The sequence below is a fragment of the Colius striatus genome, chromosome 1 (assembly GCF_028858725.1).
Source record: "Colius striatus isolate bColStr4 chromosome 1, bColStr4.1.hap1, whole genome shotgun sequence".
NCBI lineage: Eukaryota > Metazoa > Chordata > Aves > Coliiformes > Coliidae > Colius > Colius striatus.
Window position 1 is genome coordinate 131,949,806 of NC_084759.1, and position 60,948 is coordinate 132,010,753.

At 42.3% G+C, this 60,948-nt stretch overlaps 2 protein-coding genes across 2 annotated transcripts; both read right to left on the bottom strand.

Moving 5' to 3' along the window:
• Positions 1–13,688: 13,688 nt before the first annotated feature.
• On the bottom strand, positions 13,689–16,942 carry FGF23 (fibroblast growth factor 23). Its single transcript, XM_010203591.2, has 3 exons — positions 16,720–16,942; positions 14,629–14,732; positions 13,689–14,126 (listed from the first exon to the last, which is right to left on the bottom strand). Exons 1-3 carry the CDS (start codon positions 16,940–16,942, stop codon positions 13,689–13,691), a joined length of 765 nt encoding a protein of 254 aa, XP_010201893.2.
• A 21,437-nt stretch (positions 16,943–38,379) lies between these two features.
• On the bottom strand, positions 38,380–41,949 carry FGF6 (fibroblast growth factor 6). Its single transcript, XM_061988812.1, has 3 exons — positions 41,610–41,949; positions 40,618–40,721; positions 38,380–38,556 (listed from the first exon to the last, which is right to left on the bottom strand). Exons 1-3 carry the CDS (start codon positions 41,947–41,949, stop codon positions 38,380–38,382), a joined length of 621 nt encoding a protein of 206 aa, XP_061844796.1.
• Between the last annotated feature and the right edge of the window lie 18,999 nt (positions 41,950–60,948).

Genomic DNA, 60,948 nt, shown 5'->3' on the forward strand with positions numbered 1-60,948 from the left:
AGAGTGCTGGAAGATTTGTGAATCATCATGCTTTGGGATCTAAAACTGTGGCACAAGGCTCAGGAATAAAACAAGTGCAATGTTATCCTTATGGGGACCTTCCTTTCAGTTGCCTAGTATTGGACACTGTCAGGAACAGGAGTCTGGACCCTTCATACCCTGTCCTGTTAAACTGACAACTCCAGGTAAATAAAAATCTTAAAGGTTCTCTTATTTCTTTGAATAGCCAAATATGCCTCATAATCTTCATCTCATGTTATTGTCTGAAACCGCTGTGTGACTAGCACCCTACTCTTTTTTCATGCCCCTTTTGCAAGCATGCATGACAGGAAAATAAACTTCGTCCATCCTTGTGAAAAACAGTCGAGTGCAGAAATGTTTGTTGTCTTTCAACTCCATCATAAATCCTCCATCTTGAACCCCTTTCTCTCCCATCCATGGACTTTCTCTGAAGGTCTGTCACAGAGATGTGGTGGGACAGCTGCCATGACTAGAGCACAGCCATGGAAGGTTATGTATTGTTCAGGAAAGACAGACTGACAAGGGATGGAGGCGGAGTTGCTCTCTATGTGAGGGAGGAATGCCTGGGTGGGGATGAGGAGAGAGTAGAGTGCTTATGGGTAAAAATTAATGGGCAGGGCAAGGCAGGTGATAATTGTTGTAGGAGTTTGCTACAGGCCACCTGATCGGGAGGAGGACGTGGATGAGGCCTTCTACAAACAGTTGAGAGCTGCCTCATGATCACAGTCCCTGATTCTCATGGGGGACTTCAACCACCCTGATATTTGCTGGGACAGCCACACAGCCAAGCACACGCAGTCTGGGAGGTTCCTACAGATTGTTGACAACAACTTCCTGTCGCAGATGATGGAGGAACCAACAAGGAGGGGTGTGCTGCTCGACCTGGTACTGATGAATAAGGAGGGCCTGGCTGGGGATGTGAAGGTTGGAGGCAATCTCGGCTGAAGTGGCCATGAGATGGTAGAGTTCAAGATCCTGTGTGGAAGAGGCAGGACACAAAGCAGGACCATGACCCTGGATTTCAGGTGAGACGACTTTGGCCTCTTCAAAGATCTACTTGGACGGATCTGATACGATATGATTCTGGATGGTAGAAGTGCCAATGAGAGCTGGTCAATCTTCAAGCACCACTGATCCAAGCCCAGGATCAGTGTGTCCCAATGTGCAAGAAAGGAGGAAAAGGAGGTAAGAGGCCTCCGTGGATGAGCAAGGACCTGCTGGGACAACTCAGGCAGAAAGCAGCCATCTGTGAGAGGTGGAAACAGGGGCTGGCGTCTTGGGAAGAGTATAGGAACATTGCCAGAGCATGCAGAGGTGCAACTAGGAAGGCTAGAGCCCTTCTAGAATTAAATTTAGCCAGGGATGTTAAGGACAGTAATGAGGCATTTTTCAAGTACATCAACAGCAGAAGGATGGTGAGGGGTAATGTGGGCCCGCTGCTAAATGCTGAGGGTGCCCTGGTGTCTGAGGATGCAGAGAAGGCTGCAGTACTGAATGTCTTCTTTGCTTCAGTCTTTATGGCCAAGGCTGAGCCTCGGGAAGCCCAGTCCGTCAAGGATAACGTGATGGCCAGGACAGCAAAGGACTTGCCCTGGGTGGAAGAGGAAGAGGTTAAAGACTTGTTGGCCAAGCTTAAGGCTCATAAGTCAATGGATCCTGATGGGATGCACCCTAGAGTGCTGAGGGAGCTGGCTGATGTGATTGCTAAGCCTCTCTCCATCACTTTTGAACAATCACGGAGGACAGGCGAGGTGCCTGAGGAGTGGAGAAAGGCCAATGTCACTCTAGTCTTCAAAAAGGACAGGAAGGATGACCCAGGAAACTACAGGCCGGTCAGCCTCATCTCCATCCCTGGAAAGGTGATGGAACAACTCATTCTGACTGTTATCACTGAACATATGAAGGATAAGATGGTTATCAGGGGGAGTCAACATGGTTTCACCAATGGGAAATCCTGTTTGACCAAACTGATAGACTTCTATGAGAGCATAAACAGCTGGCTAGATGAGGGGAGAGCAGTGGATGTCATATACCTTGACTTCAGCAAGGCTTTTAACACTGTCTCCCACAACATCCTCATCAGAAAGCTTAAGCAGTGTGGCTTGAATGAGTGGACAGTGAGGTGGATCGAGAGCTGGCTGAATGACAGAGCTCAGAGTGTGGTGATCAGTGGCACAGAATCAAGTTGGAGGCCTGTGGCCAGTGGAGTTCCACGGGGATCAGTTGTGGGGCCAGTTTTGTTCAACATCTTCATCAATGACCTGGATGAGGGGACAGAGTGTACCCTCAGCAAGTTCGCTGATGACACCAAAGTGAGAGGACTGGCTGATTCCCCAGAAGGCTGTGCTGCCATTCAGCGGAATCTCGACCAGCTTGAGAGTTGGGCAGAGAGGGACCTCATGAGGTTCAACAAGGACAAGTGCATCTGCATCTGGGAAGGAACAACCCCATGCACTAGCATGCACTAACAGGTTGTGGGTCGAACTGCTGAAGAGTAGCTCTGCAGAGAGAGACCTGGGAGTCCTGATTGATAATAAACTAAACATGAGCCAGCAATGTACCCTCGTGGCCAAGAAGACCAATGGCATCCTGGGATGCATCAAGAAGAGTGTGGCCAGCAGGTCAAGAGAGGTTCTTCTCCCTCTCTACTCTGCCCTGGTGAGGCCTCATCTGGAGTCCTGTGTCCAGTTCTGGGCTCCTCAGCTCAAGAGGGACAGAGAAGTGCTGGAGAGAATCCAGTGCAGGGCCACCAAGATGATCAGGTGATAAAAAGAGCCTGGTAGCAGCCTGCACAGCAGACACCAGAGTGGAAACAGCAGTTGCATGAGCCTGCATTATGTTTGGCAGGTGTGGCTTGTTCTAAAAGGTACTTAATGCTTCCCCCTTAACACTTTTAGTTTGAGCCTGTGCTGGTGAGTCTAGCCATGTCACAGGAAACCTTGGGTGCAGCACCTCACAAAGCCTTTGTTCCTGGGCTTTTGGCACCACTACTCTGGTACCATTGCAGAACAGGATTACAGGATTGTTACTGAAGAGAAGTTTGTAAAATTACACATTTTGCAATGAGATAAAGTCTAGCAATAGAAAGAATAGCCATGGGCTCTTGAAGTGACCATCTCTGTTCCCTCTGCCCCTTATCCTTGCATCTTCAGTAGCTCTGCTGAAGGAGGAAAGGAGTAATGTGAGGATCTCTAGAGAGAAGTTAGAAGGCTACTGTTATTCCAAAACCCTACCCAGGCAAAAGATTCAGGGATGAAACAACAGATGGGTCACCGTGTTCTCAGTCCTTGGAAATGCACTTTTGGCAGTTACTTTGCTCCCCTCACTTTGCAAGTACCCATAAAAAGGGCAACGCACTTGATTCTGCCGATTCTTTAATTTGCTTTTACCTCAAAAATGAAATCTGAAAAATGTTGTCGTGGTTTTGCCCAGCCGGAGCAAAGGGGAAGAAAACCGCGACTCCTCCCCCTCCCGACGGAATGCGGAGGGGATCGGAGAGGGAGAAAAAAAAAGCAAAAGAGCCCGCGTAAGTTGAAATAAGAAGTTTACTGGGGAAATTGAAGAGTAACAACTATAACAAAGACAAGGGGATATTACAAAGAAAACTGGTGAGCGATGCAGTTGCTCACCACCCGGGACCCGACATGAGCGACCGCTCCGGACCGGCGACCGAGAGCCCGCACCCCGCGGAAGAGCTTATTCCGGCCAGCCCCCACCTGTACCCTGGGCATGACAATTTAATTCAAGGGTTATTCTCACCCAGAATCAAATTCCCTTGAGGCACACATTGGGTCTTCCCATCCTTGCACATCACCCACCAAGTACACCCAGGTCCTTGAGCAAAAATAATCCCTCGGATGGGTTTGCCTTTACCTGAGGCAGGACACACCCAGACTGCCTTCCCTAACATGTCTTTTATATGTACCACAAGGACTTTGTCCCCTTCTACAATATGTAAGGGTTCTGATTGGGCAGGGCCAGCTCGACTGGCAGATCCTCTAGAGTTGACTAACCAGGTGGCCTTTTCCAAGGGTGTATTTCAATGCTTGAAAGTTCCACCTCCCATTGCTTTCAGTGTGGTTTTCAATAACCCATTGTATCTCTCAACTTTTCCTGAGGCTGGTGCATGATAGGGAATATGATAAACCCATTCAATGTCATGCTCTTTGGCCCAGGCATCTATGAGGTTGTTTCTGAAGTGTGTCGCATTATCTGACTCAATTCTTTCTGGGGTGCCATGTCGCCAGAGGACTTTCCTTTCAAGGCCCTGAATAGTGTTCCGGGCAGTGGCATGAGACATAGGATATGTTTCCAAACATCCTGTGGTTGCCTCCACCATTGTGAGCACATGACGTTTGCCTTGGCGAGTCTGTGGCAGTGTGATGTAATCAATCTGCCAGGCCTCTCCATATTTATATTTCTGCCATCGTCCTCCATACCATATGGGCTTCAACCGTTTTGCTTGTTTAATTGTAGCACATCTCACACTCATGGATAACCTGTGCAATGGTGTCCAAGGTAAAATCCACCCCTCGATCACAAGCCCATTTATAGGTAGCATCTCTGCCTTGATGACCTGAGGTATCATGGGCCCATCGAGCTAAAAATAACTCCCCCTTATGTTGCCAATCCAGATCTATCTGAGAAATCTTAGCAGCCTTGTCAACTTGCTGGTTATGCAGCTGTTCTTCCGTGGCCCGCATTTTGGGTATGTGAGCATCTACATGGCGCACCTTCACAACTAGTTTCTCCATTCGAGCTGCAATGTCCTGCCATAGTGGAGCAGCCCAGATGGGTTTGCCCCATCGTTGCCAGTTGTTCTGTCTTCATTGCTGCAGCAATCCCCATAGAGTGTTTGCCACCATCCACAAATCAGTGTAGAGGTAGATCCTTGGCCATTTTTCAGCAATGTCTAAAGCCAACTGGATGGCTTTTACCTCTGCAAACTGGCTGGATTCACCCTCTCCTTCTACAGCTTCTGAAATTTTGCGTAGGGGACTCCATACAGCTGCCTTCCATCTCCGATGCCTTCCCACAAGCCAACAGGACCCATCAGTAAACAGGGCATACCGCTTCTCATCTTCTGACAGTTCATCATACGACGGGGTCTCGTCAACACGTGTCACCTTCTCTGGTGATATTTCACCATCTTCGCACTCTGGCCAGTTTGTGATCACCTCCAGGATCCCAGGGCGACTAGGCTTCCCTATGCGAGCTCGTTGTGTGATCAGTGCGATCCACTTACTCCATGTAGCATCAGTTGCATGATGCGTAGGTAATGCCTTCCCCTTGAACATCCAGCCCAGCACTGGCAGTCGAGGTGCCAGGAAGAGTTGTGTTTCTGTGCCAATCACTTCTGATGCATCTTGAACTCCTTCATATGCTGCCAGTATCTCCTTCTCGGTTGGAGTGTATCGGGCCTTGGATCCTCTGTATCCCCAACTCCAGAACCCAAAGGGTCGGCCTCAACCCTCCCCAGGTGGTCTCTGCCAAAGACTCCAAGTAGGGCCATTCTCCCCAGCTGCGGTGTAGAGCACATTTTTAACATCTGGTCCTGTCCGGACTGGCCCAAGTGCCATTGCATGAACAATCTCCTGTTTAATTTGTTCAAAACTTTGTTGCTGCTCAGGACCCCATTCAAAATCATTCTTCTTCCGTGTCATAGAGGGGGCTAACAATCTTACTGTAATTTGGAATATGCATTCTCCAAAAACCCACAACACCTAATAAAGTTTGTGTTTCCTTTTTGTTAGTTGGTGGAGACATGGCTGCAATCTTGTTTATCACCTCTACTGGAATATGATGACGTCCATCCTGCCATTTTACTCCTAAAAACTGGATCTCCTCTGCAGGTCCTTTGACTTTACTGCGTTTAATGGCAAAGCCAGCCTTTAGAAGAATTTGAATTATCTTCTTCCCTTTATCAAGGACTTCCACTGCTGAGTCACCCCACATCACAATATCATCAATGTATTGCAGATGTTCTGTGGCCTCACCCTCCTCCACTGTGGCCTGGATCAGTCCATGGCAAATGGTGAGGCTGTGTTTCCACCCCTGGGGCAGTCGATTCCAAGTATACTGCACCCCTCTCCAAGTGAAAGCAAACTGAGGCCTGCACTCTTTTGCTAAAGGGACTGAGAAGAATGCATTGGCAATATCAATGGTGGCATACCATTTAGCTGCCTTGGACTCCAATTCGTATTGGAGTTCCAACATGTCTGGCACAGCCGTGCTCAGCACTGGCGTGACTTCATTCAGGCAACGATAGTCTACTGTCAGTCTCCACTCTTCAGTAGACTTTTGTACCGGCCATATAGGGCTGTTAAAGGGTGAGTGAGTTTTGCTGATCACCCCTTGGCTCTCCAGTTGGCAAATCAACTTATGAATGGGAATCACAGAGTCTCTGTTGGTGCGGTATTGCCGATGGTGCACTGTTGTGGTTGCAATTGGTACCTGTTGCTCCTCAACCTTCAGCAACCCCACAACAGAAGGGTCCTCTGAAAGGCCAGGCATGCTGGATAATTGTTCAATCTCTTCTGTCTCCACTGCAGCCACACCAAAGGCCCACCTGTATGCTTTTGGGTCCTTAAAATACCCTCTCTTAAGATAATCTATATCTAAGATGCATGGAGCTTTGGGGCCTGTCACAATAGGATGCTTGTGCCAATTTGTGCCAGTCAGACTCACTTCAGCTTCTAATACAGATAGCTGTTGAGATCCCCCTGTCACTCCAGAAATGCAAATGGATTCTGTCCCTTTAAAATTTGATGGCATCAGAGTACATTGTGCACCGGTGTCCACTAAAGCCTTGTATTCTTGTGGATCTGATGTGCCAGGCCAACGAATCCACACAGTCCAATAAACCCGATTATCCCTTTCCTCCACCTGGCTGGAGGCAGGGCCTCCCTAATACTGGTCATCGCAGTCATCATTTACTGTTTCCCAGGAAACACCAGAGGTCCCCTCGAGAGAATCAGAATTGAAATCAACCCTCCTATCTTGTCTAGGGGGTTGCTCACTGGAAACTGGAGCGACATTCCTCCAAGGAGAGTTACTTCTTTTAACCCTTCCTTTATGCAACTCCTGTGCCTGTGCTCTTGGAGTAGATGGGGTAGGTGGCCTATCCTACTTGCTCATATTCTCTCCTTGGTCCTGTGAATGGGACCGTGAAACATCCTGGGGTGTATACTCCTTATGTTCCTGCTCTTGAGCACAGGGACGCTTATTCTTAAAAGCCGGAGTACTGGCAGGTGGAGAGCGAGACACGAATTGGTCAATCTTCCGTGCCATTTTCTCTACAGCTGAAACAACAGCCTGTAGGGGACAAGACACATTTTCTTCATATTGCCAAAGTTGAGCAGCTAGTTGTTCCACCGTTTGCCTCTCATCTTTTTTCCAGGAGACAACTGCCAACGAACTGGCATAGTTTGGTGGTGCACTTCGTAGGAACTTTTGCCACATAACTCGTGTGCATTGAACTTCATCTGGGTCTGTGGGCACATAGCCATTATAAATAATCTCCAGCACAGCTAACTCCCTCAAATATTGAATGCCTTTCTCCATGGTGGTCCACTTACTTGGGGGGCTTGTAATATCTTCCTTGAAGGGGTATCTTTCCTTCACGCCCAACAAAAGTCACCTCCAGAGGCTGAGGGTTTGTGACGGTCTTCCCATAGCCTTATCAATGCCCCCATCCCAGGACAAGGAGCCCAATTGCCTGGCTTCTTTGCCCTCTAAGTCCAAACTGTGGGCTCCATTTTCCCAGCATCGGAGCATCCAGGTGATAATGTGCTCACCTGGGTGACGGCTGTAATCTTTCCGCACATCTCGCAGTTCACTCAGGGACAAGGACCGGCTGATTATCTCTGGCTCCAACTCTTCTTCCCTCTGTGATATCCTTTGTTCATCCTTAGTGCTGCAAAGTGGTTTTTTTGTGTATTTCTTTTTCTGTACAGAGGCAACTGATACTGGCACAGATTGATACTCAACAGCAATTTTATCAGTTGTCTCAGTTTGAGTGGCCGCAGTTGTAACAGCAACAGTCTGGGTTTGAGCATCCACAGTTGTAGCAGCAGTCTGAGTGGACACAACAACAATATTCACAGTCTGGGTATGAGTGTCCACAGTAGTAACAGCAACGGTGTCAGCAGTCTAGGTATGAGTGTTCACAGCTGCAACTGCAACATCCACAGCTGAAGCTGGAACAGCAACTGGTTCTGGCACAGAGTTAGGAATGGATTCCTGTGTTCTCCAAATCTTTACAGGTAAAAAGCTCCCTGGACACCTGTCCATATTCTGTATGCCTTTCCTCACAGCTCTCAAAAAAAATTTACGAGGTGAAAACAAGGGAAAATAATACAAACGTGGTAATTAGAACATTCCAAGTATTATTGTTAGAATCCATTAGAAGCACCTTGAAGAAATGAGGGTAAGTGACATAGTGGGAAGAATTAAACATGTTAGTTTTTCCCATAAATAGTGTGCTATTATTAAGTTCTAGGAGAAAATGTGGAAGAGACTTTTCTGCCGTGTACACATTCCAACCCAACTTAATAACCCATGACAAAATCATATCATAAGCCAATCCCATCCAGTGCAGTAACATGAGAATTTTCATACATTTTCCACAGACGAGAAACACTATCACAGGACATACATGATGCAGATAAGAGGACATGTAATACCACCATACAAGCATATCAACCAACATTGTGATCAGCAATCAGTTACTGTCAGGAGTGTACACAAGGATTTTGTTTAAACCCACTCTGTTCTATTTCAATCTCGCGGGCCTCACGTTGGGTGCCAATTAATGTCGTGGTTTTGCCCAGCCGGAGCAAAGGGGAAGAAAACCGCGACTCCTCCCCCTCCCCCTCCCGACCGAGAGTCCGCGCCCCCCGGAAGAGCTTATTCCGGCCAGCCCCCACCTATACCCTGGGCATGACGGTTAGGATGGTATCGAATACCTGCTGGCCAGCCTGGGTCAGCTGTTGAGGCTGTGCCCTTTCCTGGTTCCTCACGGGAATTAACTGTATCCTGGCTCAAACCGGGACAAATGTCTTTACAGAAACATGCTGCAGATGTGTATGTACATGGGCCTGTCTACCTGCAGCCCATCTTTCTCCTGGTTCTTTGTAGCAATGTGGGCTTTAAGAGATTATAAGTCTTTCTGTATTTAGTAACTAAATAAACAGAGCCCAGTTAAACCTTCTGCCATGTCCTTCAAAAATGTGCATTCTCACTGTTGTTCAAGTGCTGCTTTTTAATGGCACCATTTGCAGAGCCCTCTAGAAAAAGAGTTGCTTTACTTTTCAGCTGCATTTCCTGGAAGTAGTTTAGCCTGGAGAGATGGACATCATATGGGTTTTTTGTTTTGTTTTGCTTTTTTAGGAGATTTCTTCTTTTAGAAATACACCTGGAACTGGCAGTCTGGACTTCATTGGTTGTCCTTTAAGGTTATGATCCATATTGTCACATTCAGTGCCATGCTATGGTACCTTGCAGATGCTTGGTCTTTCATTTGGATTACTCCATGGAGAAAATGGTCTCAGAAATTATTTTCCATAACATCTCATAATCTATAAAATGACAAGGGGAGACAACAACCAAACAAGCCTTCATGTTTGTCCTGCTCTTGGAAAGAGAGAGAGGTGGCAGAGATGATTTCTGGGGTCATAGTTGCTCTGCAGCATGCAGAGCTGTGCACAGCTTGGGACTCAGTGAATGAGTCTCAAGGCAGTACTGAGTACCGAGATTTCAAGTGTGTAGGAGGCTTAATGATACCAGCTGTTTTTTTTAATGATATCTTGGCATTTATTAATTTTCTCCTATGCTTTAATTCTATTGCATATTCCTGCTGTATTTCTGCCCCCTTCAAAGTCTACAGACCTAAACTTTGTCAATGGAAGGAGAAAAGGGTCTTGGAAAAGAGAGCAGGTCCTCACTAACCTGAGAACCCTTCCACTGAAGACCACTGTCCTCTTGCCCACAACGTGCAACAGTATTGTGGTACCTGTTGGTAATACAATGCTTCTCTTGGTAGTGGCTGTGTAGCAGATGTGAATGATGATACTATGACAGAGCTCTTTAGACTATCTGCTGTGAGGAGAAAACTGCAAGGAGACAGTTTGTCAGACCCCCTGGCACTTGCCATTTTACAACCTTCTGCTGTGTCTTGGTGGGTCTGGCAACCATTGCAGGAAAAAACGAGGATGGTATCTGCAATTTATTCAATCTGTGACCTGTCTGGTGCAAAACAGCCTTAGCATCATCCTAGGGATGGAGTTAGACTATTTTGTATGAGCAGCAACAAGTGAGCAGTAATGGTAGTTTAGCATTTAGCAAGTGTCTTGGAGCCAAGATCACAAATAGTTCCTAGCAGGACTGAACTGCTAGATGAATGGTATTCCATTGCTGTTGGGTTGCAGAAGGAGTTTCCCATTAAAAGTGACAAGCTCTTCATAGTCAGTCTAGACCTAGAAAGACTTTGTTTTTCTCATAATCTTTCCCAGAACATCTTTCCTGTAAATGCATAAATCACTCAAGAAACTGCAGTCTGTGAGGCTGAAAATCACAGAGGACAGCGGGACACAAGAATTTCTAGACAAGGCTAGTACTGTTTGTTCACTCAAGTCTCCTGGAATGGGGAACTTGAACAGAAAATGCAGAATCCACCATTTGGAGAGAAGGAAAAGTTTATTCATACTTTTATAAAAGGAAACAGTGTCTATAATACATTGTTATAAATATTTATAAATATTCCGTGGGACTTAAGACCCGCTCAAATAAATAAATAAATATTGCAATATAAATAAGTAATACTTTCTTACAAACTGGTGATTGCCATTATCTCCTTTGAAGAATTAATTCTTTCGACATGTCAAACCAGTTCTCTATAGTGGCAAATATGGGGGTTTTATTTGACACAAAATCCACTGTGTATTCACTTTTGGCTTAGGGACTACGTCCCCTGGCTACTGATGGAGTGAGCAAGCCTTCTTACTTTGTTCTCATGTATAACTATAGACATGGTATAGAGATTTCACTTTATCAACATTTCTCATCAGCATTTGATATGGATTGAGAAAGAATTTTTCATGATTCAGATTGTTTTAAGTCCATTGACTTGGAATCCTAGAGAGCTCTGTGGAGCTTACAACAATTTATACACAATGAAAACTTTGCACATGTGATTGCAATCCCGAGTTCTCAAGGAGTAAAAGCCAAGAGTCGTATAGAAATCAAGTAAAATTATTAAACTAGAATGTAAAAATCACACCTTTCCACTGTATAGATAGCAAGGTAAAAAGTCTCACTGTATTTTGGATAAGCAAGAAAATACACAACTATCTGCCCACCCTGCAGTTCTCCTAAATCTGTTAGAATAATTCCTTTCTTTTTGAAACTAATCAAATCCACAATGAGTTTAGAGGATGAAAACCAACAAATTACAAGACAGAGCTCTTGGTCTAACCCTAATAATTTGTTTTGTCCTGTGCTTCTAAGAACTTACAAGAACTAGTAATCACTCCATGTAGGATAACTATTCTATGAGCAGAACCCAGCCCTATTACTTTTATAAGGTATCAACTTGGATGTTGTAGATAGAGATATCATGTATATATATGACAAAACCCCACCAAACTATTTAAAATGCTGTCAGCAAGACAGACCCTGTGCTAAACCCAGAACAATTTTAAGGAAAGTGAGAAACCCATATAGGGCTTCACTTTGATTTTGCTGCACTGCTGTAACTCCAATGGCCTTGGTTAATTACCTCATGAGACAGAGAAAAGAACAGGACCAGAATCCAGCCTTGTGTTTCTTGCATTATTGCTATGAGCACACTTGGGACAAATGTACCATTTTCAGACTGTTGACAAGCTGTTGTATATACTAAATAAATGAAAAGGGAGAATTTACATCTTGACACGCAGAAAATTCACACACTCCAAAATAAAAAGTACTTCTCAAATATCTACCTTATTGGATTTTTGTGAAACTCATTGGTACCTTGCTATTGATTTCTGCATAGTACATCAAGAATAACTTTTTCAAAATCACACAGATTTAAGATTCCAGGAAGATCAAATCAAAATGAAAAGAAATAAGGGAGATAAATTGCTAAGTACATACACGATTTTCATAATCCTATTGGAAATTAGTATAGCTCCATGAAAACCAATCCAGCTACCCTGAATTCTACCAGCTAACAATTTGACACCTAAATCACAATATAAAACTCTGCTCTGCAGTTATCACATCTTAACTGCGATTTGTAGACTTCATATGTGTATATGGAGGCTAGATTCTGATAAGTAAACTTACTCATAATGTGTACTAATCTAGCGAAAAGGGTTGTCAGCATTAGAGATTTCCTAATGCATATTAGTAATTTCACTCCTATGAGTATAAACCATCTGATACCTGCTCAGAACTAAATAGAATTGTGTGTGCTTGACTCAGATTCTCCTTTTCTAAGGACAAACCTAATTTCCACTTATCACTTGAGAGTCTTCAAGAACTATTCATAGATTGACACCTATAAGGCATTTTTTTTTTCTTGTTTCTCCCCTATATTTCTCCCCTTCCAGCAGCGTGCAAAGCAACCCATCCTGTTTAACACACTATTGATTATTGGTAATGCTAATACTTCTGGCACTTTATGTTCCAGTGAAAGGCATGTTAAATATTGGAATGAGCTGCCCATGGAGGTGGTGGAGTCACCATCCCCAGAGACATTTCAAAGACACAAAGATGAGATGCTGAGGGACATGGTTTTATGGTGAGCTTGGCAATGTTAGGTTAGTCGCTGGACTCAATGTTCTTAAAGGTCTTTTCCAACCAAAATGATTCTATGATTCTCTCTGGGTGTAATATCCAAAACTAATGTCTCTGAATTACATTTTCACATTGTGATGCTAGAATTCAGTGAATATAAAAGTGTGATAGAAAAGCACTTGAGAGACAATAAGACTGTCCTCTTTTTTTTCCTCACACCTCAGTTTACATTCAGTGTATACAAGACCACACAAGATCATTTGATCCTTTCCTGCTATCCTGTCAGTTACTCCAGTTTTACATGCATGTTTCTCCTCTGACAGAAGAGTGGTCACTTTTTTACTTGTATGGGCATGAAAAGAGACTGAAGTTCCAAATTAACAGCTAAAAACATATATAGATTTTTTTTATATAATAATACAACACACCATAGGTTGTTCTTTTTGTTGTGCCTTCACAGACAGGATGGTACTAGTGAGACGATTCCCTGTATCTGTTGTAATCTCAGATGCTCCAGCTCTCTTCCCAGCTCCCAGTAACATAATATCAGTTTCTTGTTTCATTCAAGTGATTTTTTTTTTTCCCACTGATGCATACTTAAGGTGATTTAGACCCTAAAGTGTCTGGTTTGTATTATTCCCAAAAATTAATCTTCTTTCCAGTAAAACAAAGCCCAACTGGAAAAACATCCAACTTATTTTTTAAGTAAACTGTCATCTGTAAGTAATAAATTTGAAATCAAGGATATTCATCCCCCCGCCCCCACCCGCCCCAATGTTTTTCAGGCTTCTAACAGCCATTTTGACATTCAGGCTGAGTGTTCTAGACAGTGCCTTTTGCCTATCATACTTGCCCATTACTTCAATTTTCAAGTGGCGGGGCTGCAGTTATCTTGTACCATAAAAGCGAGGGCTTGGGTACCTCCTGGCATCCATCATAGCGTGTGGGTCATCTGGGTTGACCACGTCGTTCTGGTTTATTCTCATGGGCTCTCTGGGCATGTGGGAAAAGTCTGTTTGCTGATGCAATGAAGATCTGAACGTGGAGATCTTTCTCTGCGGGACCAGGATTTGATGAGGATCCATTGGATCAATATCTGCACTTCTAGTATTCCTGTGAGGCTCAGGCGTGTTGAATCGAAACAGAGGGATTTCATTTCTCCTGGACAAAAACTGAGAGTATGGCGGTGGATTCATACCAGGGAAGAAAGCTTGTTTAACTCTGCCTAAGCTAACCAGGAAGTTGTGTTTGGGAGATTGGTACACATCATATCCATTTTCCAGTGTCCTGTGGCTGAACACACAGTCCTCTTGACTGAAGTAATGCTTAGGGGAGAAAAAAAAATGACACCTGTGAGCGGAGAGATTTGATAAATGACAAGGGTTGATTAAAGGTGGAAAGAGGGATAAGACCTACCAGCTCTGTAACTCAGACAACTCAGGCTTAGTCAAAGGTAGATCTGAGATGCATGCCCATGTTTTCAGCAAAGGTATTATAGTGATAACAGTGTTTTATTTCAGAGGGATGTGTTGTTTGAGCTGCTGCCAACCCATGGCTGTATGCTACAGCAGGAATTCAGACTGGTCTGTCACTGGATAACATTCTGTCCTCATTCACCCAATCAGGAACTCAGATGATTTTGGCAGCTTCACAGCTCAATACAAAGAAGAGAACAAAGTTTAACCCAAGTGGCCAGTCCTCTGCTCTGTTTAATCTGTATCCTCCCACTGTAGCTATACAGATTTGCACTATATGAGGAACTAGTAGGCAGCACAGTAGCAGACTGCACCTGCCTTTCAATCTTGAGTCTTAGTAAATGTCACTTACTGAACCAAAAATGTTTCCTCTCATGTCCATGCATAGGTAGCGTCCACTCTTCACACCCGTGATTATTACTGAGCCAGCACCCTTGGATTTGATCATCAGGGCACCTGTTTAGAAAAACAAAGATGTCAAATCCAAGACTTGGTTTGACACTGCACTGTTGCTTTACAGATAAATAGGTGCACTGGCTGGAAGTGTCCTCTAGGTGTCTGAACCAGCCTCTCCTGTGACATGGGACTATTGCCCATCCTAGATCAAGTTAGCTGTGGCTCTGTTTGTGTTTTGGAAAGCTCCTAGGATGGAGATGCCACCACTTCTCCAGGTGCTCTGCTTTAGTGCTGCGCTAACCTCCCAAAGACAACTTTTTTTTTCCCTAACATCCCCTCTGAAGTTCCAAACCACAGTCTGATCATCCGCCACTACCAAAGGGGAATTCACCTTCCTCATCTTTGTGATGATCCTATGGTGTTAGATTGTCTTTAACATCCTTTTTTTGCTATACCAAAGCAGCCCAGCTCCCTCAGACTTTCCCAACAGATCATGCTCAAAGCCCTTGAAAACCATCTGTGAGACCAGCTTCAGTTTCTCTACATCCATCTTGAACTGTGTTTGTCATAGTGCTCCTTGGAGCACTATAGCATTTGGAGGAGTTTCACTGGTGCTAGTGAAGTGGGAATAACAACTTTCCTTGATCTGCTGACCACAGTAGGTGGTTTGCCTGCCTCTAAAGTGAGTGTGCTATTGACTTATGTTTGACTCAGTGCCTGCTTTAACCCTCAAGTTCTACCCAGGAGGGCTGTATACATCCAGTGTGTGCAGTTGCAGAAGTCTGCACTTCTCATTCATCTGGCATCTCAGTGATATTGTGGTGATCTGGCAGAAATTCAATCACCTTCCTTGTCATGACCCTTTTTATTGTCTAATTTCCACTCTTCTTGCTTCACCATTCCAAATACTGGTGTATTTGCTTCATGGCAGATATGGGAAAAATATGATATTTTGTTATCTGTTATTCTCTAAACATCACACTAGTTCTTTGCCAACCTACCTAAAATGGGCTTTATAGAACGTTTAAATATGCAGGAAGAATAACAAGACAACAGTGTAAGTGTCCCTGCGAGTGTTTCAATAGTAAATCCTAAAACAAACAAACAAAATAATAGCATAACTTCATCCTTTTTCTGCTTGATTAAATTAAGTTTTAAAAACATCCTTTGCTCCTTATATACTTACATAAAACCATCATTACATATGCTTACATTATTAATTGAGTGTAGGAAGAAGATGCTATGCAGAAATAATAATTGTGACCTTAGGATGCCTAGCTACTTGTGATTTCAGTACTGCTAAAAGAGAAGTACTTTTGAAATGCTAAGAAAGAAACTCAAGTCTTAAAATACCCCTATTTTTCTACTAACTACAGTGTTTGGATCAGGTACTCAGCAAAGGACAAAGAATACCTTAGTTTTCCATGAAAAAAACCTATGGTGAGACAATTTGAAGGCTTTTTAGTTACAGCAGAGTATAGTAACTTCTTATGAACCCCAGAGGCTTAACATTTCTTTTATGATAGTCTGGCCTTTTGTAGTTTCCTTAATTGACCTCTGTTATACACACATTAGAGTTAGTATTAGTAGTTATCAGCTCTTTTCCCCAAAATAAAGATTTTATGGTGCTGTCAGTTTTCCTCCACTTCTGTGGTGAGTTCCATCAATGCAGTTGCTTTGGTAATACTGTCACTGCAATAGAAAATAGCTCTCTGGGGGATGTCATCTCTAGCCTCAAACAGGAACTTCCACAAGAAGCTATGGGTAAAATCATGAAGTCAAAGAGAATTCAGGTAGTTTTTCCTTACCTATTATTACAGTGACCTGTAATAATCTTAGCCAAAGAATGAAATTCCCCATCTACTAGATTTCTTTGGAGCAATTTGCTTGTTAAACAAAAGGAGTATTATAATGATATATATTTTCTATCCCATAGCTATTCTCCTTTGTCTGCCTGCCTAAGGAGGGGATTTTCTATAGGTAGTGAGAAAACAAAAGTCCATCCTTTGCTCCCATGAAGACTGGGAGTGCATAGCAAGCTACTTACTGTAAATGGTTTGGTGAGGAGCACCATCAATGTAGCCATCAGCATTGATTTGGAGATGGAAGCTGTTCCTCTCTGTATCTGTGTAGAGGTGCATCAGGTGATCTCCATTCCCCCAGCTGGGATTCAGCAGTGGAGAGGAGTTTGGAAAGGCGAGGTTAGCCCTCAGGCTGCAAAGTACCAACAGCATGTACCCCATGCAGCTGTAGGAAGTGCTCTGTGGCATGGCTCACCCTTCTGAGCCGTTGGTTGGTATCTGCAACTTGATATGTCGCTGTGCTCCTCACTTGCCCTTGGTCGCCTGTGGTAGGAGTGTGAATCCTCAGATAGGTTCCCTTCTTTTCTGCAGAGGTTTATAAAGGGCAGCAAAGTGACATCACACAGGAAAAACTTCTCCACATCCTTGATTTTTGCCAAAGCAACATTTTAAGTGTCCCGAAACCTCAAGGGAAGGATCTCTGGCTAAGGTGCAGGCGGGGGGACAAAATGTAAGGTTTCTAAAGACAGCTCACAAAAGCTAATCATATGTTCAAATGTTATCTACAACCCTATGACATCTGAAAGCTTCCCACACCCCTGCTGTTAGGTCCAGGAAGAGCAATCCACTACACTTTACTGAAGGGAATGAACTTTCAGACCTGAGTCTGTTTATTCAGATTCCCATCTTCCCTTTCAGTGGGGAAATCATTCTGATTCAGTGGAAATATAAAATAGTGCTAATTTAAAAAAAAAAATCTATCAAACGCTGAAATTAGGTTGTCCTGGGCCTGATTTCCCCTTCAGTATAGTTTAAGTTTGTCAGTAAGCTTGTTAGTCTGATATTTGTGATGCTCTGCTTAAGCAAAGGAAACATAGTATGAGCACAAGCCACTTTAAATAAGCTCTCCTTTTTATTTTTCCATTTCACTTTGAGTCACTCAAGTAATTTAAAGTTGACTAAACAGTTGAAAATTACCTGCAAAAGACCTAAAACTGCATGTTTGTTTTCTGCATTTCATATCTGGCTGGCAGTCTTTTACAGAGTCATATGGATTAGCGTAGCCAGTAGATCTAGGACCTGAATCAAACCTGAAATCGCATATATTGGCATGTTTTTACTACTTTAAGTATAGCAGGCAAGCTTGGGAAAAATACAAAGGGACATGACCAAGCTGAAAAGTAATAAATGGACAAAGATGTTAACAAATGTTCCAAGATACAACACCTTCTTTTCAGTTGTCCTGCCAAAGTTTTTCATCTTTACACACAAATTTTCTAATTTAAAAGAATATGGTTCCATTTATTGTATAGAAACACTATATTAATGGGATATTGTGTGTATGGGTAAAAGAATGATGATAGGAATAACAGCTTGGAAAACAACACTGTGCTAAAGTTTATTTAAAAAATTAACACAGAACTGAAAAAAGTACCAAATAAGAAATTAATATAGGGGATCTTTTTTGAAGAATCCTGTGGATTTTACTTGTGGCAGTCTTAGGTTCAGTTACAGTGTCTAGCTGGATATACTATACAAAATTGTTAGTTTCATTAACAAGCTGTGGAGCACTGCCAACACCTCCAAACATATTATGGATTGGGACAACTGCAACCAATCTGGTTTGGGGTTTGTTTTTTTTTCAGTTGTTTAAAATCAGCAAAACTCTGCCAAAATCTTCCGTCACACCTGTGTAAATCCAGAGTCTTGCATCAGTGTATACACACCTGTGTAAATGACAGCATTTTGTAGCCAAAGTGTATAAGGGTCATATCTTAAAATGAGTAGACTGACAAAGCTGTCTTCATTGAGAGGCAATCTAGGCTACAGATGTTTTACTGGTTCTAACATCTGAAATGCTCTTCTTTAATTTATAAGGTAGCTAGGAAGGAAAAGGTAGTTATTTTTTCTTGTCTTTTTAAAATTCATGCATCTATTTATCATTGAAATTATCCACCAATATTTTTTACTCTGGTATTAAAACAAACATTTGAGGTTTTTTGTTACTCTCCCTCTCATTGGACCATCCATGGAAATGTGGATATGTATACCTCAGGAGCAACTGTGGAACTTTCTGCAAGAGGCACTTGTAGAATACTGTGTCCTCTCAGATTTTTTTTGCAATTCTTTTGTGAGTGCAGTTTTTCTGGTTTGATATTTCCCAGTCATTGTGATTTTTTTTTCTGTGCTTGCCATTATGCACTGATCTGATCTGCGTCTCTGGTGTCTTAGCTGCAGAGAAACAGTCCTCAGATGTTTGAAAAATTTATTCAAATCCCATTTTAGCACATACCAGTTGTGAACAGCTGGGTGGTTTTTTTTTATATGTCAAACAAGCAAAGACTAGTTCCATATGTTTAAATTGTTTGACATTATCAAAGGTTTTCCCTAGGCTCAGCAAAACTAGTCTTTGCTGAGCTCCCTTTAAGCTGCTAAAGCAAATTTATTTCATTCTGTGCTTGTGAGGATGATAATACATATTTTATCTTTTCATAGGTTGTTTTTATTTGTTTTAAACCTATAAATGCCCACTGCATGTGGGTTTTTTTGAGTCTGTTTCTGTTTTTATTTCAGGCTGTTGCATTTATTCCTTCCTTTGACTACTCCCACCCATTCAGCTGTTGATGAGGTAACCAGGTGTATGAAAACTTCTTTACCTCTTCAGCTGTGTCTGTTAGCCTATTGGAAGTGATGACAGCCTTTCCTATCCTGTATCATTACACAGTTGCATCAATATTAACAATATTTCTGCAACTTCTACCACATAGGTCGATGTTGCTTTTTTAGATCTCTAGGTTGCTCTGAGACATTTGATGAATGGAGACAGCTTTTCCCAGTTCTCAGTAAAGATTTAATTTCAGTCTTACAGATTTCACTTATTTTAAAAGAAAAAAGAAAAAGGATTAGAATTTGAAGACTGAAAGCATTTCAGAAAACTCGAGCTGCTGGGGTTTTTTAACTTCCACCTTAGTCCAAATGGATAATTCAGGTAGTGTTAAATTTTGTTAAAACATGAAAATAGGTTAGTCCCTCCTAGGAGGAGCCTACACTTTAAAACAAGTAGGAGGGAAATTGAATGCTGTGAAAACAGCAGTGTGAGCACATGTGGAGCCTGAGACATGCTGGTGGAAAAGGACAGGTGTGACCTATGTCTCAAGATGGAACATGGACATTTCTAGAGTCAGGATGGCCACGTTGCTACGTTTCCATGTTTCCACTTCCTATTGCAGGGATGCCACACAGACAGTGCGAGGTGCTACAGTGACACAAGGCTTTCCTTGGAAGCATCCTGCAAAAGTACTGCCCATGGTGAGTTTCGGGAACCAATGAGGCAAAGCAAGGAAATTCCTGCTTCAGAACAGGTTTGAAAGGAAAAAACGGATAAGACAGGTTCCAGCTTGGAGGCTGAAATTCATCTGAGAGAATAACTGATGGTCTGCACCTTAGCAGGTCACATTCCCCTCCCTCTGTTTTTCATGCTTTCATCCTAGGCCTGCTACTGCTGCCTTTCTGCTCCTTGCCTCGGAGGCAGCACAGATCTGGTTAGTCTGGGCACTCAGCTGGGCATTCACTGATGCCCCAACTGTAACCTTTATGATGCTTGTGCCTTGCTGGTTTGGATTGTGCTAGGAGAGCTAGCCCAGGACACACAAGAAATGAGACACAAATCACTGAATATCTCTAAATGAACATCATAACTCTCTGTTCAGAGTGAAGTAAATGTACAGTGGAAAGTTTTGCAATTTATTTAAATATGATGATTTAACTGCAAATTATCTCCAAAACTGTGCACAGAAGGAACTGAGTTAGGGTCATGGGATCAGCCTGAGATCCATCTTCCCCCATTTTGACTACTTTGAGTTTCAGCCTTAGGCCATTTATCAAAACTTACCATTTCAAATCTGTAAAACCCTGATCTCAACAACTGTATGCCATCCTTTTTCCCACTGCTAGCAAAGTAACTCCTTTCTCTTATTGCTTATCAGTTTGGTCAACTGCAGAGGACTTACAAGTGAAAATAAGCTTTTTTACAACAAATTTGACTTACTACTTCAGTAATTTGTTACTACCTAAGTAATTAGTACTACTAAGTGATTATCTTTTGCAGATCCCTGGGAAATGCTTTATACACCATCAAAAAATTGCAGGTGAAAAAAAAGGAGTTTCCCACCCAGTATAATGGAATTGCCTTCCAGGATTGTCCTATGAGTGAAAATGCACGTTCCCTCACAGTGCTCGGCTACCTTTCATCACATAGAAGCACCTGCAGCACTGTTGCTTAATAAAACACATTGACTTATATTTAAACAGATGTGTGGCTTGTCCTTTTGCAGAAGTCTGTGCTATTTGGGTAGTTGGAATGGTCTCGGGAAGCCTCTTACTTTCTTGCTGTTTCAAAGATCACAAGGGAGTTTGGGTTGACAGATTTGAAACTACCTCTGCCTTTAACAATTTTCCTTACGTTGCATTTCTTCAAAGAGAACAGAGAAATCAGGATCTCTGCCTCCCCTTCCTTATAATCTCTATAATAACTGGCTTAGGGACAATCACATCTTCAGTGTTGGAAATACTAGGGTGGAGTGCCTCTCCAGAAGTTATTATAGGAATAATGACGCACTAAGTTCAATGGTATTTGCAGTGGATGCTCTGTGTGTATGTGTGTGCATGAGCTTTTGCCACAGACTTTACCCGGTGTTGTTAAACACATCCTGAGTGACCTTATTTGGATTTCCCATTCTTGTCACACTGCCCACGACTAAAGAAAACATCCTGGCTAGGTTCACCTACGTGAAACAAATGAGGTAAGCACAGCCCACTGGGTCTGGGACCGCAGCATGTACCAGCAGTTTCTGTAATGTGTTTGCCAGATGTGTTCTGGGTCATCTATTTCTTCCCCCCTCATCCTTGCTCTATGTAGCAGACATTTTGGATTTTCCAAATTTCAATTTCCAATTTCAGAAGTGCACAGGCAGCTCAGACAGTGATATTGCTAGAGTAGCTTCCCTGATGCTTTTCTCTACGGGATGAGGGATGTATGGTCTTCCTGAGAAATGCCTGTCTTTTCTTCTTGGCACCTTTCTTTCCAGTCAGGCAGAAGACTGACATAAGCTTTCAGCTCCTGTTTGCAAGTCCAAAATGAGAGTCAACTTTTTGCTGCTGGCTTCAGAGCCTGTGAGCTTTCAAAATTTACTGCACCAAAGACAAGCAGAAAGAGAAAACCCCAATATTTCACTGTATTCTGAAGAAGAGATAGAAAACAGAGTTTCCTGCCCGTAAATGTCCCAGATGGGCATTTATGATGCTGTTTGTGTTGTTTTGCTCTAACTAACTGAAATGAAGGGCCTCATTCCTCCTCCAGCTGAAATCCTTGGCAGAGCTCCCAGACAAAGCAGAACCAGTCCCTAAAAGGTTGTGTTTTCTGAACAGAGTGTTTCTGTCATTTTAAGGGCTCTGAATTTTCTTAGGTATAGTGGAACAGAGAATGATTAAAATATGTCATGAGAGCTGCTGTTATCCCTCATTTCCAAAGAGATACTTCTACTTTATTGAAATCTCCCAGGCTGTGGCACCCATTCCTCTGGGGATGAGAAGCACTTTCCACATGTGAGATCTTGTTTCTCCTGCAGTTCAGATCAGCACTTGGACACAGCCAGCCCTAGAGAACATCTAGTATGCTTGGTGGTGGGTAGATGAGAGGACATCCGTGCCCTAGGGTGAGGCAAATCCAAGGTTTGGTGAGAAAAGCTGGTGGGAATTGGAAGGTCGGTGGGTCTCAGCATAGGAATAAGTGGGGGACAAGTGGTCAAGCTGGGAGGTACAGGTGTGAGCGGTACACCAAGAAAGGAAGAACGCATGAAGACAGACTTTTTTCACGTTTGAATGTGATAACTGTCACTCTTTGCAAATGAGCAACCTCTGAGCTAATCTGCTCGAGTGATGCAGCTGGTTGAATCCATTGCCCTTTCTCAGTGTCTTGTGGTATCGGGTTCTCCTGATAATCTGTGGCTTAAAATACGTATCTGTATCTTTAAAAACACCTTTAAAAACATCTGTGATTTCATCTGTTGGTGTGCAACTTGTAATTTCATCTAAGGTACCATATGAGTGAAAGAGTGTCAAGTTCATTTTGTTCCTACATACATACTTGTATCAACTCTCAGGTGTTTTTTCTCCTAAAAACCAGACATCCCAACTTCCTCTAAGCTCTCACATGGAGATCTTAGCATGCTTTCTCTGAGCACCCTTAGATTCTTGTTCTTGCTGCTCAGATCCAAGCTGAACACCTTAATTCACTTCAATCCACCCTCTATAAAATAAAATCCACACGCCTAACAGTAAGAACCCACAGCACTTGCTCATCCCACGTTTCACTGCACAACTCTTCTTTCTTTCCTGGATATACTTCCATTGTTTCCTGTATTCCTTCATGCAGTATAACCAAATGCTCTTTAAACTGTTGCACCTGAGATGAGAAGGGTGTTAGAGGTGTCCTGGGTGGGTTTTGCCCAGTTGGTTTGCTGTGGGTTAGGACAGAGCTCCCAATAACATTGGGTAGGCAAAGAATTAAGATGTTATTTTTTTTGCTTGCTTGTTTGTTGTCTTTTTTGTTTGCTTTTTTTTTTTTTTTTTTTTAAGAGCTATAGATCTGTAATATCTTCCCGTTCATCTGCAGGTAAAGGGAGTAAAATGATTAAAAGCAGCCTCTGAAAGACTCCTCTTGGTTTAAAGGCTGATGTTCAGCTGTGAATCATTTTGCCCACAGTGGCTCTGTTATCCTCCAGTTCTGTTCAGTTCTATTTAGTATCAGAAACGTAGTCAGTGTAAATAGAAACGTATCCTTCAGGAGTACTTCCCATGCCATTTTTCACTCTTGAAGCATTTGGGTGCTCAGGATTGAAAGGAACTTAAATTTCTTGATGCTGTTGTCAAGTTTGATGTTTGATTATGGCTACTATATTGAATCCAAAATTTCATAGCCAAATGTTACTAAAATAGTGTTGCTATCAAACTGGTGAAAGAAATTTTTATTTTCTCCTGCACATTTAAAACATAGAAAACAGAGAACTCAGCTCTATAGATACTTCCTTAGATGTGTGAACTCCTTGTTCTTTGTGAAAGCCTTTAGGGTTGGTAACAGTTTGGAGTCTAATGATGTCAAATGGAGTTTGGTAGCATGGCAAATCACAGTGTTTAAAGGACATTTGGTTTCTCAGCTGCAATACGAGTTTTGCTCTCGAGAAATGCATGCTCTCACACAGGAGGCTAGGAGGGATGCAGATGGTAGCCTTGTAAGCAGAAGCAAAAGTTTCACACCCCCCCCCCCCTTAAATAATATTTTAACAACATCTGGTTTGGGAGGAAAAATTCGGTACACTATCCACAACCCCTCAAGTTTTCATTTTTACAGTAATGATATTTGATCTAGATCTAAGTGGAGATGTCTAGGCAGTCTAACCTGACCAGTTTACCTCCACAGCTTTGCACCTGAGTTTTAGAGATAGTACAAATGCTGATGTTTTTTCTGAAGAAGAGATGAGATTTTAGAAATAGACTTCACAGACTAGATTTTCAGGTAGATTTGAAGCTACAGTATTTCTTTGTGTATTGCAGACACAAATAGCTCTTCATATTGCTTTCTCAGCGCATCAGGCTGCTGGCAAGGAGGAACTCAAGTGACACATTGTGCCCTGGATGCACAGATTCATCAGCTGCTGGGACACTGATCCTGCACCTAGGCCCTATTGATCTTTGGCCATTTCCAGCGCTGAAATAGGCTGGTGTCATGCCAGGACTGGTTGGGAAATGCATTCTATTTTTAAAAAGACAGGCAGCTTGGTTTTGTCATCTTTGTTAAAGTTTTGGACTCTTATCAATCTGCTCAGTTTTCCAAACTCAAATATTTGCTGTCTTTTTTTTTTTTTTAAAAAAAACCTTACAAATGCAACTGAACATTTCTAATTTTTTTCTTTTTCTTTTTTTTTTTTTTAACAATAAAAATATACCTTCTTTAGTATCTTTTCCATAGCCCTTAATGGGTTTCCTTACATTCCAGAGGCCGGCTTAGCCAGCTGTCTAGACTGAACATGATTATGTCTCTTTGACACTGGTGTCACTTCAAGACCCTTTGCGCCCTGGCTCATTCATCCCTCAGTCTCCACTCCTAGGGAAAGAATGGAAATTAATTCAAGCTAACACCTTCCAGAGAACTGATGACCAACTCAGTATAAACTGAGATTGTGCAGAATGCAAGCATGTGTAAGAAATTTTATACAAATGAAACTACATAGTCATCCAAGCACTTGTAGACCTCCATGCTGGTTGTTATAGGGGACTAGAAAATAAGTCCTGTCTTTTTTTTTTTTTTTTTTTTTTTTTTTAAATCTGCAAGTTTGTCTTTAATATATGCAACTCAATGTTTACAGATTTGCTGAAGATTTACAGGTTGTGGCACCTATCCATGCCCCATACATGCACCCTTCATTTCCCTTATTTTTCTATTGCTCTAGTCATTGTCTTTGCAAAATATTGTCTTCTGGTGAGCTGGCATAGAAGGCCTACAGCTTAGCTGTCTAGATTCTGAAATTTGCCCTATGCTGCAGTTTATCCATCACTGGCATACCCAGTTCTGCTTACTTACCTACCCAGGCAGCGTGTCTTGTCTAAAATAGTATATTCTTTTTCCTGATGTGCCTGCTTGTAGGTCCTTAAGAATACTGAGGATCCAGATATACAACCTCAAGAAGAAAATCAGTTCATACATCCATCTTCTGTTGTGATACACTGCAAGGTGTCTAAAAGTAGTCTGACTGACTGCTTCATTTTGGGAAAACTCTTTATGTATATTTCCCAACATTATTGTTAGCTGGGATTTAGTGCTATTACATAGTGTTAGCTACATGGTTATACTAAAGTGCAGAAGTTATTGATATATTTTCACTAAGGGACCGTGGATCAAATCAGGAAAGATCATAAAGTTATTGTCAAATAAGTTGCTTGTGCTGCCTGCTGTTCCTATCAGCTCAGCCTGAGATCTGAAGGCCTGGCTGCATGTCAGGTCAGAGTAAAGATTTGTCGTGTGTCCACTGCTTTGCAGTAACTGCTTGTATTTTGACCCTGTGGAAAATGCAAGCTGTCTTGTTGCTCATTGAGTAACTGAGTTAGTTGAAGCACTATCAAAAAAGATGATGATCTCACTATGTGACACCTATGCTAGTTATCATAACTACCTTCCTTATGTTTTTCAGCAGATCTATTGCCTTTTCAATAAATTGGAATATTTGAGTTGGTCCAGTTAACCCTGGACCCAGGTCACTAGCAGAGTAAACTCACAAAAATAACAGGCTCTGGTCACTTCAGGATGGATCAATTCTTATAAGAAATACTTGATAAAAAAAGCAAATGCTCTTCTGCAGACAGCTCTGAAATAAATACGATTGCAAACAACTCCGTTGGTTTATACGTTGTCATTAACGATTGCTCATTTGACGTAAGCTGATATGGTTGCATTGTCCTTGGAGGAGCTATTCTAGTGCTATGAGCTCTGATCCATGAAATCACAAGAACACAATAAAACTGTGAATTGTAAACAGTTAATTTAGGGGATAGAAATCTAGTCTCAATCAAGGCATTTTGGTCCACACCCTGTAACAAAAAATAACCAGCAGTAATACGTATGCGTGTAGTCCAGGATTGAATAATATGTTAACATCCCATGATACAAGCTCATCTGGACTTATTGGTTCTTTGGATTTTGACCAAACACTTTTCAGCAGACTATGGCTTCCAAAACAAACATACTTTCAGGCTGAGCTAGATGCAGAGCTTGGCTGGAGAGAAAAAAGAAATCTCCGCTTGTGCTGCATACTTGGTTGTTTGCTTTTAGGAGTTTTTTCCAGTGACTGCTCTTTCATCAGCCAGGATTGGCCACTGCAGTTAACTGTAATTCCAATTTGCATTATATACATTAAACCTTGAGATTTCCCAGTGCTTGTCTTAGCCTCAGTCTCTCCCTGAGCTACCCAACGGCTGTAAGAGGCTCTTACTTCCTCCTTCACTCTTGCTTTCTGACGAGGAAACCAAATGTCCTCTTTGAGTCTGCTGAGTCATTTGTGATTCCAAATGTGAGGTGAAAGAGCTTGCAGCTGGGTGATTTTTCCAAGGAATAAAGTCACCTGTAGTTAAAAACATGGGACCTAATTTTGTCCTCCTTTGCTGAAACTGATAGAGAGCTGAGTGGTTTTAGTAAATGCTAAAAGTAAAACTGAAAAAAAAAAAAAACCCCTCACAATGAAGAAGAGACTTGGGGCTGTTTATTTCCTTTTATGAGCACATCTTAAGTTACACAGTTCATATCACCAGCACTCTGAAGCATCTGAGACATCTTCAGATCACGGCCTGCAAGTATCTGTCAAAAATGCTGAATATCCTCCCTTTCCTTAGCAACAGTGCAAATGGATTGTTTCACAACATGTTAATTTGTTTGCAAATCACTTAATAAAATCCAGACAACTGCCTCACCCCATTGTCATGTGCTTACACAAAAAGTCTTGAATGTCTGGCAGTTCCCTTGAGAGGCTGGAGGGGGAATCCCCAGTTTATAGACTCTCTGCCTTTGCCACTCCTTCCCCTCTGAGAATCCTTAGTGTAAGAAAGGCTATCAATGCAACCATTAAAAAAAAAAACAGTGCTATATTGTGCTGCATTAGCAGAAGAACAGCCAACAGATAGAAGGATTTATTTCCCTTTTGTGAGGCCACATCTGACACTGTGTCTAGCTTTGAGCTCCACAAGAGAGATGTTAAGCAGCCAGAGTAAATCTGGAGAAAGGTCAAGAGGACGTAAGCAGACTGCAGCAGGACATAGGAGAAGAGGCTATTGGAGCAGGGTTTGTTCAGCCTGAAGAAGATGAAGGGGCTGCAGTTTCTCTACATGAAGGGCAACATACAGAAGATGGAAGCTATTATTACTAGGATGTGGAAAATAAATTACTGAGGTGTTTGTCCCTTTTTAATTTATCAGAATTGTCCCAGTCTAGCACAGATGGCTAACTTAGTTTTGTACATTGTCTGTTTTGCAGTGTCCTTTGCATAGAAGAGATGGTGCAGAAAGCTTCCATGTTTTCTGACAGAACTTCAGACAGTCCACAGTCACATAGAAATCCTGTGGCAGAGCTGGGAATTGAGCCGGGGTCTCCTAAATCCCAGTCCATCACCCTGTAAACTGTTTGTTGCTGCCTCTCCAATTACAGAATCCCAGTGTGAACTTTTCCCAGAGATGTCTTTTTCTTCCAGTTTCAGAATCAGAAAGATTGTACAGAATTGTGAAAATTCAAGCTACCTTCACCTCAGTATTGCCAATTTCCAGATGAACATATTGTTCATTTCCAGAGTTATGATGATATATCTCAATCCAGGAGATCTCAGGTCCCATTAGGGTTGGCTAAGGCAAAGCTTAAGGGCTTGGTGCTTGTGGGGATGTCAGAGGCCAGGGGAAGGCTAAACCCTTGGGAGGACTTGTGGGGCTGAGACCCTGCATTGACAGAGCTCCATGGTGTTCAAGTCAGGGCTTGGGAAGGCCTGAGCTCACCCTCATCTCCCCTGCTGTGGCCAGGCAGGGTCACAATGAGGAGGGATTCTGTGCCTGGTGTCCTCATGTGGCTCTGTCCTGATGCAGGCTGGTTTAAACAAGACCTGCAAGAAGCCTTGGTCAGGTTGTTGGCCTCGCCTTCTGCAAGGCTGGGTTTCTCTCAGCAATCCCTTTGCTTGTGTGGCATTTCCCTGACCTGTGAGAAACTGGACCTTTTCTAAAATACAGGCTTTCTAGGGCTGCCGAAGACCTTGTGATGTGTCCACTGTGGTCTTCCCTATGCAACACCAAGTTTCAATGAGGAGAAAAGGACTAGGAGACAATCAGGTCCTCAGGTCCCCGTGAGACTCCCACATTGCCCCCCATTACCTTCTCCAACTCCTAGGATCAGCATTGGGATCCTGCCCAGGCTGCCCAGAATGCAACAGGCTGCCAAGATGCGTTATTGAGTCTCCTTCTCTGGAGACATTCAAAACCCACCTGTACGAGTTCCTGTGTTACCTACTCTAGCTGATCCTGCTCTGTCAGGGAGGTTGGACTATATCATCTGTCAAGGTCCCTACCAATCCTTAACATTCTGTGATTCTGCACAGAAAGTAATGGAGACTGGACTGGAGGCTTGGATTAAACACACTGTGCAAGCCTGAACCTGCCTTCTACTTTCCTTACAACAACATAAACACCAGGTGACGTGTATGTACATAATGTACAGGCTCGCTCTTTGATCTCAGACTGTATTATACTGTTGCTTCCCACTAGATTTACTTTTTTAAAAAAGTGTATTAACAGTAAGATGTCTCACAGAGCTGTCATTTAAACACTTAATTTTCCTACAACACAGAAAATAAGGACCAGTTTAAGGAAATTGGATGTTTTCTGCCATAAACTTTCTTGATCTAAAAAAGAAACAGGTGAAAACTACTGAAAATAAAAATGTTTCCAGTCATCACTTTTCTGATGTGTCTGTTTGCATATTCTAGGGAAAGCAACAACTTATCTGAAAGTTGGTGTGGTTTTTTGGTTTTTGTTTGTTTGGTTGGTTTTTTTTGTTTGTTGTTTTGTTTTTACTGAATTGAAAGCCTACTTTTTCCTTTGAGGAAAGCTCTGGCTACATTTTTTTCATGAAGCTCTATTACAGCACCTGCTACTAATCTAGAAAAACTGTGCTGGCTCAGCATTTGATGGAGAAATGGCTATAGCATTTTTATGATGCTGTAGACTTTGGCGGTGAGGTAAAATCTCTGTTCAGCAAATTTCTTAACAATGTGCTTGCTTCTAAGTGTGAGTGACCTCTCCTGTGTGCTGGCTTTTTTTTCTCCCCCTGTATTCCTTCCCCCCGCCCCCGCCCAAAAGTTATCGTTTCTGCAGGTAGCATACTGCCCCCTGGCAGTCAGAGCATCGGCATTTTCCACAGGGCTCCAGCTCCTGCAAAGACCTTCTCTGGTAGTCGATGAACTGGAGACCGTGTCCTTTGTCATCAGCTATGGTCTCCCAGCACCATCTGTAATAATGCGCTCAGTGATGTAAAAGGAAGAAAAAGAGATTTCTTAACACACTATAAAATTACTCTCTTCAGTATAATTTGGAAAAGGTTGCTGTTTTCTGCTTCCCTGCTCAAGGTGCTCCATGCTACTAAACAGTATTGTCTTCTGCCAGTGTCATGGGGAATAGCAGGGGGTTTAAAAGCGCTGTGTCATAGAACATAGAATCATAGAAATATAGATCATAGAATAGTTTTAGTGGGAGACCTTTAAAGACCACTTAGTCCAGCTCCCTTGCAATGAGCACAGACATCGTCAACTAGATCATATTGCTCAGAGCCCTGTCCAACCTGACCTTGACTGTTTCCAGATATGAGACATCTACTACCTCTCTGGGCAACATCTTCCAGTGTTCCACTACTCTCATAGTAAAAAATTTCTTCCTTATAGCTAATCTGAATTCACCTTTCTCTTTCAGTTTAAAACTATTATCCCTTGTCCTATTGCAGCAGACCCTGCTAAAAAGCCCTTTTTAGGTACCAGAAGGCTGCAACCAGGTCTCCCTGGAGCCTTCTCTTCTCCAAGCTGAATCCCAACACTCTAAGCTTGTCTTCATAGGAGAGGTGTTCCAGCCCTCTGATTGTTTTTGTGGTCCTCCTTTAGACCCATTCCTACAGGTGCATGTCTATGTCCTTTAAGGCATTTTGTGTGGCTCTGCCTTTGATGCCTATGCTCAGGTTTTATGTTTGCAAAAGACTTAGCACATCTTAATGTTGGAAAATTTTGAGGAAAAGCAAAGTAGTTTTACCTGCCTAGTTGTATTGCATCTGCACGGTAAGCTTTTGGTAGCAGGAGATCTATAGGGGTAACTTCTGTGAGAAGCTGCTAGAATCTTCCCCCATGTACAACAGAGCAATGCCAGTGATCTCCAAGATGGACCTACCGCTGGCCAAGGTTGAACCCATCAGTGATGGTAGCAGTGCCTCTGGGACAACACTGAAGAAGGAGAGAGGAGTGAGAATGTGAGCAACATCTTTGCAGACAACAAAGTCAGTGCAGAAGGAGGGCAGGAGGTGCTCCAGACACTGGAGTAGAGGTTCTGCAGCCTGTGGTGCAGCCCATGGTGAGGCCCTGCCCCTGGAGCCATGGAGGCCATGTGGGAGCAGAGATCCACTTGCAGCCCGAGGAGGACCACATGCTGGAGCAGGGAGATGCCTGAAGGAAACTGTGACCCTGTGGGAAGATCATGCTGGATCAAGCTCCTGGCAGGACCTGGGAACCCATGGAGAGAAAAGCCCACACTAGAGCCAATTCACTGTCAGGACTTCTGACCCTGTGGGGGACCCACACGGGAGCAGTCTGTTCTGAAGGACTGCAACCCATGCAAGGGAATCACATGGGAGCTGTTAATGAAGAACTGTAGCCCACAGGGAAGACCCACATTGGAGAAGTTTGTGGAGGACTGTCTCCCATGGGAGGGCGCTCACATTGGAGCAAAGAAAGAGTGTGAGGAGTCCTTCTCCTGAGGAGGAAGGAAGGGCAGAAACAACCTGTGATGACCAGACCGCAAATCCCATTCCCCATTCTCCTGTGCTGTTGGGAGAAAGGAGGTAGAGACCCAGGAAGAAGGGATGTGTGGTGTGTGTATTTCAAGATTCAGGTTTTATTTGTCATTATCCTTCTCGATTTTGACTGGTAATAAATTAAACTAATATCCCCAAGTTGAGTCTGTTCTGCCCATGATGGTAACTAGTGAATGATTTCTCCCTGTCCTTACTTCAACCTATGAGTCTTTTGTTATATTTTCTCTCCCCTGTCCTGCTGAAGAGGAAGAGCAATTGAGTGGCTTTGGTGGGCACCTGGCATCTAGTCAGGGTTAACCCAGTGTTATGAAAAGCCGCTCACCAAGACGCCTGAATCCCAAATACTACGTTCTGTGGCTTCATAGTTATTGTGATCTTCCTGTATAAAGGTGCAACAGATACTAGCATACGGGGAGACTGGAAACCTATATCCAATCAGAACCATTAGGTTGGAGCCTCCTTTTCCCCTTGGGCCCCGGCCCATTGTACAGCACCCACGCTTGATGTCATGACATCTAGCTGCTAAACAACAAAATAGCCACCAGAGGGCAACAATAATAACAGCTGATAAAAAAAAAATGCAGTAATTGGCCTCAGGAGGTCACACTCTCTCTACCTCTCTCTAGCACCGTAGGCATTAGGTGGCATTCAGATTTTGGAACAGCGCTGCTGCTGCCCTTTTCCCTGAAAGTAGTCTGGGGTTACACTGAGGCACCATAATTCATGTACCTATATCTTCCCTCAAATCTTGTGTACCTACAACTGATGTAGCCTTGCATCCGTGAGTTGTCAGAAAGGCTTTCTTCTTTTTTTTTCCTTCACGGGACTGAACTCTTCAGATGATTTCTGCAGCCATGTATTTGTATGAGTGGGTTCCAGTAGGAACGACATTTTCTCCTCAGTGTGCAGGGCAGAGGTGGTGCATGTCAAGGCCCAATTAGGAAGATGCCATCAGTTCTTAGACTGCCTTACAGCAAAGCACGAGCAGCACTGGAGACCTCTTTGAGATCTGTCTGTGAGTGGCCTTTTGAATTGCTAGTTTAATGAATCATGGGACTACCACAGGGACTCTTGGAAGGGGTGGATAGAGGGGATTCTTCCTGGTGTAACCTGTCTTAGCTTTGAGGTTAGCCCTGCATTGAGCTAGAGGTTTGTTTCGAACCCTAAAGCAATCCCTTCCCATCTAAATATTTGTGATTCCATGATCAGGATGTTGCCAGAGCCCCTAACTTTCTTTTAGTAGAAATTGTTTCCTGTTCTTTCATACATATTTACATTCTATTTATGTGTCTGTCTGTTTTCTATCTTGTTACCATTGCTGGGCAGTTTTGCTGGCTTCACAAAGGTGTAGTGCTGCCTGTTTTCATCTGTAACCTCCAAGCAGCTCAGGGCTGGTATATCTATCAGGAGCTTTTGACAATCCAAGCTCATCAAGCTAATGAAAACAGCATCTGCTGCTTCATGGTGCTTCACCAGAGAAGCCAGAGCCTGAGTAAGTGGACAGATTATAGGTCTCTGCCAATGGCTTCAGGCCAGGAAACAGTGAGGGCAGCATGATTTGGGGGAGGGGGGGAGAGAATGGGCATGCCAGGATAGTCCTGCTCTGTTCTGGATGCAGGGAGAGATTTTTTGGAGGAGCACTTATATTTTCAGTGACAGGTCAGACAAAAAGACTTTGGAGGAAAGAAGAGTCTAGAGGAACAGGATAAGTGCAGGGAGCTAGCAGAGATGCCTTTTAAAGCCATTCAACTAACATTTTCTTATAAATTGCTTTTGCCCTCTCTGACAAATATCCCACAGCTTGTCCAGGGTGGGCAGTAGAGTGTTGCTGAGGCAGGAACCGAAGTCGAAGTGATCAGGAGAGGGATAAGATTCTTGTGTTGCAGATGTACCTGTAGGATACAGGTATATCATTAAGTTTCAAATGACCTGGATGGATGCAAAAAATGATGTAAAGAAAATGAGAAAAGTTCAGCCAAATATTATTTCTGCTCTTCATAGAGATGTAGGGCTTAGACACTACCTCTTGTCCCTGAAATTCCCTAAAGATTTTTTTATCCCCTGAGGTGAGTGTACAGAGGGAGTGTGGAGAACTGTCTATGCTTTCCAAGGCACCTTGCCTAGGTTTGTCAGCCAGTATCACTTTTCAATGGGCACAGAGGGAGAGAGACACCAACCCTCTGTCTGAGGAGCTCTCTTGTGAGCTGACCACATGTAGCAGTTTCCTAACCTCTGCAGATGACTCCTTTCCAGACCATTTGTGTTTGTGATTTGCTGAGACTAGGTTGGTTTACATCAGCCGCTGGTTTGTCCTGTTGTTTCCAGTCACTGTATATCTTCACCCATTCCCACTTCAGCCTTCAAAGTTGTAAACAAGGCATTTCTGTAGCAGATAGGAGCATTGCTTAATGCACCAGTGAAGCACAGTCCTCTCTCAGGTGAAATGTGGCACATGCACAGAGTAACGCCAGGCAAGAATTTATGGTGACTTGGAAGCAAAGTGGAGCTGGGGACCTTAGGCAGCCAAAACACGAATGCAGAGAGTGGCCTTCGTCCAGTGTGATGCTGATGAGGCTCTTATGCTTCTGAGAAGGGCCATCAGCAATCAGAGGTCTGGAGACTTGTCTGCTTTGCGATAACATGCTGGTCTGGATTAAACAGCATACTTAAACCTAAATGCAGTTCAGTGATTCCCAGGTACTGGTTTCTAACACCAGACTGGGAGCAGTCTATAATCATTTAGCTAACTGAAGGACTGATTACATGACAACTTGGGAGTGGAAAAAGGGAGAGAAAAACTTACAAAATTACTGAAATGTAATGAAATGTGAAATGAAGGCACAATGTGGCAAAAACCTTCAGAGATGGCTGCAGGAGGTTACTCTTCCAAGTCAGTCCCAGGCAAGAAGAAAACCCCATTTAAAAACAAAGCTTTTCTTATTTAATGAAGTAGGAGATACGCATGAGTGGTTACACACTGCAGATCACTTGCAACAAGAGAGCAGCACTAGAACCAGGTAAAAGGTACTGGAATTTAGACTGGTGACTATGACAGCTCATCTTTAATCAAATTGCACTTTTATTTTATTTCTCTCCTCAGAAACTCCCAGATTCTCTAAAACAAGCATGCTTCTCTTACGACTTCAGACTGAAGAACACTATAGTCTACCGCAATTTTAAGTGTACCAATGCATCCTCTGGTTCCAGAGGTGAATAAAAACTGGAGGGGGTGGGAAGAGGAATGGAGGATGGGATTTAATACAGCAGCTCTCAAACAAGTTAAAAAACCAAATGTTAAGAGGGATTTGGAGTCAAAACACTACCAAAAATGTATAAAAGTTTATTTTATGAATACATTAAACCATTGTGCTCAGCACATACATATAAAAATAGAAGCAATTTCACAAGCAATTGATTGGACAGTTTTGTGTTTCTTGCAAATTTACAGTCTCAACTGTGAATCCATATTGAGTCAGAATATGAGGTATATTTTAGTGAAAAAAAAAAGTGAGAACTTTGGCACCATTTTACTGTGCAAAATAAAATCTTGGAATTAAAACAGATAGTGAGGTACACAAGAATCACTCTGCTTTGCCACTATGTGTGTGTGCGTCTGCATCTCTGCATGTCTGGGGAAAACTAGATTTAAGAAGACGATTCAGTTCCAGTCAAGACTGTTTTCTAACAGAGGTGGATTAAGTCTTAAATTATCATGGAAGAAGAAACTTCCAAATTTGGCCCTGATTTGGGAAAATCCTTTACTTGTAGTTTTCTCTACATATCCATGGAACAATTCTTTCAAAGAAAGTTTTGCTTGAGGGTTTGCTGGCCTATGCCCACATTCTCTCCTCAGCCTCTGTATCATCCACATCCAGTTTACAAATGATCTGGATTTTTTTCCTCTATGTCCGCTCAACAAATTTATCCCAAGGTGTGTAAAATGAATGGTAAGTTTCCTAAATCCCCCTTCTCCCATGCAGGTGATAACAGCCTGAGGAGGAGGAAGAAGAGGTGGAATTTAGCTGATCAAGTACACCGTATAATGGGATCAGGCCATTTCCCAGGCAAGATGTGTAACTTCTGCAAAACTGCCACAGTGCATTCTGCTACCATGAGCTTCCTCTAGACTGCTTGCATGTCCACAGCAATGCGTCAACACATGCTTAAACTCCTCTCTTGAAAGTAGCCATGCAGTCACTTAATCAGCACCTCTGTCAAGATAGGGTGTCCAACTAGTTTAAACCTCCACAGCACTTCAATACTGCATCATTTGTGCTGAAGGGATTTTCTGCCACCGTTCTCACTCCTGACAACTGCATCTTTCATTGTTACTTTTGACAATGACGAGATTGGTTCTTGTATTAGACAGGATTCCTGGCACTGGGAGACCTTTTGTTTTAAATTTCAGTGTTGATCTGACTGGCATTGATATACAACAAGTAAAAGCAGTGGTGTAAAGAGTAACTCAGCAGAGGGACTGGTGAGGCTTTCCAGATGCCTGTCAAAACTGCATCTTTTGACGGTCTGCAGTTCTTAAATACAAGCTCAGCACAGCAGTCTGCATCCAAACAGACTCCTTGTGACCTGGTCTATGGTTTGTTCTTGTTGTTGACCAATATGTGCAAAATAGAGCCCATGAGTCTGATTCTCACCTTTTATGCCAGCTGTGCCATTATTTCTCAGTACTGGCAACAATAAGTTACTCTAGATTGCATTGGTTTAAGAAACAGACTTTATCCTATCCTAAGGAAATTGGTTTAAACTGCAATCAGAAACAAACACATATTAGCGTTCAAACTATGATTTCCTCTACATCCACGTACTCTTCCATCCCTCTTCAAACTTAATTCCAAAGACAATTAAGAGAATAACACACAGATACATGTTGCCAGCTAGTAAAACTCAGTGATAGCTTTTGTATCCATACCTCTAGGGACGCTAGGTCAATGTAACTGTCTGATATCCTCCAAACTTTCCTCTAATCCACTCTATTCCCTCAAAACGTCCTACTTTTTCTCTTAAAATGCACATTTTTCCAAAGCAAACTGCTGCACACATTGTGGATGAACAAAAGTGTGCCAGCTTGGCTTCTCTCTACATACTGCAAGAACTGAAAATGAAGAATAACTCATTTCCTTTGTCATATCCAGTGTCCTGTTCACCTACAGTAAGCAATGTTCCTTTTTTTTTTTTTTTTTTGGTCTTAATTTACACTGTGGTCACCACTTACTTACATTTGAGTAGAATAAATTCAGGTATAAACCACACAAAACGAGCTGGAAAATTGTACCTTGTTCACAAAACGTTTATCTTGGCAGTTTTTCAGAAAGCGTGGCTGTAGACACATCCTAGTAGGTGTGCTCTTTGGGTCGAATCTTCATTAGCTATAAACTGATCGTCTTACTAGACTGGTTTACTCCAACTGAGGATTTGCCCCTGACAGTGTGTTTCATGTATGTCAGAAGGCTCAAATTCATCTTAAATAGACATTCCCTGCAAATAGAATGGAATGTCAAGGCTGGACATAGCCATATTTTGGCTGGATGTGTGAGATTATCTTGTGCTCAGATGTTCACTTCTGCAGCAGCATGGTCCATCTATGCTGAAAATGTTCATGCCCTGACATTGCCTTGAATCTAGTTTCAAATTTAGGAGCACATCATCAATGCAGGAATCCTAGGGCTTCTGGTAACTGACATTTATAGTGACTATTGACTTAAGGTCTCTTAAAATACTTCTTCAAAGACACAGAGAATGTAGCTTCATTGGGTTCTGGAAAAAGATTGCCAAAATAGTAAGGCAAGGTTATGCATCATTTGTATGGCTTTTTGGAGAGTATTTCATGTAGTTTGCCATTTTGTCTTTCAAACAAAATGCATGCAAGTGACAGAAATTGAAATTACGGCACAAATTCCTCTGCCCCAAACCAAGAAGCCATGCTTATATAGCCTAATTCTTCCTGTGTCTTCTCAGTGGCATAAGACAGAGAAGAACCAAATATACTTAAAGTAGAAGAAAATTCAAAAGAGAAATTTTCTAAAATAACTCTTTTCTGAAGTTTTCGTGAATTTCATACCATTCATAAAATGCACCCCATAGACTAGTTCTAATTCTTAGTGGTTACCAAGGTTTGGCCTAAATGAAATACAGTGCTTATAAATATTTATGTTCTTTTATGTATGTACACATATAAAGGCACTTGGGCATCTAGACACTGGAACGATTGATATATTAAAAGTATGTCATTACATAGATACACACTCACACATCCCATGTCTATATATACACATGTATTTATATTAAAGATGAACACATCTATATTTGAGGCAAGTCTAAACTAAGCTCACGAAATGTTGTGCAAAATCCTCAGCTCCAAATATATTTTGCATTTGGGACTCATCTGTGATTTAACCTGTGGCCTTTTCTGAGGGAAAATGAATGCAGGACTCTGTTTTGCCAACAAGTCAACATCAGAAGACCCTAGAGGATCTCCTCAGAGACAGAGGGGTTCTGGAGGTTGTGGAATTGGTACCCTGATGACCACAAAATATTGAGGACTTTGCAAGACAGGACACAGCTTGTAGAAGGAGAGGTGCAGGCAGATATTCAGATGGAGTGAACAGCTTGAAGTTCTGGTGAAGTGATGTCATCTGGTGATTTGGCCCATGATATGTAAACAGCTCACTACGAAAGGTTATTATCTGAGGTAATTAATGTTATTTAGCAAATAATCTATGATTGGACACAGCCATTCTCTGTCTTCCAAATATTTCATTTGTACTCTAGCTTGCATTTCTTTCTGTTCAGCACCAAAGTAGGCACACAGCCGTATAAAATTTGTACAGAGTAGAAGAGAAGCAGCATCATATTACATGTGCTATGTGATGAATCTAGTACAAATATTTTTCATTCAAATATACACATATAGATATTTTTTCTTTTCAATGAACAGTATAAATACATTACCTGGGAGAGTATTCCCATGTGCAAAATGAAACAGTTCTTCCTGGGAGTTAGTCTTCTTCTTTGCTCACGTTCATATTCTCGGTAAAAAGTGGGTCACTGTCATAGCAGGAGAAACTTTGTTTCCTCTCTTCACTCTCCCGTATTTGCTGAGCGCTATGTAAGCACCACGGTAAGCATTTGATTCATATGCATTGTAGTTATTGGGCAGCAAGGCTTCTTTGAATTTGCACTCCTCTTGGAAAACAGCCTAAAGGACAGGAATGCGGGGGGGCGGGGGGGGGGGGAGTGGGGGCGGGGGGAGGGGGCAGGAGAACAAAGCAGGTACAATAAATACTTCACAAAGACCCGAGTCATTTTTCTTGCTAATATTTTTACAGAAGAACTTCTTGCAGAGTGCAACAGGTGGTGCCACGGTGACTGCATCCAACAATAAATCTCCCTCCTCAGTGCTAATTTGGTGTCAGATGAACTTAGATGCCACCTGTCAGATAATGGACTGTGTACTTCCTGTGACAGATCAAGTTAATTCATCGTAAATCACAGATTTCTTAATTTTGTTTGCAAGTCATAATTTCTGCCACCATTGTACCCTTTTGCCCAAACAAGGTAGCTTTATTTCACCTCCCCTCTGCAAGAGGTCCTGTAATTTATAAAAGAATGATATGCTGACTGCCAAAACCTTCAGTTCTCTTACAAATAGCAATGTCCAGGGAGAACTATTTGCTTGAATTAAGTGTTTGAATAAGACCCTGGATGAGCACTAAATCTTTTCTTGTGTTAAATTGTTAGCAATATTATATTTAACTGCTAGTGAGATATGCAGCAAGTTCTATGCTGGGAAATGAGCTTTTCTTCACGTCACATCACGTAAATCCAAGGAAAGAGAGTTATCTGGAAGAGGGAGCACAAGGACAAGCAGGAAACAAACATAGAGCACCAAAGAAATTAAAGGAGAAAGAAGAACAATTCTCTGACATCAAATGTCTGGCACGTGAGACATCACCAATACTGTTCTATTTGAACGTCTTAGTCATAACAGCATTCAAGGCTTGTAGGAGTTTAATGGAGGGCATTGCACCATGCAAGGGAAAATACACGTCTCTTATGGCTTTTAAAAATTTCTTTGAGAATAAACAACACCATCTTGAAACTGGAAGAAAAAAATAAAAAATCTGAAGCCAAACCCTTCCTTTCTTTAGAAACACCTAGTCAAGCAAAGTAGGTGGCTTGTGGCACTTTTTAGGCACTTGAAATCACACATGGTTGAAAGAATGTTCCTCGAGTGGAATCTTAAGTTGTTCCACTGTCATTTGTGTGAGAAGGAATCAGTCAGATTAGTAATGGCTAAGGATCTCTCACAACATTCCGCATTTTATTAAGCAACTGAAATGCTTTGTTGAAATTACAGCTGTTTCAAAGGAAATGACTTTGTTGTTTCTTGACAAAGAGAAGAATATAATCAGTGTCACTCTTTCCTTTGACACAGACTGCTTTTGCTAGCTGCCTAGAGCCAGACTCTTTCAAACACACCTCCTAATAAATGCTTTTTCTGCTGAATGTTGAGACTGGAGATGCCTTTCTCAGGTCTCAGATTAAATTGCATTTGTGAGGTGGCAGAGCTAGTACTTTTTAGGTGAGAATGATGGTGACGGGGTTTGAGTATGACTTGCATACAATTTTTAATAGCTATTGTTGTTTTCTCAGCTTTTAGGATCAATCTCACAAACCTGATCATTAAAATAACCCCAGGATCATAAGATGACTTTTTAAGGTAGACTTCCTATTTATTTTTCATGGCATACAGTCATGATTTTACTAGTGATAGCCACAATAAACAGCTGTAATGGTAACCTGCCTACACACACGTGCACACAGACACATAAAAGTGCAATCACATACTGATACTGACACACACTCATGGACATAAACACATGCTTTACCTTTGCATATAGTGAGATGCAAAAGTGAATCAACAGGGTCCAGTCTTACCAGAATGAGTTTGTGGTGCTGAGCCCTTAGAGGAAGCCATCTAATTGATCAGTACTTTTGTATATGTTTGCAGAACACATTAATTTTCCTAGGTTGCTTCCTGTACAATCTTACTGGAAAGCTTTAAGATAATAGACCTCTAACAGTCACACTGCTTGTTGCACTAAGATGGATGACACCAGGTTAGGCAGATTCCTTGTAACTGAAAGGCTATTTTCTCAGCTTATAATCAGAGATTTCAAGAGAGAAAAATAATGCAAAATCAAAACCTTTTCAGCCTTTGTTTAAGCCTTGAAAAACTACTTGCACTTGTACTTACCGTTCCATATAACTTCCCCTTGCTGTTCATTGCAATGAAGAGAGCACTTCTCACACCAAACAGGCTAACAACACCTCTCTCTACAGTTGATATTTCAAAGATGCCTACAAAATAAAAGTTCAATAGAGGTGTTATCGCAGAGTTCAGAGCTAATCAAAGGCAGTTAAGATATAATTTGTTAAAAATTCTAATGAATTTGTTATACTTTCTTTATCAGAATGATTTTCCTAGTCCAGTAAAATGAAATACCTAGAGAAGATCTTGGTTTTTCCTACATGCTGTAGGACTTCAAAATAATTATTCTGGAATCATAGTCACATATTGTGTAATCCTTTTGCTCTATCAGACTTTTTTGTCCTTGGGCTTTCTAAAAAAGTAAATTATTTTTTATGTCATACTCTATAATTGCAGATTGTTTGTTGTTGAGCCTTAGAGAACCGTTTTTAAGTCACCCGTGATATTTTATCTGCAAAAGATTTTAGCAACTGCCCTCTACAGGAAATGCAAATCCATAAGGCTAATGTTTCTCTTTAGTCTTACAGTAATAGAACAGCACCCACAAGAACAAGCAAACCAAGAACAGTAAGTCCCTTCTATGACCGAGTGTCCAAAAAGTACTGGTCAGCTAGGATTCAAAAATCATGCTTTGGCATTCTGAGCTCAGCGACAACCTCCTGAATTCAAAAGGCAAATGAGAAAGTGAAACGTGAGCAAACACAGCAGAGAGACAGTTTTCAGTTTGATTTGTCTTTTCTCATCTGTACAGTTAAGCAGGTAAAAATAATTTGTGTCTAAATTTGTCTAAGCATTTGTGACGTTTCACCCTGGAGTGTTCTAATGTTTATTGATCACAGAGAAACTCTTAAAAGGCAACAGATGTAGCACAGGTGAATCATATCAAGTAACAACATTTGCATTCTATGAAGGGTAATTACTAGAGTTCACAGCAATTAAGTGACATCTATTCTATTTCATTTCTAGATGCAACTCACTGTATTGGTTTTCATTGTGAACTCCGCTTATCCTTCCGTCTGGGAGGATTTGAAGGTGAAACCCGATGCCCACGTTGCAGTAAAGCCTCCGCTGCCTCTTGATTCCTAGCAAATAGTCACTCTCCCAGTTCACATCTGACTTCTCCCCTGACATCCCAGCAATAGACCTGGACAACAGAGACTGCCATTCTCTTTCCAGCAATGTGCCATTAGTTCTGCTTACAACTGGGTGTGTTGAAGCAATCCCAGCTAGAAAGCCCAGGAGAACGAAGGCAGGAAACGTCCGGTGAACGCTGGCTTCGCAGGACATAGTGATGAGAAGTCTTTGTGCAGTGGCCATCCGGTTCATCTCCTAGGCACGTGGTCAGAATTAATGGCCCTAAAAATACCGCCCTTCTTGTTTTTCTCCCTTCAGCATGGTGGCAGAGTCTTATTTTTGGAAAGCAAATAGAGATTGCTGACATGAAACTAAAGCCCGACAGCAGTTGGGTTGGAAGCAGAGACGGGCCAGCAGGACTCAAAGTGGTAGGGACCATGTTTTGTAGATCCAGCTCTCTGGTGGACAGCCTCAGTTATATTTGATTGATCCATGTTTATAGCACAGAGGCTGTCCCTCCCCACATCATCACTCTGACATCAACAGTTTGCCAAAGGTAAGCCTGCCACGGCAGTAGCACTGCTGTCTTCCCAGGCTGGCTGAGGTCTGATGAATGCTGTCACCCAAGAGCAGAGGCAGGAGTGGGGTTTCATTGGCTGTTGAAAGCGGAGGAGTCAAATTGGTCGAGCAGTTGGAGGCCTCATAGGCGGCTTCCTTATTTAGAGAAGAAGGTGTAAAAACAGTTACGGACCTCATCAGCAAGCAATGAAAACTTTGCAGCCACTTCCTTGGTGGCACGATCACTGGGTGAATGCCAGGGCAGCTCAGTCTTTGGGGAGAATTGGTTTGAAGTGGCCATTGCTCTTTTTGTACATACCCAGCAAATCCAAGGCACCTCTTACTAAAGCAGTCTGTGTGCTAACAGCTTGTCTGTACCTCTAAAAGGAGTGCTTCTGGCTGGTTAACAGAGAGGTAAGCCACATTAAAGGAAGAGGAAGCACTGGGTCTCGCTTCCACTGCTTTTATGCAAGCACATTTCTGTTGCTTGCAGAGGCAATTCTGCAGAGTAGGGCAGGGTGTGCAGGTTGGGGAACTGATCTTGCAGTTACACCATAGCTGGGACATTGATATGTTCTTAAGTGTTCATGCTTTTCACTAAAACGACTTCCAAATGACCACATTTACTTGGGGAGGATGTGGGCCTCTTGCAGGGATGCAACAGTACTTGTGTTTTCAAGACAAGGGCTTAGATAATGTGTTAAAGAAGAAGAAAAAGGGAAGCAGCCACACCTCCTTACTGTTCCACTGTCTCTTTTCCTCAGGCACAAATACTCTTTTTTTTGAGGTGTTTTTTTGGTAACAATGTATAAGCATCTTAATTTTCTGCTCCTTTCATTTGCTTTTATTGTCCTATTTGTTTTTTCTCAGTTTGCACTGATGCTGTTTCAGCTTCTTTGGAGTTGAACAGATTTTTATATTCATTAGTTCTATGGGACTTATTAACATATCACGGGGGGTGAAAATAACTGCCATATTTATACAAATATTTTTGCCAACATGTCAGCTTTCCACAGCACAGAACCTGCATGGATGTCATTTGAGATGCCTGCATGTTAATAAGCACAGTACCTGGAAGAGCAGTTGACGTGAGCGCACCCAGCGTGACATACAGCTTCACATTAGCAAGGGTGTAATATGAGGCCTCGGATAGAGCAGACATTCAAGTAGGAGCATCAGGAGCGATGGGGAGGCAGTGGCAGTCCTGAGGCAGGTGAGCAGTTAGGTTTAGTGGTGTATGCAGTACTGATTATTCTCAGGAGAGAGGGTCAGCTATAAAAAGATTGGCAACCATTGGACTAGACCCTGGCTTGTGCCAGATGATGTTTCAAAGCCTCTCTGCCTGTGTTGATGCAGCACTTGGAAAATCTTCTGCCTTTTGCATGCAATGAAAATCTTAAGACCCTTTTCTGCCTTCTTTTTCATCTCATGGAGTGTATGTATAGTGTTTAGCAAGGAATAATGCTGGCATTTTATGCTGCTTCAGCATGGCTGCAGTCTTTATGAGAGGTCAGTGTTGGTGGGAAACAAAGCCCTGGCTCACTGTTACAGGAATGGTGCACTGATTTCCCAGGTTGTCTTATCCTACGGACTGAAGACCTGCCCATTCCCAATGCCTGTGACTCCTAGAAACATTGCCTAATCTCAGAGTCATCACTGTCTGTAAAATAGACATTGTAATAGTTTCTTCCAGTTGATTTTTTTTTCTCCCAGTGTTTCAAATGTATTCTTGGAGTTTACTCATGACCAGTGCCCTAGGAGGGAAAGAAGAATACAGCTGTCAATCAGCAGGCAAGACAGCATTTGGTGTTTTCATGCACTAAGAGAGGAGAGTGGAGCGTTGGCTTTCTATCCTTGGCTTTTGATCACCTTTGCATCTTTGTGTCTTGTTTGTCAGATTTCTCATAGCAAAGCCAAGACGTAGGCTAAAAGATATCTGACTTGGTCTGGCACATCTGCCGCTGCAGATTCCAAACAACCTATTCTGCTGGCCCAAGTCAAAGAAAGAGTTTATGGGATGCACCCAGTCACGTTCAGGTACTCTTGTTCCTAGAATGAATACTACAGATGATAGTACAAAAAACCTGGGATAAATTTTGACAACTCTATGGGATGCATTGCTTTGGCTTTTAACCAGTCCAGCTGGAAAGTGACCACTGAGAGCTGTGATGGGCCACTATGGCTAGACCAGGGGACATCCTCCCACCTGAGGTTTCTTGCTGAGCAAGCAAAGCTGGCAGCGTACTGTATGGAAAGGGTGACCAGGTTGCTTGCTTGCAAAAAATCAAGACTTCTCTTGCTTCATCTGGACACCAAACCAAATACCTAAAAATCATGATTTTACTGGGACATCTGACCCTCAAAAGATCACTAGTCTTGGTTCTGGCCTAAGACCAGAGGTGCATCTGGGAGATGAAGTGTACATTGTAGTCTTGTACTGCTCGGCAATTCTGCATTGGAGCTGAAATGAGTCTTGAACCACTCTGTAGTCTGATCTGTGGCCAACGAGTTGCTGAGTTTCCATGTACTAGCAAAGTGGTCAGAAGATGAACTGTTGCATATGTTCTGGAGTTTCTGATTCAACCAGGCAACCATTGTGTCCTCTAGAAGGCGTCTCATTCTGGTTAAACTTGTCCTCTTGGCCCTTGAAATAACTGTTTCCTGAAAACACACTGGAACCTTTTGATTTTCAGATAGCATGTTGCCCTGACTTCATGTACCTGGTGAAATCTGGAAGGCATGAAGTGAGACACTTGCAGTAAAAGAAATCCTATGAACTCCAAAATGGCAAAACTTTATTTCAGCCACCGATCTCTGCTTGCTCAGAATCTTAAGACCCAGGATGACAGTGCTTTCCATCTAATTAAAGCAACAAGTTTTCATTGCCAGTATTTTAGTACAATGTTAAAATAACCCTCACTTTGGAACACAGCAGTACGGGTTCACTTTCAGATAGTCTAGGAAAAGCCATGCAGCTGAGCAGTAATGTGATATGGATGCAGAGCATGTCTTTCAAAAATGCATGATGACTTAGGGTCCTAAGTTCCATTTTCAAATATCTTAAAAGTCTATCCTTATTTTAAGCCCTAGAAAAAGCAAACCCTCATTCAAACACAGGACAGACTAAATTTGTCCACCTTGCCTGTGTTGAACACTCAGGCTGGTGATGGAACAGAGAAAAATCACAGAATCACAGCAGATCAACACTGGATGAGGAAGAAGGGAGAGTTCCGGGTGACAGATCTGACTGTTGGGGCAGGGGAAGTATTACCAGCTCTGCATAACTTGCATAAAATTCTGTTAGCCCAAGTATGACCATGGAGCCCCATCAGACCATCTTTAGCCTAATGGAGTTTGTTGGCCAGCATGCAGACATTTCTAATGGAAATACCAGGACTATTATGAGTGAAATACAAATCACAGTGTGAAAGCAGAGGAAAAAGATAATAGATCAAGGGTTGTGAGTATGGGCTATTTTGATATCCAAGGACTCAGCTGATAGCTGTAAAGCTGGTAAACACTGAGGAGTGTGTGGCTGGCATCAAGACTAGATTGGATAGAGCCACAGTGTAGATGATTAATCAGTAGAAGACCTGACCTCTGGTAGCAGGAGGATGAAAAGAAGGGTTCTAACACACTACATTTGTTATTTTTTCTTGTGTTATCCAACAGAGATGTAGATTTTTTGCCATATGGATGCTCAAAATGAAAAAACAAGACACAGACAGCAGCCTTGCCAAAGACTCTTGGAGACTGAAGCAAAAGTATCACCTCATTGCAATTGCTGACTCCTAAAACATGTAAAGGACTCAGTTTGTCGTCACCAATCAAAAGGAACCCAAGATATTTAGTAAAGGCTTGACAGAGGACCTTCCTTGTTCTTCATGTCACACACGGAACTATCCTAAGACACTTGGTCACATCCATCTTGGTGCATCTGAGTACCTGGTTAAGAGACTGGGTAATTTAAACAACTTAGAAAGTCATACAAAATAATTATCTTCCCATTTCACCACAAGAGCTCTCACTGAGTTTTCACACACTAATTTCCTACAAACAGGCACAAATGGCAGAATAGCTCCTGCTATTTTTTGGGTAGAAGAGGGAGAAAGCATCCACCCTCAAAAGAAACTGCAGAGTATTTAGGACTAGATGGGTGCTGCCTTGCTTGGAAAAAAAAATCAAACCTTTGTTTGCTGCTTATTCATGCTAAATTAATGTTCTGAAGAGAGTATGTCAAGTGTAGATACAGTCAACCATACACAGCTTTTTCTCCTAAGGAGTTACCACAGAGGCTAGTTCATAGTGGGGATATAGACTAACTTTGCTGCACTTGCACCCAGGGTTATGGGAAAATCTTGCTCTTTATGACACATCCACAAACTCCTTCTTGCAGCAGAGCTGTTATCTATGTACCATGACGTTAGACAACAGAACTTGCATCCTTCGTATTTTCTGCACAAGATCTGTCCTAGGCTTACATCTGTTTAAAGCTTAGTGTAGAAATTCAGAGGCAGAAAGCCTCCAGGAAAGGAAATTTTATTTCAACTTTTATTCTAAGGGTGGGAAGAAGAAAGTAGAATGCATAGCCTGCAGAAGTAGTTGTTGAGTCAGACAGGGAAGAGCCAAAGTTGCCTGTGGTTACACTGACTCTCCTGTGAAGGTCTCACCAGGGCAGGCTGAAGAAGGCTTGGAGGTTTGGAGCTCTCTGGAATTGGAGAAAAATCCTATAGTGCAGAGCCATCAGTGAGAGATACATTTTAGTACAACTGGATTTCTGGTCCTTCTCTATTTTTGGTCACAATAAAATCCCACCTTGAACAGTTCTGAGGTGACCATATCTGCCTTTTCATACCTTACAGAGGTTGGAATGACAGTCGTAAGACAGAGAGGTGACTCCATGGTAAACCTGTGGGTTCCCAAGCTGGTGTTCTGCACACTAGCCCACACTGCTTCTCTCATCACCTCCTCAGCTGTTCCCATTCTGCAAGGACAGGCAATCCAAGGGCAAAATACTGAGCTGAAAAAAACCCAGAAGCGAGAGCCACCAGCCTCCACAGGGATCTGTTGGGTGTTATTGATTAGAAGAGTGGAATGGCATGGAACGTGTTTAATTTGGTTTTAGTTTCTTATGTGTATGGTTTTCTCATTACAGCAGGAACGGGGACATTGCAGGAACACGGACAGTAAGTGCCCCATTTAGGTAGCATTATTAATAGGAAAGCAAAAATAACTTGTTTTTGTTGTTGATGTTGATAAGATTTTGTCTGAAGGCCCAACTGGCGAGATCTCTGGGTGATTCCTGAATGTGGATGGTATTCAGATGAAATGCTGTAACCCAGTATTGAAGGTTAAAGGCAATTTCTGCCACTTGGCATGTAACTTTGTCTTCTCTATGTCGTGTACCATTAGTTCAGTTGAGGACTTTCTTTCGCATGTCAGTTCTTCGTCTGTTATTCTGGATTGCTCTTCATATTTCAGAGGAGAATTCTGAACCCTGTGCAGTCATCTGAAATCTTTCCTGGTTTTGTCAGGCCTTTATTTTTTTTTCCCCAGAGAGGGCAACATTTGAAGGTCTAAAGCTTGTAATCTATCTTTGATAGCAGTTGTTATTTCTTGTTTAATTTCCATAGAAAGGATCCTATCTTTGACGTCACCTCCTGACATCCTGAAAGGGAAGCCCCATCCTCTTCCCTTTCCCCCTGCTATATTGGTGGGGGAAGAGGACGTAGGAAGATGCTGAATAGATGGATATTGCATCCCTGTGTCCTGATCATGGCTACCTGAGGGGTGGAGGTGAAACTCCTCAGATCCCTGGTACTTAGGCAGTATGGTTAAGTCTTTAAAGGAATTAAAGACTTGAACCAAAGCATAACAGATGTTTCTAGCACACAATTGGATTGCTTGTTGGTCCCCAGGAGGTGGGGGAAAGCAACACCCTCTCATGTTTTGGCTGCATTCACAGTAACTGAAGCCTCCAGAATCAATATGCAGGGCCTCGACCCGCAAGAGGAGAGTGGAGTAGAGTCTGGTTTTAGGAAAAAATATCTTTAGGCCACGTGGGATGGGAAGCTACTTTGCATTCAGATGCTAATGTGTGGGTCCATGTGCACTGAGGGCCTAAGCTTGCAATACAGTCAGTTCCTTTCTGTTCTTTACTTTCAACTCACCAATTGGCAGGTGTCTCCTTCAGGGTGAACTGAAGCGCTCTCGTTGACTCCACTACCTTCACTGTCAACGTCTGTGTTTCACGGGAGCTGGGACATATGGAGGCACCTAAATGAAAGTCTTTTACTCTGGAGATGAATCCCTTCCCTGGCATCAGGCAGACTACCTAGGAATGGAGCAGCAAACAGACTGCAGGTAAAGACGTGTGGTCTGATGTTGGATCAAGCAGCATCTGCAGAGACAGTGTCTACTTGGAAGCTTCTTGCACCTCTCTCCTAATGGCACAGACATGTTTCTCAATCAAAGTCTGAAAAGTAATCTCAAATCCACAATCTGAAGCACTGCAGACTCTTCACGTAGGCTTGGATCAGGTAGATGAGTTTGAGTATCCTGGCTGCAGTATCCTGGAGGTTTTCAGGGGTGTAAGTGTTTCAAGTACAGCGTTCCTTTGTTTCTGCTAGAGCATTTGGGATAGCACTTTTTCATGTAGTGTTCACTGAAGGACAAAGGGTAATGGACAAAAACTGGAACACAAAAAGTTCCACTTAAGAAAATCTTATTTCCTGTGAGGGTGAGGGAGCCCTGGCACAGGCTGCCCAGGGAGGGTGTGGAGTCTCCTTCTCTGGAGGGAGAGTTCCTGAGCAACTTGATCCAGGTGAATCTGCTTTAGCAGGAGCCTGGACTGGATGATTTCTAGAGGTCCCTTCCAACCCCTTCCATTCTGTGATTTGCACATTTCGAGCTACATAAGGAATGTGAGTGGAGAATGGCTGCATAAAGTACCTCATCTTCACCCTGCTGGCATCCAAGTTTGCACTTGGGGGAACTTTTCAAAGGTCATCACAACTCCAGACTGAGCAAAATGATGCAGGCAGGGTTTTGGAAACCTCTGGTTTCTGTCATCAGATGCATGTTCTTTCCATGTGATTAAGACTCCTAGGGCTACCTAGCTAGTAGGATCTCAGGGCCAAAATTCTCACTACCTGCCTCTCAAAAGCTGGGTCATGATCTGAACACTCTAGAATCAGAGTAAGAAAAACAGATTCTCTAAATACTTTATGTTTCTGAAATTAAATTGCAAGAGCCATGGGCTTCCATCTCCCTATTTCTGCCCCTGTCACACCCATGACAGGTTTCTCAGACTTGGCCTTATCCTGCCCATTGCAGAAATACCTCATTTCTTCCTTGGGTGTTTCATTTATTTGATTTTAACTGTGTTCTCTGATGTGCCCATCACAGCATTGCACATACAAAAAGACCATTAGTGTAATAACTCACAGAGGGACGAAATTTAGAATGTTGATGATATTACTAAAGAGCTCAAGTCACGTCCTGGCTTTTGCCATTAATCTTCTCTCTGATTCCTTAACACTCTGAGTAAATAGTGAATCATAAAAAGATTTACAAGAGTGGGAGGGTAAGGAAGTTTATTTCTTTGTTATTTAGCATAAGTTCATATTTCATCTCTGGCAGTGTTCAAAGGAGGTTGGATGGGGTGCTCAGCAATCTGGTCTAGTGGAAGGTGTCCTTGCCCATGGCAGGGAGGTCAGACTAGATGTCTTCAGGGTCCCTTCCAACCCAAACTGTTATGTGATTCTATGATTCCCAGGACTGACTAAAAGGGAATTAAGGTTAAACACAAGGAGTAACAGAGTTTTCGTTCTGTCTTTTAAAATGTGCATATAAATCCATATCCTGTTCTGATCACCAGAGATCAGCTGCAGGCTGCATTCTTAGAAAGCTATCTAGATGGGCGGGTAAAGTTCAGTTATCAGCACCAGAAATTCATCCAAAGAGAAGGTTAATTGGCTAAGTGAAAAAAGAGACAGTTTCAGAAGTAATCTGCATTCTGGTCAGATTTGCAGGTTAAAGCAAACAGGATGCTTTCATACATAAATGCAGTAATTCACGTTTTATGCCTACAACTCCTTTTCTGAATAGGGGAAAAGTATGGTAAATTTTAGCTTCTGAACAAAGGGATGAGCAAAGGGGGTTCAAGCTACACCATATTGAAGAGCTCTAAATTCGTACAGACCTTGGAAGGGACCAGGAAGGCAAACTAGGTGAGCTGTGAGCTGTTTAAGGCAATGCAATTGATAAGACAGTTATGCAAAGCAAAATTAAGGGAAGAAGTTTATCTGAGAAGAGGAGAAAAAGGGCGAGGAATAGCAAAACCACATAATTTTGAGACAAAAAAGTGATAACATGGTACTCAAATATACCGAAAGAAACTAGAAGGAATTTTTCAAGCATGTGTATTGAAATTTATTTTGGAAATTCTGAGGAGCATATCAGATCTGCAGGGGCATATGGAAAAAAAAATAGAACTGCTTACTGTGCAGAGTAAACACTAAAAGATATATGGAGACTGTGCAGCTGGCGAAGTATTGTGGCTTACATCACCAAGGACCAAAGAAATCCGGCAGGTGGCTGGAAACAATCAGTACCTTTAACCAAATTGCACTTTTGGAGTCTATGGTGCCCCTGTGGAACCTAGGACTGTTCACACATTCAAAATTAGGCAAATGCTGCTGCAGATTACTGAATTAGCCTGAATATTCTTACAGCAATAAGGCACATGTAGAATGCAGTAGTTTTACACTCAGAGCATTAAGGAGAGGAAGGTGCAAAATAAGCAGAGTTAGTAAAGCTCTTTTTGGTTAAAAGTATTAGAGAAGAGGTGAAGGAGGTGAGGTAGTTTATATCTCAGTGATATCACAGGACTAGTAAAGAAATTATAAAGAGAAACATGGAAAAATTTAAAATATGACATCAAAAAAGTGGAAATGAACCATGAGCTCTGTTTATTCTATGAGATCTGTACAGTTCCTGCAGAGAGCTGTTAGAGTTGCACTGTGTTGGCATTTGTTGTGCTTGAAGGAAGGGTACATTTATGACATACTTGCAGCATTCAAATTCTGTGAATTCTCCACAGAAGGATGACAGAATTACTTCCCTGATGATACTCAGGACCTTGTTCAAAAGCCATTTGACAAACAGAAGCATTTCTTCTTTGGTCAAAAATGCTAAAACAGCTTAGCAGTACTTTGATACTTGGTAAGTTGGTGAGAGTGCCTTCAGCCTCTCCTTGAATTTTTCCAACATACTCTCTGTTCATCCTGGTCACTGTCAACTGGACTTCCTCCAATCTGTTGACCTCTCTCTTGTACTGGGGTGACATAAACTGAACATAGCACACCAGATGTGGCCTCACCAGTGTCAGTTATAGGGAAATAATCACTTCCCTCCACCCTCAGCCTCCTGGCCATACCCTTGCTGATGCTGCCCAGTATATAGTTGGCCTTTTTCATCACAACTACTGGTTTAAGTTCAGCTCACTCCCCATCAGCATCCTATGCCTCTTCTACAAGTAAAGCTGCTCCCCTACCAGTCAGTACACAGCCTGCACTATTGCCAGGAATAATGTCTCCCCAGGGCCACGGCCTTGCACTTGTTAATATCAGACTGTAAGACAGTCCTGTCAACTCATTCCTCCAGGTTTTCAGGGTCCAGCTGGATGCCAGTCCTACCCTTATTATATCAGTTTTTCCTATAATTTGGTTTTGTCAACTGAAAACTTGCTGAGTCAGTGAAAATAAACTTATCTGGTTCTAGAGGTGGATCCTTCCTCAAATGCCTACCACATTTAAGCAACATGTTGTTTCCATGCTCCAAATTATTACTCATCGGGATTTTGTACTATGTGGCCACCCCATATAGTACTCATAGTGGAAAAACAATATAAAAAGGGGACTGAGTTTTTGCCAGAAAAACCCTTGTTCTTCAACCTCATAATTTAACATGCTCTTTTTAATCTGTATATGGTTCTAGATATTTGGTTGCTAATCCATGACCATGCAATACAGTTCAACTGAAGCTTCCCCTTCCCAAGGCACAACCCAAGGACAAGGTGAGATTGGAAAACCCAGAGTTTTATTATGGTTGGTTACAGTGGCTGTTGGTAATATTTTAAAAGCCTTCAAGTCTCATTTTCAGAAAAGAATTCATCTCTCTGTGTTAAAATCTCCTCTGCTCCCAGTGCATCGAGGAAGTCCTCAATACTAGTGTCATTTTTCACACTGGATCCTGGGAGCTGTTGAAAAGCTGGCTATGAGTAACCAGAATGTTAGTGCCCTCTCTCCAAACACCATGCAGATTTGCAAGTTTCACTGGTTCAAGACTGCCTCCTTCCTTGCCTTAAAATTATTATTTCTGATCCTCTGATATAAGAGAAGCAAGTCTCAGCACAAAAATGAATACTTTAAAGCTGCAGCCACCTTGTTATTTCTTCAAGGACTGCAACGTTAGGTATTTGTTATGATGGCTTTTAACATATGGATGATCAAGATCAGATTCCTAAAATATTCTGAAAACCAGTTATAGCTTTAACAGTGACTGTGGTTAAATATAAAACCTAAGTGATTTGTTCTATTAAAAAGTCAGAGTCTTATTTTTATCAAGTGATGTTATGAGGGTATGTTCTAAAACAGCCAAAACCTCTTGTAGCCATAAGAGCTTCACTTTGCAGCTTTTAACAGACCAATTAAGTTGGTGTGGCTTCTTTATGCACTTTGTAAGCACAGATTTCTTCCTCTGACATTGACCAGATCAGGCAGACTCTAGAAGATTAAACATTTGAAGAAGACACAGGCCAGGAAAATGCAATAGCTGAGTAATGTAGTTGAGTTTATTTTTCTCCTGCAAAGATGAGTCTCATTTGGACAGGGTCAGGTTGTGATGCCCACATGGGACTAAGAAGTAAACCCACACATTTCACACATTCATATAACACTTCTCTTGACATCCCTCTCCATCCTACTGTGCACTTCTTCCCATGAATGGGCTCAGTTTAAGATCACACTACTAATGATGTTATACAACTATTCCAAGCATTCTTTAACCAGAATGAGTATTCCATGCAGGATTAATGAATGGCTTGTCTGATGCACACTAGACAGGCGGTATGGAGCAGGGTCAAGGCAAGCATGTACCACAGCTCTGAAATTTCCTTTTTGATCAGGCAAGGAGTGAGCATGTGTTCACAGCTGAAATGTGTGCTCAACTTACTTTAGTGGAGTTTCAGCACTGACCTTTTGCTGCATTCCTCCATCAGCAGTAAAACAGTTCTGCTTAAGTAAACTGACATATACCACCTGCAAACCCAGCTGTCTTCTCCAGCCCACTATGTCTCCCACTGTTAGAAAAAGCCTGAAGACATGAGAATGTTGTAATTTAATGTGCAATAACCTCCCATGAAAATAATGTTGTGAAAAGCAATTGTGCTTATGTCACAATAACATCCACCTTGAGAAACTGGATTAAGAATTGGCAGCAGGAGTGCATGTTGATGGGTCCTGGACTGTTGTACTTTATTGTTGTCTAGTTGACACAAATACTTAAAGAGCTTAAAGCCTCTTATACCATCTTCTGTGGAATCCTGTTGCCATCTCCAGCTTGACCCATCCTTACCTCTTATGGCTGTTTTGTATTTGGACCTTTGTTCTTGTTCTGCTTTGTTTTTCTAAGTGTCTGGCAGGTCTGGCCTGTGAATGACTTCACTGTAAAAATTAAGATGGTTTATGCAGCAAGTAGGTGATCCAGCAGGCAGTTATTACTGGGCAGAATGCTTCTTACAGAGCTACTTGTGATAGTAAGCACTGCCACTGGTGCAATGCTCTTAAGGTGTGGCAATGCACTGTGTGCAGACCAAGGCTTTCCCAGGTGGTTAGTGGTTCCAAGTACTCCTATTTCTGAGATACGTTAGACTTCATATATGTGGGTTTGGCTTTCAGAAAGCACTGTCTCCCCATCTGAAAGCAACCGGCTTAAGCTGCCTTAGCTTGGATACTCAAAAAATTTGTTTGGGTAGCCAGGAGAGAGCTCTCCTTTATGTGCATGGCCTGAGCTTCCCAAAAGTCACAGTGAATGCATCTTTTCACATAAAATTGCAGAAGATACACAAGTGACATGAGTGCAGCCTGTATGGTACATAGTCTGCACTATCACATTATCAATTTCTTTTTGGAGGAGGAAAGTGAAAAACCTGTTGAATGGGAAAAGCAGTCAGGAGAGATCCAAAGGCTTCTTTTCTTTTCTTTTCTTTTCTTTTCTTTTCTTTTCTTTTCTTTTCTTTTCTTTTCTTTTCTTTTCTTTTCTTTTCTTTTCTTTTCTTTTCTTTTCTTTTCTTTTCTTTTCTTTTCTTTTCTTTTCTTTTCTTTTCTTTTCATGCTGTAGAAGGAATTAGGGTGCTGTCTCCTCTGCCTTGCTTAAAGAAATACCTTAGTCTTGACAGTGTTTTCTTCACACTGCTGTGACATCAGCTGGAAGAATATCCACCTACTGCTGCATGTTGCTGTTGCCTTTCACTCAGAGGTGGGTCAGTATATATAGAGTAACTGAGGAGCATCTCCAATCCACTCTTTTTTGCCTGTAGAGACTCAGGAAGCATCTTGGGGAGCATTTCATGCAACACAGATAGCTACCTTCAGCAGACAGAGCATCAGACAAGCATGACCAGCAGCAGGCAGTCACCCTCTCATTGGGTAGAGCTGTGGTCTGAGAGCAAGGAGGGTTCAGACCTCCTGCCATTTTCCAGCCCTCTTAGGTGAAGCTCCTCCATGTACATGCTCAGCACTGTCACATTTTGTTTGCCTCAGGCTGAACCCAGACCATGCCAGGCAGCAGGGGAGCATCCTGGGGTGTATTAGAAGGGGTGTGGGCAGTAGGTCGAGAGAGGTTCTCCTCCACCTCTACTCTGCCCTTGGGAGACCACATCTGGAACATTGTGTCCAGCTCTGGTCCCCTCTGTTCAAGAAGGACAGACAGCTGCTGGAGACAGTTCAGCACAGGGCTGCCAAGATGATGGATCTCCCTTATGATGAAAGGCTGAGGGAGCTGGGGCTCTTTAGCTTGGAGATGAGGAGATTGAGGGGTGACCTCATTAATGTTTACAAATATGTAAAGGGTGGGTGTCAGGAGGATGGAGACAGGCTCTTCTCAATGATAGCCAATGATGAGACAAAGTCACAGTCCCTCCAGTAGAAAAATTCTCAGACCTTTTGCTTGCTTCTGGCCCCTCCAGCATCTGGTTGCCAAGCTTCTTATCCTAATATTAGGTAGTCCACAATTATATTTATTAGCAAGTACAGAGGCTGACACCTACATCCACACAACAGGCATCCTCTCCAGTTTCCTCAGTTGCTAGCTCCTCAGACTCATGGCCTTTTTTTACCCAGGGACCCCTTGCCAGTGGCCAGCGCTCAGACCTCCATACAGACATGTGCACACAGAATAGAGAGCCCCTTGCCCAGGAAAGTAGTGAAGAACAGAGTTTAATGAGAAGGCAGGAGAGACTGTGGTGACCAGGTGCAGGGCATGGCCAGATAAGTGTACCAACCACCAACCTCTGTACCCTTTCACCCCTTATCTCTCTATTTTGTCACATATTTTCCTCCCCACAGTCCACCTTGATCCCTTTTCCTCACTTCTGGTCCTTCCTCTAAACATTTCAATATGTCTTGTGCAATCTCAAAATGCTTTTTCCTCACCATATACTACCAAGTTGCTCATCCCGGTAGGCAGTAACTCCCACAGAATGACATGGGGAGAGTCTTGCCAGATGACCTCCTCAGACTGGTCTCACATGCAGACAATGTGGCTGATCATCCTTGTAAATAAGTACCTACTTACTGTAAAATAAATATGCAGAGAAGAAAAACTATAAAATGTTGCTGTCAGCTTTCAGCAAACTATTTCCTACTATAGACAAAAGTAAGATACACTGTTGTCTAAAATGTGGTGTACAACATGATTGAAATCCCCTTCCTTTAAATTATTCATATATAAATATTGTTAATGAGCACTGCAGATCTTTTAAAAAAAATTAACGTGGTCCCTTTAATTGCAGTATGGGCATGAGATCATGCTATCATAGAAATGTTGGTTGGAAGGGACCTCTGGAAGCCATCTAGTCCAACCTCCCACTTGAAGCGGGACACTTGCCAACTATAGAAAAGATCAAGCTGTGGCTGACCTTCATGCTCTATTGCCAGTCATAGAGAGATAGCCATCTAACTTAAAATATGATGATTACTATAGGGCTAAGAATAATTCACTGACTACAGTGATCTTTTGAATACACTGTATGGTACCTGATTCAATTTAATGCAAAGGTTCCCTTCCCTTCCCTTCCCTTCCCTTCCCTTCCCTTCCCTTCCCTTCCCTTCCCTTCCCTTCCCTTCCCTTCCCTTCCCTTCCCTTCCCTTCCCTTCCCTTCCCTTCCCCCTTTCTTTCCTCTTTACTTCCTTATTACTGATGTGAAAGAAACGTGTAAGAATCTATTATTAAGCATTACCTACTAATAACACTGTTAACAAAGGGGCTTTGGGAGGTATATGTTTGCATGGTGAGGACCTGCATATATTATTACTGGAAAGCCATCTGCCCAATGGTGGTTTAAGTATATTGTGACATTTACTCAGCACTCTTGTACTGTATTAGTTTTGCAAGGGTGAGTTTCATAACCCATTTTCTTCAAATGAAGTAGTTGAAAGTGTATATGGCAGCTCAAGATGACATAAGGCACAGGTGACACCAAGGAAGTGATTCTTGCTCTTCCGTTGCCCAGTCTGGATTTTGAGCCTTTAGATCTGGCTACTAGATAATCTTTTGTTTTGACAAGTTGCAAAGATTTGATCACATTAGTCTTCTTATTTAATCATTACATATTGCTAGAGACATTCTGGGAACTGAAACCTTGTGCCCACTGCAGCCAACAGCAAAACTCAGTCGGGCAAGTATTTAACATCGCTTCATCATAAAAAGCCCTGAATTTGGCTCAGGTCTGCAACTGAATGCAGAAGTCTGACTGTGAACTCAGTCAGTATAATGACATCCAGCAAAGATTCATCATATGAAGGTTTTGAGCTTTAGCTTTTCAAATTCTGTAGTTTCAGGGTGAACAACTTTGATGGTGCTCTTTACAGAGCAAAGAAGTTTAAACAGATGGACAGAGATTTTATAGGAAGTGTCTGGAAAGATTAATCTCTGCCTTCATCACTCGCATCACATTAAGTAAAAGTTACTTGAAAGCCCTTGTTTTGTGTGGATTTGAGTCTTCTTTTTGAATATAGTATTACATTTTTCTTTGCATTATTCAGCTGATCAGCAGAGAATTTTGTCTTCACCATGTATTTCTACTTTTTTTGAGAGGGAAAAGCCTGTTCAGTTCTCCTAGATAGTATATTAAATTTGTGAGAATTAAGACAGGCTCATGAACTGAACTGTAGTTATTCTGATAGCTCAGAGATAATAGTCATAGCAGAAGAACTAAGCCATTCCAGTTCAAATCCTGCTGTTTTCAGGGAGAGAGAGCATTGCTGCTTAAACATATTGGTCTGGCTGAAAGGCCCTTGTAACAGTCTCTTTTTTCCAGTGAGGGACTACAGTTATAAGTAATTAGCTTCAATTGACCTGTGAGTGTTGCAATTTCTTCTAAGGCCTTATCGGAGCTTGGGCACATTACTTACTCCACTGCAGACCACGATGGTCTGAACATCCAGGATTGCTGGTGCTTTTAACTACAGAGGTAAAAAAGGCCAAGGCTGCGAGGAAAGTCTCTCCAGACAGAAATCCATACAATAATAAAGAGGTCAAATCTCCTCAGAGTGCTCTGGAGTCACTGACTTTTCTTTTTCACTAATTCCAGTAACCTTTGAGTTGGGAACATTGGTGTCCTGGAGCATGTAATGGACACCAATCTCACAGAACTGGCTGGACATTCAGAGTTTTTATGCTACGCATATTGAGTGCTACATCCATCACTTAGTTTTGCCTGTACACCATCATCTCTGTTGGGACTCCTGATAACTGCCAGCTACCAAATGATTCAGAAACACAAGTAGGAAGTGTGTTACATGGAAACTTTGCCTTCCTTGAGGACTCCAGAGCACATCCATTATTAATGGCAGAACTGAAGAAGCACTGGCCCAATCTGCACAGCAAATTCCATCTTCTGAAACAGCAGAAACTGGCATTAGTAAAAGCATCTGCACCAAGGAAAGCACAACATCCCTTATGGTTAGGCAGCACTTCCCTGAATTAATTTGAAGATTTACAAATCAAGTTAACCTCAGAGAGATGCCAACAACGTATTTTTTATCTGCAGTTCATATTTCTTAACAGGAAGGAAGGCTCCATAAAGAGAGCTGGGAAGGACTAGCCTTCAGTGCAAGAGTAATGTGCACCATTTGGCACGTAGTAACATCAGCTTGCAAGACCTGCCCATAATTTATGGACTGCCTGAAAGAAAGAAAGAACCACTTCCACAGGCAGGGACAATTGCCCAAAATGGCTAAAAAGCTTATCCAAGATAACAACTGGTGGTCAGGCAGCGGTTTCCAAACAACTACTCAACAGAAGCACTCACATCCTCTTGTGTCAAGCTTGAGTTCAAGTGCCTGTCACTGACCCATTGCAATTTCCACCAATTGGTGAGCAAGGAAAGATGCATTTCTCAAAAAAAGGAGTCTTGGCTGGCTTGGGCTGGTCAGATTTCCGCTGTGGCAAGGAAGGCTGATACAGTGGGCGCTGCGCACACGAGGAGTGGCGGAAGGAAGCAGGCCCCTGTTTGTGGAGCGATGCTATTTCTGCCAGGATTCAAAAGTGTTCTTTGGAACAAAGTTGAAACAGTCACTATAAATGACTTGCATGAGTGAATCCAGGGCATTTTTGAGGATTATAATTTATGCTGGGCAGGAGTCGTTATGGTTCAGTTTAAGGCACTTAAAATAAGACTTTTGGGAGACAACCAGCTTCAACTCTGGTAACTTCGCAGTTCAAGGCACTCCTAAATTTATATGTACCAGGTCTGCTGCTGCAAGAGGGCCAAGGGCCTTGAACTCCCATTGAAGCCACTCTTTCTCGAAGATGCTCTGATGATATTTGGCAGTTATGAATGAACCAATGCCCACTAGGAAAGGGCTGGCAGTGTCATGTAGCATGTGACTCTATACCCTCTATTCCAACCTGAATTGATTCAACTAAAGGATATCTTCCCCCAAGGTCTTGTCTTTCACTTTCTGTGTCCTGAAGGAACAGAGAGTTTTTCTCCATGGTATGCTCCTTCTTGCAGATTTGAAACTGATCAACATATTAAGCCAGCTGGGCACAAACCATGTCTGTCATGCACATGCTTCCCAATGATGGAAGAGAAGGAGGAAGAAATCAATCTGTTTCAGCAGAGCAATCAGAAAAGCAGACACAAAGCTGTCTTTCCATCTCCCAGGCAGGTGAGGAGTACTTTTAACACAAAGGCATAGCTGTATCCTCATGTCATTTTGTAAATTACACAGTGGACATCTCTGCATTCTGAGAGACATTTTCATGCACTATGAGATTGATTTCTAAGTTTTTAGAAACATTGCTTCCCTAATTCTTACATATTTTTCTTTGCTCAGTTTTAACCCTGTTAGCTAAGCTAAAATCCTTCTTGGAACATACAGTACCAATCTGCCTTCTCTTTAAACTTTGCACCCTTTAAATATTTACAGATGGTTTTCATGTTCCCCTTTAGTTGTCATACCATCAGTATTACTCTGTATCTCTTCGAACTTAGCACCCTTGGAAGGGCACATAAGGACAAATTCTGCTTTCAGTTACATCTATATAATTTTGGAGTAAGTCAGTGAACTTCAGTAGATGAGTGTGCACCAGTCAAACATAGAGCAAAAGGTGACTCCTATATTTAGGAATAAAATTAGGATAACTATGGGCCACAGAAAGCACAAGATTGGTGACTTCTCGATCACAGTATGTTTTTTCTATCACAGTATGTTTTGCTGCATCCCTAGTGGCCGGAGCAAAGATACAGGAGATATGAACTGCAACAGTCCCCTGAAATATACCAGTATCTACAATGACTCTTTTGAGAGGTGCAGATATGGCACAGCATTACATGCTAGTCCATGTCACGTTCTTTTATGATTTAACTCTGTTAGCTTTTGGATTTTTTCTATGTTACAAAGAATATTTGACACTAGACGTTTCACATTCACGTCTGTGGTAAAAACATGACACGGAACCTTGTTTTGTTCCGCGGCTTTATCATCCCTATGGGTATCAGCAATTATCTCCACCAGAGAAAATTTCTCTGCCTTTTCTCAGGCCTGCATAGGTCTGGATGAAAGGACCTGAGACAAAAACTATACCTCATGTACTCATGTTCACAGTGCATTTTCCAATGAAAAAAAAACCCAAAACTTCACATGGGAAGAAAGTGGCCAAAGGAAGCTTTGCTTGCTAAAGCACTCTCATTTTCCCCATGCTGCACTCGTCACCCCACTCTTTAGACTGTCTTCTACCACCTCTGCAGTCTTTTTTGTGGCCTGCTTAGTCCCCTCTGCTATATTCTACTAAATTTACAGTGAATGTTTCATGGCCTGCAAAATTACCTGAGTTAGTTCCCAGACATATTTCTTGGCCTTGTCTAAATCACGCTGCTGTTCCAAGTTGACTTCC

Coding starts and splice junctions, on each gene's coding strand:
- FGF23 (XM_010203591.2), bottom strand. CDS start 16,942: ATGCCACAGAGCACTTCCTACAGCTGCATGGGGTACATGCTGTTGGTA. Junction 14,733..16,719: donor TCCTCACCAAACCATTTACA/GTAAGTAGCTTG, acceptor TTTTCTAAACAG/GTGCCCTGATGATCAAATCC. Junction 14,127..14,628: donor GAGGAAACATTTTTGGTTCA/GTAAGTGACATT, acceptor TTCTCCCCTAAG/CATTACTTCAGTCAAGAGGA.
- FGF6 (XM_061988812.1), bottom strand. CDS start 41,949: ATGGCCACTGCACAAAGACTTCTCATCACTATGTCCTGCGAAGCCAGC. Junction 40,722..41,609: donor TCACAATGAAAACCAATACA/GTGAGTTGCATC, acceptor TTTATTTTGTAG/GCATCTTTGAAATATCAACT. Junction 38,557..40,617: donor AGGGGAAGTTATATGGAACG/GTAAGTACAAGT, acceptor CCTGTCCTTTAG/GCTGTTTTCCAAGAGGAGTG.